Source organism: Ambystoma mexicanum, chromosome 2p (genome assembly GCF_040938575.1).
Source record: "Ambystoma mexicanum isolate Mex_15411 chromosome 2p, UKY_AmexF1_1, whole genome shotgun sequence".
NCBI lineage: Eukaryota > Metazoa > Chordata > Amphibia > Caudata > Ambystomatidae > Ambystoma > Ambystoma mexicanum.
Window position 1 is genome coordinate 1368902935 of NC_090923.1, and position 72089 is coordinate 1368975023.

At 46.5% G+C, this 72089-nt stretch overlaps 1 non-coding gene across 1 annotated transcript; it reads right to left on the minus strand.

Annotated features, from left to right (window-relative positions):
* Positions 1-36163: 36163 nt before the first annotated feature.
* LOC138568549 (U6 spliceosomal RNA) lies at positions 36164-36270 on the minus strand. The gene has a single exon (XR_011302882.1). It is a non-coding gene; the product is annotated as a U6 spliceosomal RNA (small nuclear RNA).
* Between the last annotated feature and the right edge of the window lie 35819 nt (positions 36271-72089).

The window sequence follows — 72089 nt, forward strand, 5'->3', positions numbered from 1 at the left end:
GCTGCAGTGGGCTGAGGGTTGGGCCCCTGGTCTCCAGGGCGTGTGCCCTCCTCGGCCCCCGCCGTCGGCCACTGCTCCTGCTGGTCCCATCGAACTGTCACTCCGACTGGCCGGGGATCTCCGGACGCGGCCGCAGACCTCAACGGCACTGAAGCTGCCCTGAGAGCACTCCATTGTGTGGTTGTGACCCCACTACCCATGGACCCTATGGACAAACTGGCAAAGTACAAGTTTGCCCCATCGCAAGACGACCCCCGGGGCCCGGACGAGCAAATGATGGCCTCCCAAGGATCTGAGGCTGCCGCAACTAAAGGGGACGTAGCTGATCTACTCAAGGAAATGAGAAGCATGAGGGCAGACATAGGGAGTCGGATTGACAAGATTACGCAAAGGATGGATAAAATGGATGACAGAGTGGAACAGCTCGAACACAATCAAACCTCCCTAAATACGCTGGAAACAAAGATGGACCTTCGTATTGCAGAATTAGAGCATAGGGAAGAGGAAATAAAGCTGAAGGTGGACGATCTTGAAAATAGAGAACGTCGTAACAACATACGTGTTCACGGCATTCCTGAAAAAGAAGGAGAGACTGATCTTGACCTGAAACAATCCATTCACAACATCCTGAAACTCCTCTTTAAGGATGACCTGGTAGACGAACCCAAAATCGACCGCATCCACAGAGCAGGAGGCAGGGCAGGAGGCCCGCGTTCGGTCCTAGTCAGATTTCATAACTACGCTGATAGGGCCCGCATCTTGGAAAAAGCTAGAAATGCCCCGCCACTTACCATCGGTGACGCGACTGTCTCTCTCTATCAGGACTTATCATCCCTCACGCTTGCCCTGAGGAGAAAATGTATCCCAATTACGAGGATGCTGAAAGACAAGGGAAGCAGATATCGATGGGGGTACCCGTTCTCTCTCACCTTCGAGTGGCAAGGCTCGACGATAAAGCTTGCTTCGGAGAAGGAAATTACAGACTGCACAGCTGACCTCCTGGGCGACCACGTAGGGGAGCCCTCCCAGGGAGATCCAAATATAAAGGAAGCTGAATGGCGCATCAAGGGTCCCCGTCGGAGGCGTATTCAGGGTTCCAGGAAGTTTCGGAGGATGAATGACTCGCGTGACATGGAGCACTAACTTGGACAGGGGTTGTGTGTGCTCAATTGCTGGAAAAAATGGCTTCTTCAGATGGGCGTTTTTCCCCGATCACTCCATTTGGGACCCCGCCCGGGGCCGCGCGAAATCAGGTCGAGGTGTCGACTGGGGTGATATTTGCTCATTGAGGATCATGGTTGCATACGTCTTCCTCAAGGCGTTCCTCGACTGCAATATGTCAACCTACCTATGTGCATTGAGCACTCGATTCTGTTTGCACGGTGAACTTGGTGGAGGATATGAGGTAATATCCATGCAGCATAGACATTCTGGGGGGAGTCGATAGTACCATTTCGAAGCTGCGGTTTACTCAGGTTTTTGTATGATTTGTTTGTTGGGGGCTCACTGTTATGTTTGCTTGTAGTGGGATGGGACCGCTTGTTCTTGCGGTCCCCACTGATGGTCCGAGTTCGACTGGGTGAGGTTAACCCAGGCAGATCGGGCGCCGATCATAAAGAAGATGGGAGGGGGCGAGGGGTGGGGCGGGTGGGCAACATTTCATCTAGCACAACTCAGACTTGAAGGGAGAAATAGCACAATACCCATGAATGTGAGGGCTCCACACACGGCGATGGCACTGACGCAGGCGCACTCGAGGTGCACATACACGTACATGACCTAAAATGACACACACACTCTCCACGGATACGATACGTATCTGCACGCTTAATGTTAAGGGGCTGAACTCCCCCACCAAGAGATCTATGGTGGCCAGGGAATTTAAGAGATCGAAGATCGACATTCTCTTTCTTCAGGAAACGAGATATCGGAAGGGTGAGGAGAGAATGATCCCATCACGGGAGGTTGGGCCCACCTTTTGGAGCTCGGGCACCTTGAAGAAAGCGGGAGTGGGAATCATAATCAGCAAAAGCCTGCGGAGCACAATTATGGAGACATGGACAGATCAGGAGGGGAGGGCTCTCATAGTCATTGCTAACATAAGGGGCACGATAGTCACCCTCGCTACGCTCTAGGCACCTAACCAGGGGCAAAACAGATTTCTGCATAGAATCAATGAAAAGGTCTTTGGAATGGCCAGAGGACACACGGTCCTCGGCGGGGATTTTAATATATGGATGGACAGATCCTTAGACAGACAATCTAAAGCAGACGCAGCAGACCCACCCGGTACCCCAAACGAGGCAAGCATCAAACTGTCCCTTGACCTCTTTGGCCTCACTGATTCCTGGCGTCACTTACACCCGTTGGAGAGAGGCTTCACCTTCCATTCCCTCCCCCATGACACGCTTACGCGCATTGATTACATTTTTCTCTCAGAGCATCTCTTGCGTATAATGCAGGCAGCTAGTATACAAACCTCCGCATGGACGGACCACGATATGGTGATGGTGGATATACCCTGGCACGATCTAACCCCACGAAACTCCAAATGGAGATGTAATGATTCTTTATGGGCCGATTTGGTCTTCAGAGAAAACCTTGAGACTGAAATCAAACAGTTTTTCCTTACCAATGATACCGGGGGAGGTGGGAAAGACACACGTTTGGGAGGCCGCCAAAGCGACGCTGAGGGGAATACTAATAAAAGAGGGAGCCGATAAAAAACGTGAACGTGCCCTGGTGGAGACAGATATAAGGGAAAGGCTTGGGAGGGCCCAGGATATGGCACAGTCATCCCCATCCGAGAGGTCTGCACATATTGCCGAAGTCTGCCGTCTCAGGGAAGAGTTGAGAATACTCATTGCCGGTAAGACGGACCAGACCCTGCAATATCTTAAGCAAAAGTACTATGAGAAGGGTGACAGGGCTGACGCTCTCTTGGCGGCTCGCCTCCGCGCGCAAAAAGCGGAGAGATGGGTTGAAACGATCGAGAGACTGGATGGCACTCTCACAGACACGGTAGTCACAGCCCCCGAGGACATACAAGAAGCATTTGCCTATTTTTACGAAGACCTATATACGTGTGACCCGCCCCCCCCCCCGTAGGAAGTATAGACGCATATCTGAAAGAATTACGGATCCCCACACTAACACCCACTGAAGCGGATTCCTTAGACATGCCTGTCCTTGAAGAAGAAGTCATAGAGGCCATCAAGAGGTTGAAAACAGGGAAAGCCCCAGGGGATGACGGATTCACACCTGGGTTCTATAAAACGTTCTCCCCCTTTATTGCTCCTTTTCTTACTTCACTGTTTAACCACATCTTTATCACAGGCCATGCACCTCCATCCTTTTCACAAGCCCTCCTCGCGGTCATTCCAAAAGAGGGCCGTGACCCCAGACACTGTAGCTCTTACCGCCCCATCTCCTTGCTTAATATCGATGCGAAGATTTACGCCAGGGTGATTGCAGCCCGGTTAGAGACATTCCTCCCCAGACTGATAAACTCCGACCAAGTTGGCTTCGTCCTTGGCAGACAGGGCGCGGATACAATGAGAAAAACGCTGCATTTAATCCATGAAGCGAAGGAGATGGAGGGAGACCCGTCCCTTCTGTCTCTGGATGCCGAGAAGGCCTTTGACCGGGTCTCCTGGGAATTCCTGGAGAGGGTACTGAGTTCATACGGGCTGGGACCACAGCTTTCCCGTGCCATTAAAGCACTCTATAGCTCCCCCGTGACGTCCGTGGCGGTGAACGGGGGATACTCTCGTTGGTTTCCCCTTGAGAGAGGCACAAGGCAAGGTTGCCCACTGTCAGCGATCCTATTTGTGATGTCTCTGGAACCACTGGCACAAAAGCTGAGAAATGACACCAGAGTTAAGGGTATCACAGTGGGCAACCGGGAATATAAATTGGGCCTATATGCTGATGATATTTTGCTACATGTGACCGACCCCTTAGACTCGATCCCGGCAGCATTTAGTATTATTGAGGAATATGGAGCGCTTGCGGGACTGAAAATCAATACAGGCAAGTCTGTCCTCCTTCCAATAGATAGCCGCAGAGACGCGGATGCCGAGCGCTTCGCCCCCCTGGGAGTTAAGGTCAGCCTCACTACGCTCCGGTACCTGGGCATTAACGTCACCCGTGACCTTGGATCCCTGTATGAGGCCAACTTCCCCCCAATGTCCCTTGCTCTCCAGAAAGATGTCCAAAGGTGGTCCAAACTTACCATTTCGTGGCTAGGGCGTCTAAATGCTGTAAAAATGGTCCTGCTCCCTAAACTATTGTATCTATTTCAAATGCTCCCTATTAAAATGCCCCCAGACTACTTTACAGACACAAGGAAACTGATATTAACCTTTCTATGGCAAGGCCAAAAGCCAAGAATCCCGAGATCCCTCCTTCAACTTAGAAAGGACAACGCTGGGGTGGGTCTCCCAGATATTGAGACATACTACAGAGCCACTCAACTTAGGGTCCTTGTCCCACATTTCAGGCAGCAGTCAGAACCCCAGTGGATAGCGCTTGATAACTATCACCTCCGTCCCTTTATCATGCGTGAATGGCTATGGGTGCCTGGACCACAACTACGTAACACTGTCAAATCCCACCCCATCATAGGCACGATATGGTCCATATGGAAACCAGGGAGGAAAATGGTGGGTGTCACTACATGGCCTGCCCCACTGGGGCATCTCTGGTCACCAGGGATCCGCGATGCTATTCCTGAGCCAGGGAGTTATGAAGCATGGTATCAGGCGGGGCTGGAAAGGGCAGGGCAACTGCGCCGCAATGACTCCTTTATTACCATTCAGGAGTTGCAGGAAGCCCTCGGCATAGGTAGCCTCTCGGTCTTCCTGTATCTTAGACTCAAGGGGGTAATGTCCAGACCCATATGGAAACAACAGTTACAAAGAGACCTCACACCGTTTGAAAAGAACCTTGATTTATGCACTAGCTCCAAAGGTTTGATCAGTGCTATGTACCTCGCACTCATTGAAATCGATAATATGCGGGATGGGACGGTAAAAAGAAGTAAAAATACCAGTCACAGGTGCACACCAAAGACTCATGAAATAGAAGTGATCGCATACATAATTCTCACATTATAAAACCTGTATGAAGAATAAAGTGCAGTGACAACTTAATGGTGAGTCAAGTCCTTCCTTGGTGTGAAAGGCTACAACATATTTGTGGACGAGGACTGGATCAGGGCACCAAGAAGAAGACCGTTCCCAGAAAGCATGATGCAAGGAATAATGCCACCTCCACCATTCCTACTGACACTAGGTAAGACAGTGATTAATTGGTCCCCAATGGGAACTGCTCTTTGCCACATAGGTAGATGCGCTGGGAGGAGCTGATTATGCCTCCAGGGAGGAAGAAAGGTACGTATTGAATGGGTGTGGAAAGACAAAGAATATTTGCAAAGTTAAATGCAGATCCTGCAGCAGCAAATGATGATGAAGATGTATACAGAGGAGCTATTAGGAGAATAGAGAACAAAACACTGGGGATACGGTTCTATACTAAGGCAATACATGCTAATCCAATTGATGATTACAGCACCAAACTATGAGAAATTGTGTTATTGAGCGACTTGGGGAACAATGGGTAGACTATGATATGTCATGTAACTGCACATGAACAGTAAAAAAGAAGAAAAACAAGATAAATACATATTAAAGAAGTAAATGAAATTGGATAATGCCATTCAAATAGCCAGCAAAACAAGAACATTTTCCCTACAGGTTAATTCACAACCCATATAGTCATTTACATACAATATAGGCAAACAATTTACCTGAACATTTTATGGGGTGCTGCTTGTCACCCTGAGAGCTTAATTAAATGAATTTTTATAACACATTCATTGAATAAATCAACAATCAAATGTATTAGAATCAACAAACGAATTTATTAGAATCACATTTGAAACTACAAGAAATAGCTAGAACAAAATGAAAAAACATATAACAGTCCAAAAGGACATCATAATTCAAATGCGCATTGTCGTTTGAAGCTGATTGATATAAGGATAGTGCAGCTATAGGCTATCCTTTACTGCTCTAAAATGCCAAACCTCTGATAGGATTAGACCCTGTAAGGAACTCATGATGGCAACAGTAAAGACTGACACAAGTGATTACAGTTCAAGGGTGTTTATTAAACTGTATAACGGGTGAGAAAAACACCTGATCTAAATCTAAGATCGGAGCAGGCTACGACCATCAGATAATAATAAAGCAGTTCTAGTGGCGTCTTGTCAAAATAAAAAGTGCCTATGCTAAAAATAAAACTACTGAAGCGGCTCAGCTGCGCGTAGTTAAAGAGTGGGTGGCAGACTACCCGCAGAATAAATGGGCAATGCAGGACATAGCGGTGGCCGGAGGCCCACTCTCGAACCTCTTGTGGTCACACAAGAGGTATAGACATGTGAACACGCGAATAAGTGAAATACTGGGCGCCCCCCTCAACGCATGGGACTTGGCAGTAAGGAGAGGAAGCCTGACAACGCACCCCTCACCGTTTACGCCCTTATTTCACAATCCCGACTTTCCATCGGGAATGGACCCGAAGGCCTTTTCATTATGGAAACAGGCAGGCTGCATTAGAATTGGAAACATGTTCAAAGGCAGGACAATCAGGTCGTTTGAAGAATGTGTACATGAACTGGGAGTAGCGAGGACTGAGAAATATCGATATGTTCAATTGAGTCACTGGCTCTCATCCCGGACCAATGTAGAAGCAGGAACGAGAGACCTTACGCAATTCGAGACCTTTCTGATAACGGAACCAGGTACACGCAGGCTGAATCAAATCTCTACGCACACCTGAACTCGCAAGGGGAACAAGTACGCTGGGTGTACATGAAGAGGTGGGAGGGAACGCTGGGGATGGAAATTTCGCACCCTCACTGAGAGGGAACCTGGCGAAACGTTGCCACCCTGACAAACTCCATCCACCTGCAGGAAATGTGGCAAAAGGTCCTGCTCCAGTGGCACATTACCCCAAAGAGGCTGAAGGACATGTATTCGAACATGGATGGATTATGCTGGCGTGGATGCCGTCAAGAAGGAGACTGGAAGCATATATGGAGCACCTGTCCGAGTATCATCCCCTTCTGGAACGAAGTCAAGGCGCAAGTGGGGAAAATGGTCCAGGGGGCAGAAGGGCGAGGGAAGTTATTAAAGTTGATCTTTGTTGTTATTAAAAAAATCAATAAACAGAATCTGCAAAAAATAAAAAAAGAAACTATTGCCATTCCTTACAACTAAGTTACAAAATAGTGTGGGATAATGTTCTCAAGAAAAGAAATACGTGTTGACCAAATGATAAGTCAGGATGGTATGGCTGGATCTCCCTTACCCACATTTTTAGCACAGGACAAGGCAAGACCTTTGAGCACAGCACACCCCTGGTCCTCGCCAACATGTGGTTACAGTTCCTTTCAACAATGCCAGGACCTTCCGGGGCCAAGTCTCTTTCCTGAAAAAGTCTCTTGCCTTAGACGGCCGGCTGTACCAAAACAATTATCAAACAAAAGTTCCTTGGGCAATCTTTTGATGTTGGGTGACTGACTTCGCCTCTTGGATCCCCCTTAGCCAGGGTCTGATAATTTTTGCAACGTTAGCCTCCCTCAATCTGGTTTACTGCAGCCTTTCACTCAAAACATATCACTTAACAGTCTTACTGTCCTTGTCACCACCTATCCATTGTGGACATTCCTCAGCCAGTTTCACACTTGCCGTCACAATGTTCTCTGGTATATCACTAGTTCCTCTCAATTCACATGCATCCCTCGGTCGGGTTCACATTTGCAAGCATTGTAGACATCCCTCAGCCGGGTTCACATTTGTTATCACAATGTCTCTTCACTAGTTACTGGGCCTCATTACGAGTCTGGAGGTAACTGAGCCAGAAAAACCGGCAGGTTACCGCCAGACTCGTATTACCATTCCGCCTCTGTGATTCCCGGAATTACTGGGGCATTACGACCCCGGTGACCCGGGAATTCCGGAGGCGGAATTGTGTAAATCCCAATTCCCATGGAGCCCCATAGGCCTCCTGGGGATGGGGACCATGGAAACACTGGTTCCGTCTATGAAAGAGCCAGTGTTTCAATTTCCGCCTGCAGGCGGGTGGTGTTAAACCCGCCAAGTCAGACCTGGCGGGAGTGACACCTCCCGCCTGCAGGACTCTGAATCAGCCGGTCCGGAAAGAGTGGTGGTGGCGGTTTTACCACCACCGTTCTTTCCAGACTGGCTGACTCATAATGAGGCCCACTATCTTTATATAAGCTTGGGTTTTAGCCCCAGTCAGGATTTCCTTAAAGCCCCCAGTCCGGCTTCACACAGTTCTACTATCTTACGGTTTTTGGGGTGTCCCTTGTTACCCTGATTTGTAGGCATCGGGTTTACTTTTGCCACTTTCACAGGTCAATCGGTATTCCCTGATGTGTCAAAGACTTTCGAGTTTACGAGGAGTTTTGATTGACCCTCGTAGGACCACTTTGATGCTTTACACTAGCCTCTCCTAATGCCTCTTGGTCTTCGTAGTTTCAACCAACAACTCAACTCCAAACAAGCTTCAGTCAGATTCCTTCGAAAGAGCGCCCCGCTACACCTGACCACTCTGCTTCTGAGCCTTTTGATAGGGTTCCTTTAAATTTCAGATATACAAGTTCTTTGTTCAACAGGGTTGCCGCCTGCAACCTTGGGCCCAGCACAGTTCGGTTTCGACTCACTGGCTGAGCTGAACAAGGACAGCTGCATGGTGGCAAGCATTTCTACCCACTTTGACTATGAGCACGGGAGGGTCCCGTGTGCCGCTGACACCTGTCACACCACACACCAGCTGGACTTCTCGGTCTTACGATTTCACTTTCTGAGGTTTTGCAGGTCTGAGCTGAAAAGGGCGCTGGTAATTTCCTCCTCGTCCCTCCAGATCTCTCTGCCTTCTTCCTCCATTTGAACTGCCAGTCCGGATTAGCTACCTCCTTGTGTGTTTGGCCTTTGCCGAAGTTTGCTTTCGTGCTCCACCTTTTATCCTTGTGGGGAAGGGAAAGGGCCATCAGGTGTGCATAATTATGGTTAATTGCCTGACTCTGTCTGACCCTTGCGTTGGGACATGTCAGGTTAACGGCCCTTGTGTTGGTCTGTTGTCTGTCTCGTGTAGGAAAGTGTTTGTGTTAGAAAAGGGGTGAGGGGGCAGAACCCCTGACTATCCTACAGGGTAGGATGGTGAAAAGGTGTTCTCGTGAAGGGGGTACCGCGTCTCGCCTGTCGGTGTTCCACTTCCACTCCCCGAGGAGCCCTCATCCAGGTGATCCTCCCGCACTGGTCCACCCCCAGGAACTTGACCTAATAGCGATGGCCGTGTCCTGGCCACCTGGATGACAGATCCCTGGGACTAGTAAGTGAGACACCTTCAGGTTTCTCACAGCTCCTGCTCTCATCCTATTCCAAGAGATTAAGAGGGAGGGGAAAGTATGGAGCTAATAGACAAATCCCAGGTCTGTACAACTCAAACCCTAAAGACCACCGTAGCTGTCAAATGTAATGTACGTATGAGGGGAAACGCCATCACTGTTGGGAACTGGAGAACAATGGATCATCGACACAAGAAAATGTTCCCTACAGGATAATTCACAAACCATATAGTCATTTACATACAATCTAGGCAAACACTTTACCTAAACATTTATTGGGGCTCGTCTTGTCACCTTGAGAGCTTAATTAAATTAATTTTTATAACACATTCATTGAATAAATAAACAATCAAATTTATTAGAATCAACAATCGAATTTATTAGAATCACAAATGAACTACGAGAAATAGCAAGAACTAAATGAAAAAACATAAAACAGTCCAAAAGAACATCATAATTCCAATGCACATTGTCGTTTGAAGCTTATTGGCATAAGCAGGGCTGTTGCTAGGTCTGGAATAGATCTGGGGATAAGCTAATGTCGGGACTGGCGCGACTCGGGGCTAGCTAGCATTTTGGTTGTAGCACCTGAGCTTCTATCCAGGGCTACAACCAAAAGACCCGGGGCTTTAGCCCCCTTATGCCCCCACTAGCAACTGCTCTGGGCATAAGGATAGTGCCACTATAGGTAATCCTTTACTGCTTCTAACCGTCCACCCCCTAATGGGGCTCGACCTGCTGCTCTCATCCTATTCTAAGAGATTAAGAGGGAGGGGAAAGTATGGAGCTAATTGACACATCCCAGGTCTATACAACTCAAACCCCTTCTTACTTTTTCCATCTCTACTCAAAACATGAACTATGGTACAATAACGCTACTTCAGATCTGTCGTCATTGGAATAATATCTGTCAGTGATTTATTGACCTCTCTGACGCAAGAAGGAATAATGAATCAACAGAAAGATCTGTGTTCAGCACTAGTCTAGGCCATGCACAAAGCTGTAGATATTCTGGCACCCATTAGATCTTTTCGTGGCCGATCCAAGTCCTCTGCCCACTGGTTCTCAGCTGCACTTAGGGTGCTAATATAAGATTGTCGCTGAGCGGAGCGTAAATGGCTCACTGATCTGGCTCTTCCTGCAAGAAAAGCATATACATATGCCCTCCTAAAATATCAGACAGTGATTAAGAAGGCCAAATCATGTTATTTTTCTGACTGAAGTTTGACAGCATCATGCTCTGCTAAAACACTTTATCAAGTTGCCAAAGAACTTTCGGCCCCTGCCCAGCCTCTAGCCAAGTCTTCACACACACAAGCTCACTGCAACCGGATTGCCTCCTTTTTAAAGGATAAAATCATCAATATCCAACAAATTATCATGCCTGACACATCTGATTCTGCTATCTCCCATATGCTATTGTCTGACTCTTCGGCAAACTGTCAAAGTGCTTTTCAATTTAACCAAATCACAGACACTGTGGTTTTAACTTCATTACTGAAACTTAGAAGATCTGCCTCCCCTATGGACCCGACCCCTCTTTGGGTCATTCAATCTAGCTTAAGCCAGGCTATCACTCTCTTTACAGCTACATTGTAACATTCCTTTTCTACAGGAATGATTCCTGCACAGCTAAAGCATGCAGTAATTTTCCCACTATTAAAAAAGTCACATCTCGACACTATGCTTGTCGAAAGCTATCGACCGATCTCTATGCTTCCAGTCCTTATGAAGTTGATGGAGGCTATTGTGACTCCTCAGTTTTCTAATTTTCTCGAGCCAGACAGGCTTCTTCACCCTTTCCAAGCAGGAGTTTGGCCTTGCAAGGGAACTAAGTTTGTTATGGTCGCACTGTTGGACGTTATTGCCATGCTTCAGGACCTAGGAGAGGTAGGTGCTTTGATTCTCCTTGACCTCTCTGCGGCTTTTGATACTGTTGACCACAAGATCCTGATGCAGAGCTTGGAGAAGTCTGGAATATCAGTTTTCCCCCTTCAGTGGTTTGCCTCTGTTCTAGCAGAATGCTTTCAGACAGTTTTCCTTCCTCCTTTTAACCCCCCCCACTACAGCTGACTGTGGAGTCCCTCAGGGGTCGGCACTGCCCGCCTTCTCTTTAACCTATACATGCAACCCCGGGCTGAGTTAGACACCAAACACAGGGTTAAATTCTACTCCTACGCTGATGATACACAGCTTCTTCTTCGTCTAAACTCGCCTGCTTCTGACCCTCCGTCTAAACTGAAGGATTGTCACTCCATGGTCAGTAGATGGTTGTCCAAGAACTGGCTCAGAGTTAGTGGAGACAAAACCGAGGTCCTTCTGGTTGGCTCTCGCCCCGTTGGGACACTGTGGACCACTGACTATTGGCTTTCTTCTCTAGGTCCCTGTTGTGAGCCAGTTTCCACAAAAAAGCCTAGGTATTAAACCTATGGCCAGTGGATCTAGAGAAGCCCAAATCTCCTCAGTTTGTCAATCTGGCTGTGTTAAATTAAATATTCAGAAAAACATCCTACCTTATCTTCCTCCCGCATCCTGGATTAAGGTGGTAACATCCTCTATTATGGGCTCTGTTGACTACAGCAACGGCATCTATCTTGGTCAACCACAGATGCTGCTGCAGCGCCTTCAAATCCTCCAGAATGCAGCCACCCGTCTGACTCTGGGAGCTCCTAGACTCTCCCACTCCCAAGACTTGTGTTTCACCAGCTTCACTGACTCCCAATTAGGAGTCAGGTTAAGTTCAAGACTCTTTGCCTGGTGCATTGTGCCATTCACCACTGCAGCGCTGAGTTTTTAAGGTCTAAACTGACTCTATAACCCTGCTAGATCCCTGCACTCTTCCTCCCAGCTCTTTCTTAGCATTCCTAGGTTCCGCCGGACTCGTGCCAGAGGAAGATCATTTTCTGTGCTAGCTCCCACACTTCGGAACTCCCTTTCGTCAAATCTTTGTAACTGAGTTACCACCAATTTTACCACTATGCCAAATTATGAGGTTGGGGTTTGCCTGAAAACCCTGGAGGTAAATCTTCCCACTCAATGCCAAAAAATCAGCAGAATTGGCGGAATTACTGCGGTGGTAATTCTGCTGCTGTAATTCCGCCAAAACATCCCCATTGGGTCCAATGAACACAAAGTAAAGGCGGAATTACACCGCCACCACCACATGTAATCAGGCGGAAATTCTGCCTGACCTAGGGGCGCTAGCGGTAATTCCTTAGGGCAATTTCTGGGCGGATTTACTGCTGAATTTCCGCCCAAATCGTAATGAGGATATATATTCTTACATCAATCAAAAACGGCACAATCTAATAAAAGGTGCATTAATGTTTCCGGCTCAGCAGTTACCTTCCAAAATCTACAACACCAGGCTTCTTTATCTAACTTTCCCCAAATACCCAGTATTTCATTGGTCGGCAATACATTCAGACGAAATCTAAGAAATATATTTCTGTATAATACACTTGGGAATTTTCCTGGATATTTTGGGAGGCAGTTAAACGTTTTGATCTCATCTTTAAAATTTGCAGCACCTTTATACTTTTTACATTGCAGCCGAGTCTCCATCCTGTCCATAATCCAGAGCTTGTTCTTAGCCTTAACCGGATTGCTAATCGACATTTCCAGGCTTAAGTCTGCTTTCCCTATAATTTCAAAGCAATCCTTTCCCCATGAAGACAAAGCACACTCCGAAAACGCTCACATAGTTTCTTTCAACCAAGAAAACAGAGAATTTGATTGAGCCAATGTACAATTTCTCAAAAGAACCAATGCTTTCCAGTTAATCATAGCTTGCTGAGAAAGCAATTCCAATTCAAAGTGCACCAAATTGGATTGGAGTGCCCTGTGGAAGATGGAGCACTCTTTTCCAAAAGATTACCTCATCTGCTTTCCAACTCCTGCCTGTACATCCCGTCAGTTTCCACTTGTTGAGATTTCAATGTGAGGGTCAGTTTTACTTTGGCAGGTGCATGCCCATGGGCTCCTCATTATAATGCGCATTGTTTGAGACCTTCGGTTCATTCCTGGAGTCGGCAGCGCACAAGCAAGAGCAGAGAGGTGGCCTAATTCATTATTTGGATGATTTCCTGTTTGTGGGTAAGAAGGGTTTCCAGGATTGTGCTGCTGCATTGACTTCTTTCCAGAGCTTGTTGGATCAACTTAAAGTTCCCCTGGCACCGCAGAAGATGCAAGGGCTGACGGGGGTGTTGACATTCCTGGGGATTGAGAATGACACTGTTGGGGGCAACTGCAGGTTGCCCCATGATAAGGTGGAAGGGCTGTTGGCTCAGCTTAATGACAACTTATCTAGAGATGGGACAACCCTGGAGAGGGTGCCGCAATTACTTGGGAAACCAAATTTTGCATCCAGGCTCATTCTCGCAGTCCGTGTTTTCGCAAGGATGTTGGCAGGGGCAACTCCAAAGCACCATCACCTCCTACTCCGTGCGGCCCTCAAGGAGGATTTGTGCATGAGATGTACCTTTATACAGGGTTTCAATGGCATCAAGTTATGGAGGGCTCCATGGGTTACAACTAATAGGTTGCAACTGTACTCCAATGCTTCAAGTAGGGAAGGGTTTGGGGTCATCCTTGGGGAGGAATGGTGTGCACAGAAGTGTCCTACGCTGTGGCGGAAGAAAGGTAGGACCAAGAACATCATGGCCTTAGAGCTCTTCCCGACTGTAATAGCTCTCTTGCTGTGGCCAGGGAAGCTATGCAACAAAAAGGTACATTTTTGGTCGGAGAACATGGCTTTTGTCCAGGTGATTAACTTGCAGTCAGCTTCTTATTCGGTGGTCCTGGGTTTGCTGAGGAAATTGGTTGAAGCATGCCTCTATCAAATAATTGAGTTTAGGGCTAGTCATGTTCAAGGGATTGCCAACACCAAAGCTCATGCTCTTTCTCGTTTTCAGTGGGACAGGCTCCGGAAAGCCCACACACAGGCAGGGGAGAGAAGGGAACCCTTCAGGACAGAGTGTTGGCAACTGGTGGCTTGGACCGGATGCTTTGGGACATCGGAGAGCTTTCGCTCACGCTAGGAGTAAGGTTAAGGTACCAGCGGAGCTACGGTGCATTCTTGAGGGTGACAGCAGAGAGAGTGTGTGCAAATGACTCATTAGAAAAGCAAATGCAGGATTCTGTAGCAGGGACGTGCAACTTGTGTTAAGCAAAATGTTGGGTGTCAAGTCACCTGCCAGCAGTAGCATTTTACAGCAAAATGTATGTACAATGGAATTGCCAGGTAGTGAGCGCTCTGGTAATGTATACGAAAAGACCAGAAAATTCCAACAAAGTAGTCTGCTGCACCCCGTACAAATGCAGGAAAATCCCAACCTGCAAAAAACGTAATTTCCATGACCCGCCGGTCTTGGAAAAGATGTCCAGTCCAGTGTTATGGCATTTAAACTGGAGACTTGTGTGAATGAATATTCTGATATTGTTCAAGTGTCGCTTTTCCAGGGGACTGGACATCTTTTTCAAGACCGGCGGGTCACGGTGTAATGGTTTACATCATTTCGAGAGAGATATTGCTATCCTCATATTTGGCCCTGCCTTGAAAAAGACCCAAGAGGGACGAAACACGTGTTGGCTACCAATAGGGCTGAACACATGACTTTCTTGTGTTGCATTAAATTATTAGCCCAACAAGGGAGTACATTTATTTCTCTGGAACTTTTGTACATTTTTGGTTCAGTTTGGTATCCATTGCGAGCATATTGATTTTCTGATTTCATTGATATTGATCTCTATGTCAGCGCACACCCTATACAAACCCCCTGCATTTTACAGCAAGTTGAGTGGAAATGAGGATCCCACACTGGGTTTTGTCATGTGTGCAGCTCTCATAGGCTGGGGAGACTGCAGGAGCCAAAGAAGTATGGTCGCCGACCCATAGATTTCGAGGCATTGACCACGCTTTTGGGGGTAATGCTTGAGATGTGCTGCGATGCTTTCAAGGTGGCGCTGTTCAAGCAGCTTTTGCTATTGCCTTTTTGGGGCATTATGGGTCAGCAAGCTAGCTGCACGTAATAAGGAGGGCATGACAGGGAGGGCACTATTGCCGGGGGATGTCTTGTTCACTACCCAGAGAATGATTTGTCCATGAGGGATCAGGATAAAAAAGGCAAATACATAGTATTGAACAGTTCCACTGATGTGAATAGTTGTCCCACCAAGCTGCCCTCACAATACCTGACTGCCAAGCCAGCCAAAGGGGCCTGTCTATTAGTGCCTGAGGATGGGTCCCCGCTGACGCTGTTTCAGTTTCGGAAAGTCTTAACTACTGTGTCTTTGCAGAGAGCGGGGTTTCAAGGGAATGCTTTGTCTTCTTCTTCCTTCAGGATTGGGGCAGCCACAACTGCCTTCCAGCAGGGGATGTCAGGGCCAGAGATACAAAAGTTGGATAGATGGGAATCAGACCGGTACAAACTGTATATTCGCCCATGGAATTTAAGAACAGGGGAACCCTGGCCTCAGAATTAGATGGGTAAGGATACTGCCAGGAGCCTGGCAGTGTCCCACAATGACACTGAAACTGTGAACAAGATGACCTGTGCAATATCGCAAGAGGTGTGGTAGAGTATAGGTGCAAGAGATGGCTTGCGTGATGTTTCTGCTGTTGCTTTTAATGTATTGTCCTGTTCAATATTGTATGTCTGTTAACGTCTCCCATTTACCCAGAAGGTGGAAAAGTTTAGTTAATCAGGCATTTACTTGTAGCAAGAGCAGAGAAAATAGCTTCTAAATGGCCTCGCAGAGCTGGCAATGCTGGGCTGAAAAATAAAGAGATGGTCTGGCTAGGGATGCCTGGAATGCAATGGGCTGCCTTGCTGCCTGCGGTACAGAGGAAGTTGGGGAGGGTTGTGGCTCCCATGGTCTTGGTGATCCACCTGGAGGCAACAACGTTCCCTCCATGGGAAGGGGGCAGTTACTACACCGGATGCGGGCAGGCATAAAGATTCTGGCACAAATTTTGGTGGACACAGAGATTTTATGGTCTGAGATAATTTCTAGGAGACAAGGGGCAGGGTCTAGTGCTGCAGTGGAAACATCTAGGAGGAGGATTAATAAGGCTAAGGAGAAATTCATGCAGGTCTAAGGTCTGGGAATTGTCCTGCATAAAATGGTTTGTGAAAAGGATCTAATTAACTTCTCACATGATGGGGTACACTTATCAGACCATGGTCATGATGTTTTTCTCCTGGATGTTTCTGCTACCCTCCGGAGAGCAGGAAGTGAATATGGGTTCAGGTGAGTATTTTAACGAGAAGTTTGGGGGTCACAGGAGAGCCACCCCTAGAGTGTGGCAGAGTTACTGGGCGATCCTAGCTGAGGAGGAATCACCCTTTGGATGCTTGCTGCAAGTTTTACCCACTAACTGTGGGGCCAGGGATGGTTCGACTGCTACTTACACGCTTACAGATAGTTGGACTTCTCAACAATTGCAGTGGCCACGGGTTTTCTGCTCCATACAGGGGTATGGGAGTTATAAACTGATCCCAGTAGAAAGTAAAAGTAAAGTAAAACCGGAAGTGATGGGATCACCCTGAAAGACATTAAACCAAAGTGAGGGTTCACCATTTTGTTTAAAACCCAGGAATGGCTTAGGACCAGGTCCACTAAATGTTAGGATTGCCCGTAAACTGAATCCAATAAAGTGATCTGTTTTCTTCCAAAATAATCGAATTGTCTGTGAGTAAATAATTTGAATATATTGCAAGAAATGTTCCAGGGTGGGGGTCCACAGTAGGGGCTAGTTACTCTATGTGATGTGATATATGCACATGAACAGTAAAAAGAAAAACAAGATGAATACATATTAGAGAAGCAACTGAAATTGGATAAAGCCATTTAAGTAGCCAGAGCTGCTGAAGAAACTACTCTGAGGTGAAACTGGTATTGGCGGGAAAGATGCTGGGCAACGAGGTGCGTGTACTTCAATACTGAAGGGGTTGATAGACTACTAGATCGATAAATGACACTACAGAAGAAAAAGACTCAATTGGATGCCACAGGTGTGGTAACACAAGGCACCTAGCAAATGAAAAGCAGTGTCTGGTGAGAGGTAAGAAATGTGCCAATTGAAAAAAGATAGGACACTTGGCTACAGCTTACAGATTGAGTAGAAATGGGACGACCACCGCCGTAAGAGATGAAAGGACAGAGGAAAAATTATCTGAAGAGGAACAACAGACCACTTTTATGGTAAATATGGGGAGGTGCAGAAGAGAAAACCCTCACTGTGTTATAAAAGTCGATGGTATTGAAGTGCAATTCAATACTGAAGGTGTCAAGAGATGACTAGATCGATAAATGACACCACAGAAGAGAAAAACCCAAATAACTGCCACAAGTGTGATAGCATAAGACACTTAGCAAATAAAAAGCAGTGTCCAGTGAGAGGTAAGGAATCTTCCCTTAACAGTGTCCAGCCAATCTCACTCGGGTCATCCTACTTACATGCCCTTTGCAAAATCTTCACCAGAATGGCATAATCTACAATCCATTGTCAGCAATACCCCACCAACCCCAAAAATTATCATAATTCAGCTTTTCTGTGTGGTGGGGGCATGGTCATTATTACATTTACCCTGGAGGGAGCTAAGGCCTGGTGACCGGGCGTTTAGATATGTCTGAAGCCCTTCACTTCAGGTAGACACAACTACATTTTAGATGGAGACACGTTTTGGCCTGACCATGCCAGGTTACTCAACAAATAAAAACATCTCTTTGTTTCTGCAGCTTGATCAGGGGAGCAAAGAAGTAGGTTGTAAATGTACTGAATGAGTGTTGAGTCTCTTGGAGAACAGAGAGATGCTGTATCCACATGCAATATTCTGGAACAGACGGTAGGGGAGTGTATGGATCCCTGGGGGAGCCTAGTCCAGATCATTTGGACATTTGGAATTTGCCCCCCACACCCTATTGGAAGGAGAAAGCAATAGTGAACTCAGAATCAGGTGCTAATGGCACACAGAAAAATGCCAGTGATGGTTGAGAGAATTGTGTGCGGGTTAGGCACCATGGCAGCCATAGAAACGAGCTGTGGTTAGATCTCTCTCTTCGGCTAGGGCTTTCGTCTGGAACAGCCTTCCTGCATCTCTGAAACTTGAGGAGAACCAACGCCGGTTCCGGAAGCACCACAAGACCTTCCTCTTTGCTTCTGCCTCCGTCCCCCTCTCCCCTGCTTTTCTGTTCTCTCTCGGCACTGTGCACCTGGCTCACCCTCTGTCTTCCGGGCCCAGGTACCTGCTCACCCTGCCACCCACCAGCACTGCCCCTGGGCCACCTCGTGCACTGGGGTCTGTATCTGTGCCCATACAGCTCCCCCTTTTTCTTCCTGCACTTATCAGACATAGCCTCTCTGCTGCCTTAACCTAGCGCTTGCCACTTGCTGGCTGCACTACCAGTGGTTGCCTTTAATATTTATTTATTATTTATCTGTTTCTCCTCTGCTCCGCACTTTCCACTCCCCCTTCAATGCATTTTCCCCCTTCCTCTCTCCCATGCACTTGCACATTCTCAATGTCACTGTGCCTAGTAAGATTGTTGTTTTTGTTCCCCCTTGTTCCCCTCCCTTGCCTTGTCGTGCTCTGAAACACTTGTGTATGAGCGCAATATAAATAAAATATCAATATCAATAGACCACAATTTCATTAATTGCCCTTAAATCCAGCACTAGTCTCCATTTTATTTCTAGCAATACCCCACCTTTTCGCACAGGAAAAATCAGCGTGTTACAGGGAGAAGTGGTATACACAATAATCCCTTGGGTCAGCAGATCATCAGTTATGGGCATGTATTGTCTGTGGTGGAAGGGGTACTGTTTGAATTTAGGGAATGTGAAATTTTCTTTCAAAGGTACGAGTGTTGGTTCACAGGAAGTGATGAGAGAGCGATTATTGGAGCCAGTTGCCCACAACTGTTTTGGAACATCCTGAAGCCACTCAGGCAACAGAGTTTTTGCGAAATTTCGAGTACTTTCTTGTGTGTTGCTAATGTATAGGCTTCTACTGCCATGGGAAGATCTATCACCAATGCGGGATCCTGAAGTAGGTGAATGAATAAGTCTTGCGCTCTACAATAAATGGTTGCGCCTATGGAGCTGAGGCAGTCCATACCCAGATGATCCCTTGGGGTGGTTGGATTGAGCATGAATGCCTGCGTCCTGGTAAGGGCCCCACAGTTAGCACAGTTGGGGTGGTTAGAGATAGACGTTTTTTGACACCTTCCACTCCATTGTCATTATTGCTTTACTGGAACATGAGGGACCAGACACGGATGCCCCTTGTCACCCCTAATTCTTGCCTTTTTGAAGTGCTGCTGGAAAGGATTAGGGACGTGCATATGCACCGGGGGATTCAATTGTACAATCACAAGCTAATAATCTCACTGTATGCTGATGATATGGTGTTGTTTATTAAAGATCCTGAGGTGAATCTGGACCCGGTGATGGAGGAAGTTCAGGGATTCGGGGTGGTGTCGGAGCTATAGGTGAATACATTCAATTCGGTGTTATTACCTCTGACGGAAGCAACGTCCCAATTCCATGATACATGGGGATTTCAGTGGCACACGATTTACACAAATTACCTAGGCATTTCTATTGCGAGGGACTCGCAGGTGGTGTACCATAACAATTATCTTAAGACCCTGCATAAAGCTAAGAAGGCCCTGAGCAGGTGGAAGAGGCCCCCACTGAACTTATACGGACGGATATCCATTGTTAAAATGACACTGCTCCTGTTACACATTGCGGTAGATGGCCTCTGTGGTCCCGTGCCCGCTTGTGCGGTATCGTGCAGAAGTGCAGTTCCAAGATGGATGCCTGTCGGATTTCTCCAGCCGACAGCTACGGTCTAGTCTCTTCACGTCCCTCCGAGAGACTACGGACCGCTCACGTGATACTATATCCAGACTCCAAGCCAAGGTTTCATCGCGTCGCTTCTGTTACAGACGCTCCGTGAGTTCGTTATTTGAATCCTGTATTTCGTGTCTGTTAGTCCTTGATTACTCTTTAAACTGTCCAAATCTTGTCTTTATCTATCTCTCAGAGATTATCTCCATTCAACCTTTCCAATCTCTGCTACCTTTGTCTCCAGTCCAACCCGGCGAACCCTGCTCAACTTAGCCGTCTATAACACCTCCTCCACGGCATTATCCTCTGCTTTGAACCCCATTTGGGGAAGCTTCTTATTCCCTGAGTCTTCTCTTCCAGCCCCGATTAGAATCACTTACCTGTCTGTTCTTGCAGACCTCCTGCCTCGCTTCCGTTGTTCTTCCGAAGTCCAGCTCCGAAGTTTCAGTCCCAATCCTTCCCTCCAAGGGTGAGAACTTTTCCCTTCCACCTTCTCTTTTGGCTGTCTTCCCTTTTTACCTTTCACTGATACTATCTATTCCTCTCGTTTACTCAGAAAGGATATCCTGTGCAACTTCCGTTTGAAACCACCTCTCAAGGATTCTCCTGCTACTACTACTTCCCGATCGACGAGCTTCCAGACTCAACCAGGGTTTTCTTCCCATTAGAGGGTTTCCCTGGCGATCCTATCCTCTCCCCCGGTTTTCACTTCTTTCCGGGTCGGAGGGGCCAGGATTGTTTCAGGGGAGCTTTCACTGCTGCATTTGACTCTTCCACATTGGATTTCCGTATTGTCAAGGTGAGCGGTTTTGTTGAGGTATATTACCGCTTTAAACTGTTTGCAGTAATTCATAACAGTAAGCGACGCCAATATTGACATTCGGAATCCTTATGGAGCAGCAAATGCAACAATTAATGGCAGCTATGCAAGCCATGTCCTTAGAGATGCAATCTTTAAAACAAGATAATGCTCAGCTGCGACAGCAAGTCACTAGGGCATTTTTAGACACTCCCCCTTCTTCCTTACATGCCCTAACGTACGACGGAGATCCATATAAGCTCAAAGAATTTCTAGATAGTTGTACGGTCCAATTTACTTTCAAATCTCGGTTTTTTCCTACAGACAAGGACAAAGTGGGGTTCGTGATTTCCCATCTTTCTGGCCCTGCATTGGCTTGGGCCATGCCTCTAGTCACTTCTAATAATGGGATCCTAGATTCTTACCCCGCCTTCTCCAATAGCCTTAAGTCTATGTTCGGCAGAAAGGAAATATCAGTTTCCACACAAGAAAGACTTCTTGATTTGAAACAGGAAAGTAAGGATTTGCTAGGATACATAACACAATTCAAACAATTATCTTCAGAAGTAGGGTGGCCAGATGAAGGGCTTCTTACCCTTTTTCGTAGAGGCTTAACGGAAGACCTTAAAGATGAGGTTTCTAAGGTACCTCGTCCAGCTAATTTGGCTGACATGATTACTTTAACTATGCAGATAGATTATCGAATGCAAGAACGGTCTCATGAAAGAAAGAAGATCAAAGGATCTCGACCTTCAATTGATCATTCCTATGTTGGGAATAGGACTCTACCCCATACTGAAGAGCCTATGCAGATAGGGACCGTTAGAGGACCGTTATCTGCAACCGAAAAGGAAAGAAGAAAGAATCTTGGACTATGCATGTACTGTGGGTCCTCTTCTCATGTACTGAAAGATTGTCATCTTGTTCCTCCTCGTCGCTTTACTACTCCGAAGTCGGGAAACTCCAGAGCTCTACCGAGAGGGGAAGAACGGTAGAGTTACGGAATTCTGTTTCCCCCTGTAAGTCGAGTCTGTCAGTAGACAATGCCTCAACCAATCAGACCATGGTAGTAGTTTCCTTGTCCATGATACTTTCAGAACACATTCTACCTGGTATTCCCGCCTTGATTGACTGCGGAGCGGCTGGGAATTTTTTGGACTATGAATGGGCTAAGAAACACGGGATTACACTCGTATCCAAGAACATGGTTACTCCTATTCAGGGTGTGGACGGTAGTCCCTTAAGTTCAGGACCTGTAAAAGAACAGACCGATCCTATCACTTGCATGGTCGCCGGCCATAAAGAAACTCTGGTTTTTGATCTGATCAGAACTGCCCATTTTCCTATCATTTTGGGCCTTCCCTGGTTAAGACTCCATAACCCATATATCAACTGGTCAGCAGGTACTCTGTTCTTGGGATCAGAATATTGTACTCACCATTGCCTTTCTCAGGAGTCAGCAGGCATATGTCTCCCCACTATTGAAGACCATCATCCTGCTGTTTCCTCTATTAACCACTTGGAAATGATCCCTAAATGTCATTGGGAATTCCGATCTATATTTGCAAATCCCGAATTTCCTACCTTACCGCCTCATAGAAGGGATGATTGTCATATAGATATACACCCCAAACAGCCCATTCCTTTCGGCCGTATGTATGTGCTTTCACAAAGGGAGAAGACTGTTTTGAAAGATTATCTTCAAACCAATTTACGCAATGGGCTAATAACCGAATCTGTGTCTCCAGCCGGAGCTTCTCTCTTCTTTATCCCTAAGAAAGACTCAGATGAACTTCGCCCTTGCATTGATTATCGAGGATTAAACAAGATAACCATTGCTGACAAGTATCCTATGCCTCTCATCACAGACATCCTTGAAGCGGTTCGAGGGGCTACTGTCTACACTAAGCTGGATCTCCGAGGTGCTTACCATCTCATACGAATAGCTGCAGGAGATGAATGGAAAACTTCCTTTCGCACCCCTTTCGGGCACTATGAGTACCACGTCATGCCATTTGGCCTGGTCAACGTACCGGCAATATTTCAGCGGTTCATGGACCACCTCTTTGCCGACATTCTGTTTCATTTCGTCATCATCTAATTAGATGATATCTTGGTTTATTCCAAGAACCCAGAGGAACATATCCGACATGTCAACACAGTGTTGGAACGTCTTCAAAACAATCATCTGTACTGTAAGTCCACCAAATGTGAGTTCCACCAGGAGCAGGTCAATTACCTCGGATTTGTGCTATCTTCTCAGGGCATCTCTATGGATCCAAAGAAGGTGTCAGCTGTGTTGGATTGGCCAATTCCCTCTAGCATAAAAGACATTCAACGATTTCTTGGCTTTGCCAACTTCTACCGGAAATTCATTCCGGGTTTTTCAGAAATCATTTTACCCATCACCAGGCTTCTTAAGAAAGGGGTCCTGTTCGTCTGGAACGATACGGCTCAGAACGCCTTCCAAACGCTAAAGGAGATATTCACTTCTGCCTCAGTTCTTATAAACCCTGATCAAACTAAACAATTCATTGTGGAGACAGACGCTTCGCAATTTGCTTTGGGTGCCGTACTATTACAATTATCAGAACAGGGAGAAGAAAGACCTGTGGCTTATCTGTCCAAAACTTTCAATGCGGCAGAACAAAATTATTCAGTACTTGAGAAAGAGCTTCTGGCTATCAAACAATCTTTCAAAGAATGGAGACACCTACTCCTGGGATCTACCCATCCTATCAAGGTTCGCACTGATCATCAGAATCTACGAGCCCTTCAGAATGCCTACACAACCAACAGCAGGCAGGCCCGCTGGGCTTATTTTTTTCTTCCCTTTCGAATTGAGTTCACCTTTTTGCCGGGAAAACATAATCAGAAGGCAGATGCTCTGTCTCGTAAGGACTCTCCTACATCGACATTCTGTTCCGAGAAGATGTTTCCCAACGCTCGTTTTATTGCTGTCTTGACTAACTTTCTCCAAGAAGTACGAACAGCCACTGATCAAAATAAATCGTTCTGTGAAGACATTGCATCCACCCACCATCTCTCTAAAGATAAGGAATATTTCTTTCACGGCACTCAGCTGTTGATTCCCATTCCCTCTTTACAACTCAAAGTGTTACAAATGTGTCATGACTCTAAGGCTGCAGGTCATAGAGGGTTTCTATCAACATTGGAACTCGTACAACAACACTTCTGGTGGCCAAATATGCGATCTGATGTCCAGGATTATGTTGCGGCTTGTAGTATCTGTGCGCATGCAAAGACTCCTCGTACTCCTCCTTTGGGGTTATTTACGAGGATGCCAATTCCAGATCGGCCTTGGCAAATCATCTCTACAGATTTTGTTTCTGATCCACCTCCTTCGGAGAACCAGACAGCCATTATGGTGACAATTGACTATTTCACCAAATTGGCACATTTTACCCCTTTAGAGAAGCTACCGGGGGCAACTTTGATGGCTAAAATCTTTTTATCTGAAATCTTCTCCCGTCATGCCCTCCCAGACACCATCATCTCAGACCGAGGTCCTCAGTATACTTCACTTTTCTGGCAAAAGACGTGTCACGTCTTAGGGATAAAACGAGCCCTCTCGTCAGGATATCATCCCCAGACCAATGGGCAAACGGAGCGTTTGAATCAAACACTTGAAGGATATCTATGTTGCTTCGTTTCAGCGGCCCAGGATGATTGGGCAGGTTTACTCCCTTTTGCTGAATTTGCCTACAATAATTCCCGTCACTCTGCCCTCCGGACCAGCCCCTTTCATTGTTCTTATGGCTTCCATCCCTCCTTTGTTCCTATGGTGTCGTCTCCTTCTTCCTGTTGCCCAGGAGTGGATGAATTTATTCCGGACATTCAGGATGGTCAGAGACTGGCTAAGCGATCTCTTGTGGAGGCTCAAGACCGTGCTAAGCGGAACGCCGATCTTCATCGCCGCATTGCCCCGAAACTTACCATCGGTGACTCGGTTTGGTTGGCTTCCCGTTTTCTTCCTCATCATCTTGTTCCGTCTTAACTATCGCCGAGATACTTTGGACCCTTTAAAGTGTTAGCCATGGTGGGCAAAGCTGCGGTCAAACTGGCTTTACCGGCCTGTTGGTCTCGGATACACCCTGTATTTCATCTGTCTCAAATTAAATTGGTGGTACCGGATCGTTTTCTTCGGACGGGAAGGGTTCCTCCTTCTCCTTTCCTTACCGATGAGGGTCCTGAATTTGAGGTGGCCGGTGTGTGTGACTCTCGCGTTCGGAGAGGTAGTTTGCAGTTTCTGATTGACTGGAAGGGTTATTCTCCTGCTGAAAGGACCTGGGAACCTGCCTCTGGGGTTCATGCTCCCCGATTGGTGCAGCGTTTTTTCCGGCTCCATCCAGGTAAACCCGGCGCGCCCCCCAGGAGGAGGGGGTATACTGTTACACATTGCGGTAGATGGACTCTGTGGTCCCGTGCCCGCTTGTGCGGTATCGTGCGGAAGTGCAGTTCCAAGATGGATGCCTGTCGGATTTCTCCAGCCGACAGCTACGGTCTAGTCTCTTCACGTCCCTCCGAGAGACTACGGACCGCTCACGTGATACTATATCCAGACTCCAAGCCAAGGTTTCATCGCGTCGCTTCTGTTACATACGCTCCGTGAGTTCGTTATTTGAATCCTGTATTTCGTGTCTATTTGTCCTTGATTACTCTTTAAACTGTCCAAATCTTGTCTTTATCTATCTCTCAGAGATTATCTCCATTCAACCTTTCCAATCTCTGCTACCTTCGTCTCCAGTCCAACCCGGCGAACCCTGCTCAACTTAGCCATCTATAACACCTCCTCCACGGCATTATCTTCTGCTTTGAACCCCATTTGGGTAAGCTTCTTATTCCCTGAGTCTTCTCTTCTAGCCCCGATTAGAATCACTTACCTGTCTGTTCTTGCAGACCTCCTGCCTCTCTTCCGTTGTTCTTCCGAAGTCCAGCTCCGAAGTTTCAGTCCCAATCCTTCCCTCCAAGGGTGAGAACTTTTCCCTTCCACCTTCTCTTTTGGCTGTCTTCCCTTTTTACCTTTCACTGATACTATCTATTCCTCTCGTTTACTCAGAAAGGATATCCTGTGCAACTTCCGTTTGAAACCACCTCTCAAGGATTCTCCTGCTACTACTACTTCCCGATCGACGAGCTTCCAGACTCAACCAGGGCTTTCTTCCCATTAGAGGGTTTCCCTGGCGATCCTATCCTCTCCCCCGGTTTTCACTTCTTTCCGGGTCGGAGGGGCCAGGATTGTTTCAGGGGAGCTTTCACTGCTGCATTTGACTCTTCCACATTGGATTTCCGTATTGTCAAGGTGAGCGGTTTTGTTGAGGTATATTACCGCTTTAAACTGTTTGCAGTAATTCATAACAGCTCCCGAGATTTCTTTATATTTTCTTGAGCGCCCCAGTAAGGGTCCCCAGGGAGTATTTTCGCAGTCTGAAAGCTGAGATAATGCGATTTATATGGGCAGATAAACCGGCCAGGGTTTCGTGGGATAAGTAAATGGCCCCGGTGTCAGAGGGAGGCTTGGCGCTGCTGGATTTTGAGACGTACTATGAGGTGGCGCAGGCTGGGGTTTTGGTTTACTGGCACAGATTACAGTATGATAGGAGTCATATAGAGGTGGAGAGGTGGAGAGGGCAGTAGCTGTGCCCAACCTGCTTCGGTCAGTCATCCTGTTGGCCCCGGGTCGTGTGGGACAGCCAAAGAATTTGGTGGAGGTAACGTGTAGGGCATGGATTAAACTAGAGCAAAAGTAGGGGGCTGGAGGGTGAGACCCAAAGTTACTTAATATATTTTTCAGTGCCGGACTGCCCCTGGGTAGGACAGAGACTGATATGCAGGGATATTTCTTCTCTGTGAAAGGGACAGTGAGCTAAAGACTTGGTTGAGACTCTCCCGGGTGCCATCCACCCAAGAACAGGTCAATGGGCTGTGTTCGTGCTGGTAGAGGGACTCCCAGAACCCCCTTTGTTTTGCAAATTAAGTATCTTTGGGTCTCACCCTAAGTTACCAGGGGAATCCAGACGTGGACCCCTTGCTCACTGTTCTCAGAGAAGCACAGTTCCACCTCACTGATGATGCCCAACAAGGCTGAAACACGTGTATGGGGTTGCTATTGGTACTCTTGTTCAGAGGAGAATTGCCTAGCATTTCGTTGCTGGACTGCCCCTGGGCAGGACAAAGACTGATATGCAGAGATATTTCTTCTCTGTGAAAGGGACAGTGAGCTAAAGACTTGGTTGAGACTCTCCCGGGTGCATCCACCCAAGAACAGGTCAATGGGCTGTGTTCCTGCTGGTAGAGAGACGGCCAGAACCCCCTTTTTTTTGCATATTATTCAGTTCGCTTTATCCCTTTTACAACAATGTTTCTTTGCATGTATTCATTCATCTGCTGTTTTTCTCATTAAGAGTGTTTGACATGCCTGCCAATAGGACCTGGTGTCTCCTCTTCCCTTCCGTGGACACACCGGTTTTTCTTGGTATATTACTGACCTGGCCCTGGCCTGGCTGGCCTCCTTTCTCACTTTCTCACTGACCGACCTTCTCAGTTCCAACTGGAGTCTTTCCTCTCTTTTATCTCTCTCTCTGCTTGTGGTGTTCCTCAGAGGCCTAACCTTTCTCCCTGGCTTTTCAACCACTACCTGACACCTATTTCCCACCGCATCGCTACTTTCTGTTCTAACTTTCAGTGTTATGTGGATGACGCCCAGCTGTCTTTCAGGCTCCCCTCAGCCACCTCTTCCCCTTCTCTCCTACAAGATTGTCTGGCCACAATTCATGAATCGTATGCCGCTAAGGATCTCTGCCTTAATGCCAGTAAGTCTGAGATCCTCCTCATCGGAACACCAGCTCCGTCCTTTCCTCTCTCTCTCTGGCCGCCCACTCTGGGCACTCTTACTGCTCCTACTTGTGAGGCTAAGAACCTTTATGTCATCTTCGACTCCACCCTCTTCTTCTCTCCTCATATCTCTCACATCTCTAAGAAGTCAAACTATCAGCTGCACCTCCTCTGAGGTACTCTTCCCTTCATCACTTTTCCCCAGAGGCCCACTGTCTCCAGAGCTCTGGTCCTCTCTAGGCTCCACTACTGCAACAGCCTCTTTCTAAATCTACCTGCCTCTACTCTCCAACCTTTACAACTTATTCAGAACAGGACTGCGTGATTTGTCCTTGGCAGCAAGCCCAGGGATCATATCTCTCCAGCTTGGAAATCTCTTCACTGGCTCCCTGTGGCGGCAAGGATCAAGTTCAAGACCCTTTGCATTGTCCACAAGGCTTTCTGGGGCCTGGGACCGCACTACCTCCAACTTTCTCTTCATAAACATCTCCCTTGTTGAGCTCTATGCTCATCCACTTCCAACTCTCTGAGGGTCAGATGCTTTTCCAAGAAGAGAGTTGGGGGAAAATCTCTCTCTGCAGCCGGTGCCTCCATCTGGAACAGCCTCCCTGCCTCTCTCAAACTTGAGCAGAACCACCTCCAGTTCCGGAAGCAACTCAAGACCTTCCTTTTCACTTCTGCTTTCTCTCTTCCTCTCCCCTGCTGATGTCCCGCCTGCTCCACGCACTGGTCACCTGGCTACCCTCTGAACTTTGGGCCAGGCTCCTGCATTGTCAGAATCCGTCAACCTCAGGGCTGTAGAGCTCGTAGAGTAGCGGATGGATTCTTCTAACCAATATACCCCTCTGAGTGGTGAAAACACCCTGAGGAGTCTATTAGTGGGAAAATGGAACACCTGAACGCAGACCATAGGCTGTAGAGGGAAGAAACAAGGCACTGTCAGTGTTTAAGCAAAGTATGGACCAATCCAATGTACAAAGCGACTTGAAACCAACCTTATTGGTGGCTAAAGATATCTGTATAACAGGAACTAAACCCTCGGTCTGGATAGGAATTGATTCTGTAATACAGGTAGGTATACTTAGGCTAAGGATCAGCAGTAAATAACAGCTAGCATAACATGATACATAGTGTCGCTTACCCGTTGCTTAGGTGTGCAGGAGATGGTGATCAAGGAAGTCCTCCAAATGTTCAGAAAGATTATAAAACAACACTGAGCCGACGGCACAAGGTTGCGTAAACCTAAGGTGGCAGCCAGTTTCCAGTCCCAGTTAAGGCCACCGGAACCAACGGCACGAGGATCCCTAAAAGATGAAGCAAACACACCGTAGGAAGTCTCTAGTCCTTCCGTATAGGCAGAGAAAATGAGATGCAGCAATCCAGGAGACAAAAACGGTGAGTTAACTGGAGGGCGGAGTATGTTGCAAAACGTGAAGCAGTCAATCCTTTATAGCAGAAAACAGTTCGGCAACTGTAAACGGTAGCAAACGTGAAGAGAAGCAATCCAAATGAGGTAAACCGGGTCTTGAGCGATACGAAAACTACTTCACAGATGAAATCTAGGAGCAAAAAGCAGTCGACTTTGTCAACGAGGGGTCAAGAATGAATGAAGGGCAGAGCGTAGCAAATCCGGGGACAAAGCGGTTTCAGTAACAGGGATATCCAAAGTTCCAAAGCAAGAATACACACCACCTTCATGTAATCAGAAGCGCCGAAGCAGGATTCAAATGCGGCTTAAATGTTCATTGTCACGTGACCTCACTCAGAAAGTGCTGTGGAATTGGAAGCGTACAGAGGACGCCAGCGTCTCCATGACAACCTCCAACGCTCCAATAGCCGCGATCTGCCCGCAACGAAAACCCGGGTCTGATCACTAGCAAACCGCGGCATGGAGTACAGAACAGTAGCACAGCGACCATTAATAGATCGTAGTTGGATATATCCTTTCTTTGCCAGGTAACTTGATTTATTTCCCTTGTGCAACAAAGCAGGATTCTTGACATGCATGCCCAGTTGCCCTCGCACTGCCTCTGGGCACCCCCAGCACTTATGGTCTGTATTTGCAACACTACAGTGCCTTATCTCTGCACTTATGAGCCACTTGCTGGCTGCAATTAATGAGTTGCCTGCACCCCCCCCGCCCCAGCACTTCTCCCCTTCCTTGGACTTGCACAATATGAATGACACAAGGCCTAGTAAGATTGTTGTTTTGTCCCCCCTCTGTTTCTCCCTCCTTGTCTTTTCGCATCTAGAAACACTTGTGTACAGTTATGCATGCCACATATCATATCTTGTGGTTAACTGGCAGAAATCGCTCGGCATCCTGCTCACCTCTTATGTTTCCCAGTCTCTCTGCTCTTCACGGCTCCTGCTGGTCTCTTCTGCATCTTCCCTAGCTCCGGTGAGGTGAAAGCGACCTCTGGACACCTGCAAACACCCAGAAGTCTTCTTTTGGCCTTTGGCATCCCCACAGGGTGTTCCTCTTCACAGTCCACTTCCCTTCTCTTCCTCCATAAGCCGGTTGGCTCCACGGAATGACTTCTAGTCCCTCAATCTCTTGGTAGCTCCTGAGAGATGCAGTCTTCTCCCGCCAGCAGCTCTGCTTGGTCGGCTGCTTCAGCTGTTTCAATGTCCCTGCTGTACGTAAGCGCCCATAACCACTAGAGCATGGATTGTGCTCTTGGGCTTGGGTGATCTGTTTTACTTCATCCCTCTTCCTCGTCTCAGTATTCTCGATTTTGTGACAAACATGTTGGGTAACTTGCATATGAAGTTTGGGGAAATAGTGTTAGTGGTTTTCAAAGGGAAGTTGGGTTTTCAACACTCTTCTTAGGTGGACGAATGGAGTTGTAGCAATACACCATTAAGGCATTATGTATGGGTGGCATATTCTCAGAAGGAAAAGGGGGATACTATGTCTCATCCGATGATGCCATGATACTTCCTGAAAGGTTGTCTCCCCCCATTTGATCCTCCCTCACATAGCCACCTCCAGGGTCAGGATCAGACACCATCGGATTCATTACATACTCTTCCCCAATGCGGCTGGTTCTCTCAGCACCTATTGGGAAACAGGAAAGGAAGTCTACGTTTCCCTGTTGTCTTCCTTTTCAGTGTTCTACCGGGAAACAATAGAGCTGCATAGCTAAGAACCAGCGCAAGACCTGTGCATTTGTATCCTTGTAGAGGCTCATCTATGTTAATTGTGAGAACCCAGATGGCGTCTTACCCAGTAGTCCCCGGGGATCTGTCATCTAGGTGGCCAGGACACGGCCATCCCTTTTTGATCCAGTTGCTGGGGGTGGACCAGTACGGGAGGATTACTTGGGTGAGCGGCCTTCGGGGAGTGGGAGTGGGAAACTAGATGGTGAGACACGGTATCTCCTTCGCTGTAACACCTTCCCCTCCATCCTACCAGGTAGGGTATGTGGGAACTCTACCGCCCGCCCCCCCTTTTCTACACAAACACATTCACACAGACAGCCCGCTCTGAGAGAAAACAGACTAACACCCAAGCAGTACACTTGACAGGTCCCAATACAATGGTGAGGCGAGGTCAGGTAATTACTGACCAACACTCACACCTGACTTACATTAAGCTTTCCAACACGGATAAAAGGCAGAGCACAAAATCACACTCTGAGCGAGGCAAAGCACACAAGGAAACAGCAGTTTCGAGATGGCAGCTGAATGAGGACCGAAAGACGGCGAACCACGAGGGGCTTGCAAGGAGGGAAATTGTCATGACCACTGTGAGGGGGCACAAATTGTGCCACAAGCAGGCTCCCACCTGAACCCTGAGGACCTTAAAACCCCTGTAAAAGGGCTCCTGGAGCCAGTCCTGGCGCCTTTGGCACCAGGCTTATATTTAGGAAGGAAGGGCTGTTCAAGCTAGGTCCCATTTATGTACATGGGCCTTTAAATCCAACATGGAAGCACCCACACAGTCTAGTCCTAAGAACCAAGCCATGCGGTCTAGTGTTTTGGGTGTGGCAGGCCTGGAACAACTTTCCCTGGTACTACTTTCCCTGGGCTATATAAACCACACCCTGACTGCAGAACACGCTTCGAGTTATTCTGCAACCGCAGCGTGACGCTCACCGTGTCCAGCTCCTGGTCTTCAGAATCTTCATGTAATCCTGCAAGAACAAGAACAAGATTATTGTGTCTTACCTGAGAAAACACCATCCAGCACTCAGCATCTCAACTGGTTTGCAATCTGTGGAAACCGAGAGAAGAAGAAACATCACTCACCTGTGAGTACTAGCTTAAGGACTTCCGGCGAACCGCTACCACAGCTGCTGTTCGAACATTGCGACCTGCAATAACGAGAAAGGGAAAAACAATATTAGAACGCGTGCTTCCAAAACATCAAATTCCAACAGTCTTACCTGAATTCCATCGCGCTACGCCACGCTTCCATCCGGAGCACCACAGCAACATCTGCAAAGGAAAAGAGACATGTTCAGGTTCGCTTTCAATATTAAACAACCGCACAGCACTGTACTTACCTTAACAGATTCCGGGGGCCTGTTTTTCATCGCACTCTCATCCACTCGCAGCACCACAACGGCCTGTGAGGAGAAGAAGAAGAAAACACAGGTTAGCTTTAAAAGACAATAAAGGCGGTGCGCTTCGCGCTTTATCCTACCTAGAAAACGTGCCTCTCCATCCGGCACGCCAGCATCAAGACCTTCGCACCTGAAAAGAAGAAGATAAAGACAATAACGAATTCCCACCATAAACAGAACAAAGACTTACAATTAACAAACCTACCTGCCTACCAGCAGATTCGGGGTCACAGCAGGCCTGGACCCAAGGAAGGCGTACTGCACCAGTGAAGCAACTCGGGCAGCTCACCAACAAACATCAAGCGCCCCTGCACAAGAAACGCAGGACGGATAGCTCACCCTACAAATAACCAAGATTCATTATTCAGCACTGGGCAACTATGCATCCATGGTTCCAGATCTCAGAGCCTTCCATACGTCCCCGGGGATATCAGGTGAGCGTAACAGAAATTCCCTTGAACTTTCTGGACAGAAACCGTTATGATCAACAGACCCTGAGATTGGACAGCTTAAGGCCCGTAGACAAGTTTGAAGAATCCTGCATTGTTTGTCGCAGGCATCCACGCTCCTCCTACATGTAATCGAGTCAGGGAGAAGCAGCAGCTGCTGTGGTACCATCCTTGGCTCTAAGAACAAAGTAACGACAGAGGAATCAACACAGCTTGTGATTTGGGGAGACCGATAAGAGACCGGTCTGTGTTGAAGCCAAGGTTGCAAGCAGCAACATAGTATACCGAGCGCTGGAACGAACATTGTTAAAACTCGTGTGAGGAAAGACACAAGTAAAGTTGAACTGCTGAGGAATGTTTGAACTTTGAATGAAAGAAATACAACGTCAATACAACGTCATTGACAGAGTTGTCCGGCACTGCATGTGTGCCCAATCGAAGGTCTCTGTAAGGTATCCAGCCAAAAGGTGACAGAATTGAAAGTAAAGAGAAAGATTTTGTGAATCAAAGTGGTCCTGCGGCGGGCCAAGCAAAATCTGATGCACAGTCGAAAGTCTTTGATATTTGATATAGAAAAGGAAAGATTGGAAAATTAGATAAAATGGTCCGAGCCTGATTGAGGGAGATCAAATAAGAACATTGTGTGAAAGTGGGTCTGAGCCCGGCGGAGGGGGACCTGGGGGGAACAGTAAATCACTCCAGAAGCTGTGCATGTGTAAATCCTCACAGAAGTGGGTCTGAGCCCGGCGGAGGGGGGCTCGGAGTGAACAGTAAATCACCAGAGAAATTGTGCATATGAAATCCTGAGAAGAAAGGAACTTTGATGTTTGTTTGTCGCATCAGGCCCTCTGAAATAAGAGACTTTAGGCCTCATTACAAGTATGCCAGTAAAAAATCCCAATTACCGACATGCCGGTCCCACTGTGTCTTTCAACTCTTGATGCCGGAAACACCAGATGTTTCTGTGTTGGCGTGCATGTGCATTCCTGCATGCTGGAATGGTTGGCACTGGCAAGCCGGTGATTCCAACACCCCCCCCCAAAAATGCCAACACCGGCGTCCTCAGTGCCGGTGACTCCGATTCCGGCATCATGGTCCCGGGGCCACCGGCACCAGTAACAACGGTGCCGCAATTACCGTGACCAGAAATACAGTGATTGCCGGAACAGGAAATCGACCGCCGGCCATTACTAAAACACAATCCATTGTAATCCTGAGAGCACACGCTAGATACCCAAATCCTGAGCACAGAATCTATCAAAACAACATGGCATCAGGAGTCTGTGCAACCCGGAGGCGCAAGGCACGCTTCAGCGAGGCAGAGCTCAACATGTTGGCGGATACCATTGTCCAACACGCAGATGAACTCTTCTCCAACGCAGACAGGCCCAGCTGTGTAAGAAGACCATCTGGGAGGAGGTTCCCCATAAAGTGATAGCAGGTGGCACAACCCCCTGCACTGTGCGTGACTGCCACAAGAGGGGAAATGACCTGCGCTTGCGGGTGCGCAAATTCCTGTCGGCCCAGGGCAGACAGGGGTTGGCCACAGGTGGCGGCAGCGGTTCCCGTATCCAGCTGCAGCATTGGGAGGAGTCGTGTCACAGTGTGCTACACCTCGAGGCTATAGATGGGGTCAGTGCTGCGGAGGGCAGAGCCATGATATCTGAGGAGGCTGGTGAGCACACATAACCCATGCAACATAAACCTCTCTGTGCACCCTGCACCCACTACAGCAGCAAAATACTTCAAGTGCGTAGTGCACAACACCAATACCGCCCCAACCAGCAACCTGGGTCCACACAATGACATACACCTTCACCCAAAACCACACTTATACCCCAAATACACATAGAACATAGCACAGGCACCCTGTATCACCAACAGAACATGCTCCTGCTGCAAGTCTCAGGAGGATAGCTCAACGGCAACGTGCTTGCCTTGGAAACAAGATGACACGGAGCAACATGGGTTCGATCCCCGGGTCCGCGCTTAGAAACCTCTGGGTAGTAAGCGTGTTATAAATAACCTATCATATCATATCATATCACTAAGACACAAATCCACCTGCCGCACCATAAATGGCGTGTGTCCGCCGTGCTAGCCATGGCACAAAGTCACGTCGGTGCCAAGCACCTTCAAAACCCACAAATAACCAGCATCACACACCAAAGAAACAAGTGACTCCCTCGTCCCAGCAGACCCATGAACACAAATTGGGATAGTTTGGGGGGATAGTTTAGCAAATTCACCCGTTACACATTTGTATATATTTTCATAGCATAAATTACAGTTGGTGTTGCAAACAAATCATGGCTGGACATTGATTTTTCAGTGTAAGTGAGTGATTTTCTTAATATGCAGTGGCCAGTGCCTAGTGCGCTAGCTGGCCTATGCTGCATGTATGACAGGTTATCAGAAGTAGTGGTGTATAAGTTCATCTTATGCGACATGTCCATCCACAGCGCTGTGCAATTGGCTGCTCCTCATCACTGTCCTCCTCTGCCTCTGGTGGGTGCATGTCCATGTCGGGGGCAGTGGGACGTTGCGCCTGATACACATGTTGTGCAACATGGCACAGGCAAGGACGATTTTTCCCACCTTTACAGGGCTGTACATTAGTGCTCCCCCCGATCTACTCAGGCAGCAGAACCTCGCCTTTAACATGCCAAATGTCTGTTCAATTGTGTACCTGGTAGGTACATGGGCACAGTTGTATACCTGCTCATGAAGGTTGTGTGGTTGCCTCACGGGGGTCATCAACCATGGCATCAGGGGATAACTGGCATCACCTGCACAGGAGCAACACAAAGTGTACAATGTCATACTTCTGCCCATATCATATTGGTACTGGTTGTATAGTGTTCACTTAAGAAAACAAAAATGCACATGCAAAATGCAGTTTAGCTAGCATATGTCCTATTTCGGATACCAGAAATGCACATTGTGAGAATGCGTGGTGGGTGTTCGGTGTGCAGTGGCTTTGACATGGCCCATTCACAGCCAACATGACCTCTGACCCTTTTAGTACAACTAACAGAAATGGAACTGGTGTGTGTGTCATAATTGTATTGCAATGCATTAATACCATTATGTCCATGACAGTCAATCATAGATATGTACAGAAAAACATTTCGAATTACAATCGGATACATATATGATTGTGCACTTCTTTTTTTTTTTTTTTTTCTTTCTTTTTTTTATATGGAATGCTTCACGAATTTGCATGTCATCCTTGCGCAGGGGCCATGCTAATCTTCTCTGTATCATTCCAATTTTAGTATATGTGCTGCCGAAGCGAGCACATGATTGTGCACTTCTAACAGACAGGGGACGTGGCTAATTACTGATCCTTGCTCTTATTCATGGTCTACCTTCCCCTTTACCCACCCTGTCTGGCCTCTTTGCGCTTTCAAGGGTGTGTTGCTAATTGTCTGAGCGCATAGTGGTATAACAATAAATGAATTGATGCATACACTGAGCACAGCCACTGCTGATCAGTGTTATACATGCACATAATCCAACAGTGCACACGCCCTTTTAGTTAGACTCAACAAGCGGTCAGGCAGGCTATGGTGTTTTCTGCCACCCCTCCCCAATTCAACAGTGCACAGGCCCTTGTAGTTAGACTCACCCAGCAGCCAGGTACACTATCCACTGTGACGTGCCATGTACTCAGGCAGCGTTGAGTTGCGCAGCACAATGGAGTCGTGGGTTGAACCAGGAAATCTGGCACAGCAATGGGTGATGAGGTGGTGGGCATCACACACCATCTGCACGTTTAGTGAGTGATATGGGGGGTGAAGGGGATGGATCATACCGAAACGGAAGTCATGAAGTAAATACTCCCATGGAACAATACACCCAGGGGAACACAAATTTAAACACTCCCCAGCAAATTCTCAAGTTCTGGTACATGCAGAAGAACTTCACAATACCCCAGTGGACAGCCTCAAGAAAAAGAACCCAAGTGTTGCAATATTAAACAATTGGAAGCAGGGCTTAGAGTACACTACAACAATGAAAAGATTTCAACGGAAAATAGAAAAACACTTTGGGAGAAAACGACATAAAAGTCACAGTGATGTCACTCATCCTCTGGGAAAACCCGAGGCAACCCCAAACTCCATCTTCTAGTACAGAAAGGTATATATCGCCAGCAACGTTGGGGAAAGAAACTTCCATCCCAAACGAGGGGGATAAGGTGGTATCACCAATGCTGCAAAACTCACAGTTCCCCGAAAAGTACGAAACAAACTTTAAACGAACAATGAGACTGAGTCCACCCTGAAGATGACAAAACAAAAACAGAACCTAATACAGAAACGTTGAAAGCTTTGAACTTTGTTTTCATCTCATTGGTCTCAGTCTTTGAGATGTTAAAAATGGAGGTGCAAGCACAAAATGGGACATTGTTAGAGATGGCCAAAGAAATAGCACTGTGTGACTCTTCTTTAGTAGGTCTGGTGACCGCAACTAACACAAACCTGACCCTCCCGCTCCAGGCCCTAAATCTGGAAATGGTAAAACAAGGACTTGATATATCCTCCATTCAGCAATCATTGAAGGAAAAGAAAGAGATTGGAAACCAAAATAACAAACTACTGCACAAGGTTTTATCAGTATTGAAAGGAAATTTGAACACAAACCAAGCAGAGAGAACTACAGAAAAAATCCAAGAATACTCATTAGTTGACACACCACTTTCAGACTCAGTCCTGGAAGAATTCCGAAGGCTCACCGATGTACTAGAAGAAGAAACCGAACCTGAAGAAAGTACTCAAAAACTTCAACCAGAAAAAGAAAAAGGGAATCAAATGGAGAAAACTCAAGACTGGCAAAAACCAGGCGACCAGACCTCAAGAGGCAGAAGGAAAATGAGGAAACGTCTCACAAGAAGAGAGAAGTCAAAATCAACATACCCCAAAGCAAAAAGAAATTAAAAAAAGGGCCGAAAGATAACAAAACTAGAAATGTAAAAGAAAAAACAAACCTCAAGATAAACCTAATAACCTCTGGCAATAGTGAGGAACAGGATAGCACAGTATGTAACATCAAAGATTCACAAAACCTCACAGAAAAAAGTAAGATTGCCAAAGGAAAGGAAAATCAGAAGCTAAATAAGAAAAATCCTGAAAAGATCAAAACAGGTAACAGCAATAAAACGGAAGGAATTGCTGTAATCATAAAAGCAAGTATCGGCTTGCAAACTGAGGAGGAGACAGAGCGAATCAATAGCCCAAAAATAAAAATGGCGAAGAATGCTCTGAAAGGACAACCAAATTCGGGGAAATCACAAACACGAAATGAATTAGATGGTGCACCTCAAAAGGATCCCATAATAAAAACACTAAAATGGGCCCCGATCTTTCTGAAAAGAGATCATCAACTGGAAAAGAAGAAAAATAATGTAAACAACATTGCTACAGCACAGTGTGATAATATGAAAATTGCTCCCATCTTTCTAATTAAGAAACAAACAGTCGTTGAGGATTCAAATACACTTCTCCCAAAGTCAACCTCCTCCACGACCACGATGGAAAAAAAAAACATTTAAAGCAAATGAAGGCAAAGCTCAAAATGGCGAAGGGAAATCAGTAAAGCTAAGCAGTTTTGGATCTCGAGATGACGCCCTTTCAGCAACACAGATCTCACCCAAAGTTTGCGATCACCCGAATCAAAGCACATCGAAAAATAATACTACTCAAAGAGTCTGGTTGAGACTGCGCTCAAACCTAGGGTATCACAAATCTTTGAGTCGTGGAGTAATATTGGGCATAATGAAAAAAGCAAAAAATCTTCAATCCTTCGTATGTGCAGACATAGAGAGTGTTAAATTCCCAATGTCTAATGACCCATTCATGGTAGAACTGACTCTAACTTCTGCAAACGCAAAAAATGCTATGCTACAAGAATCTAAAGAGCTGGAATCCTATGGCCTGGAGGTCTCATGTAATGACACAGAAAGTAGTATTACAGTTAATCATCAGAACATTTTATCACCAAAAAACAAGGGAAAGGTAACCGCAAATGAATTGTACCTGATGAAAAGGGGAAGCTTAGAGAAGGATCTAAACACAAAATAAACCACCCTCATGCTTCTCCCAGAAATACTGATGCAATTACTGCAGAAGCTGGGATTGGGAACTCAACAACTTTAGAAGAAATGATCTAAATGTTTTTAGCTGGAACACGAGGGGCTGCAGCGTTATTAGAGCAAAAGAAACACGGGCACATTTATTCAATCAGGGAGATGTGGTCCTATTACAAGAAACTTGGCTGGTAAACCCTTTAAACATCGAAGGATATACAGTTTTTTGTTTACCAGCTTCACAAATGTCATTAAGTCGTCCCTCAGGAGGTTTGCTTCTAGCACTCTAGAATCAAACTTTCAAAAATGCAGTAGAAATATGGAAAAACCCTTCAGGTATTCATGCATGTAGAGCAGAAACAAATCTACAAGAAAAACCCACAACCTGGGTCTTTGTAAACATATACTGGAATCCTGCAAACTCTAAACTAGAAGACCTGGCCTTATTACTTGAAGCAGTGAAAGTAAATTCGGCCTCCAGTAATAATATTGTGGCAGGAGACCTTAACTCGAACTGTTTACATCCACAGAAAGGAGAGGCATGTCATGTGAATAATAGGAAAGTAAGCAGGGGAAGAATGTGGCAGGACTTTATGGAACAATGGGACCTTCATATGGTCAATAGCATAGTCAAGAGGGAGAACAAAGACCATATACAACATGGCGTAGAGGGAAATCATCCTCTGCTCTAGACTTCATCTTTGTCTCAAAAGACCTGGTCGCTTTACCTTCCGTACTCACTCTAAAACAGGAAGGAGGTAGTGATCACAGCAGACTCGAACTCTCATTCGAAAATATCTTAGTAACAAAAACGGAAAGAGAAACTCAGATCCTAGAGGGAAAAAAAGGGAAAATCAGAGTTGTGAAATATAAAGATGGGGGGGTTAAATTAAACAGAAGACTTAATGAGACCCCTAAACATATTTGGAAAGTGCAATGCGACCCACACAGGTTCACCACATTTTTCTGGGCAACCCTAGCGCCCGGAGATTTAGCAGGAAAAGTCAAACAAAAACACCTCCATGCCTTTGATGAACCAACGCAAAGGAGAAAGAAAGAGCATAGGAAAAGCCTGGCGAGACATCAAGAAAGCAGGATATCTGGTTGCAAAAATGAAAACTGAAATACAAAGAGAAAAAATTAACTATAAATCATGGTCAATCTTACAGAAGGAAATCCGGATGCAAATAGATGGTGAACATATACTTAACACACTAAGAGAAAACAACAGTAAGAACTTCTGGGAAACAATGAACCAATTTGAGGGGGAAGTAGGAAATTCTCTGCGTAATCTAGTGTCTGAAGATGGTTGGGTCAAGTATTTGACAGAGATTTATAAGAGTGATAGTAACTGTCATTTTAGGATTAAACCAGATACTCCTTGGCAACTCAAGTTTAAGGAGGAGCACATTTATGAAGTCATAGTCAACTCCTCTACATCTAAAGCCTCGGGACTGAATGGCATGACCTAGCAGACACTGAAAAGTGAACCGGTAGGAAATTCTCAAAAAGCAGATATTTCCAACATCCTGGAAAACGGCTCTTATCATACCCTTCTTCAAAAATGGGGTTCGCCGATCAGCAGCGAACTATAGACCAATAGCGCTGCTGGACATTGAAAGCAAAATATTTATGAAGTTACTATTAAACCACATCTCGAAATGGGTAGAAGATTCTAACATCTTATCACGCTTTCAAACAGGATTCCGGAAAGGCCACTCAACATCTATAAATGGTCTGATCCTAAATATATTGAATGAACAAAATAAAGGGAAAAAATGCAACCCCTGTATGGAGCCTGGATAGACCTTTCAAAGGCGTTTGATCAAGTAGAACGAGCTCTTCTCTGGGAGAAACTCCGCAAGTGGGGAATGCAAGAAACACTATTATCCATCTTAGTGGAACTGCACAGGGAAACAAATCTGAGAGTTCGGCTTGATGTAATGGACCATCTTTCTAAGTTAATTGAGGTAAACAGGGGGGTCAGACAAGGGTGCTTGGGAGCGCCTCTTTTCTTTAACCTGTTCTTAGCAGATATGGGACCTTTCTTAGAAACGTCTGCAATGGCAAGCACAACCATAAATGGGAGAAAAATCTGTTGGCTGGCCTATGCAGACGACATAGTACTTCCTGATACAACACCAATTGGTCTTCAACATTTACTCGAAAAATTGAATGAGTATGTCGGGCTAAATAAGCTAACAGTCAACTCTGCTAAGTCAAACATCCTGATCTTTAAACATCCCCTGTCAAAAACAAAGTACAAAAACTGGAAGCTGGGAGGAAAAAGCATAAGAATTGTAGAAACCATAAAATACCTGGGATATAACATCCATGCCCATCCAGCACTATATAATGTAGAATCCGAGGTAATGACCAAAATAACACAAGCTACATCACAAATGATTAAATTGAATTACACATTTTGTAAATTCTCTATCCTTCCGCTGGTGAAGTTCTACCTAGCAAAAGTGGTCCCAGTGCTACTCTATGGCCTGGAAGCTAAACCAGAACTTTGGTCTGCAAATTGGGAAAGCTTTGAGGGCCAACTATGGAAAAGAGCCTTGGGCCTTCCAAACTGTGCTTCCTTAAAAAGCTTAAGATTTGAGCTAGGTCTCAAGTCGTTGAAATGCATGGCAGAATGGAAACTCATTTCCCTGTATAGAGAAATAATTACGAGTAAAGACTCTACGCTTTATGGAGATCTAAGATATCAAAGCTTGCAAAATAAATCATCTCTTCTGACCTCATTAGGGGAAAAGGCAATGAAAGCACTGATGAGAATAGATCTGGATGAAGAGACTCTGGTCCCTAAACCCTCTCAAAGTAAAAATAAAATTAGAACTTCGGGATTGGATCGAAACAATAGAGAAAGTAAGAGCAGACCCAATCCAAAGTGCTTTCTTGAAGGCAGAAAAGGAACTCGGGTGTCCCTGTCGCTACCTACTGAAATTCCCCAACAGGAACTTGCGTTCAAACTTCCTCCGAATGAGACTAAACCTCGTCCACTGTGGGCCGGTCTTGGAAAAATGCAACCAAGGGGACACAGCAAAAAAACTGTGCTCAATTTGCATAAACCCTGCCAAACAAACATTAAGGCACCTACTAATGCACTGTGAAGGTTCATGGACATATCGTTTAAGATTCTTCAGAAATGTTGTGTGCAGAGAGGAAGATATAATTTCAGACTTCCTGTGGGACAGAATCATATCAGGTACCAATGCTGCATTGTCGTTTGCAGCAATTCAGGTGCTAATCAAATGCGAAATAATCATTTAACGTACAAAGGTTAAGATTAAATGCATCTAAACAGCGTGCACATAGGAAACAGAAAACTTGGCAGGGTTGATAAAAAAAATAGGAAAAAAAAATGTTGTAGCTCTCTTCTACTTGTTTTATGCTTCTTCATAAACTGTGATGTATGTTTTATTTTGTTTCTATTTTGTAAAGGCTTGTCAAGCCAAAATAAATAAAAAAAATAAAAGAAACATCTGTCCCTTACACTTAAAACTAAACTAGAGATAAAGTAGACCTTCTTTCAAGCTGGTGATATAAGTTGACTTCTAGTTGTTGGCTTCTTCTTAGGGGAATGACTCCCTTCCCCAGGTCCAAATTGTCCTCCAACAGAAAAGACAACGTTCTGACACTTCTCTCTGTCAGGCACAATACTTTGTATCATAAAGTCTTTTCAGCTTTGGTTACCAGGAGAGTGGCTCCCTTCTTATCTGGAGTTCAACACAACCAGGGGGGAACACTCCTTTCCCCAGGCCCTTTCTACCAAGAGAATGACTCACTTCTCCTGGTATCTGGCTTTCACGGTTCAACACAATCAGTGATGGTCAGTCCTCTTTTTATTTCTTGAGGAGATGTTCCCTCGCCTCACTCGTAGCTGAGCACATCATTATATGTGCTGGCTCACTCGCCCGTGCAGGTTAGAGAGGTGAGGTCGTCCTTCTGGGCCACCATTATAAAGCACCTCTTGCTGTTATTAGATTCGTACTTTGACTGCTGTCACCATTTAATATTGTTTTTAAGCTCATTGTGTTGATGTTTTTAAGATCCACTACTGCATTTTATTAACTGATGCTGCACTAATTTTGCCTTCTGATACTTTCTTTCCCTGCAGGACACCAAGCTGACAGTCAGTCCTCTTTTTATTTCTCGAGGAGGCGTTCCCTCCCCTCACTCGTAGTTGAGCACAGCATTATATGTGCCGGCTCACTCGCCCGTGCAACGGACAGCCAGGATGACAGGTTATTATTCTCCAGAGAAGCACTACTGTCCCTCACCCCCCCGAATACTGTATTACCCACAGGCTGAAGGAGTACGACCAAACCTGCCATGTCACTGTGTGTTCAACAGTAGTCTTTGCAGGCACAGCTGCCCTCTAATCTAGTGTTGATGTTGCTCAACACTAGATCTTTACCAGCACATGTGGCTGATATTTACCACCTTTTCTCAGACCGCTTTCCTGCTCTGCTCTTCATTACCAAGAGTTGGCTCCAGGAGGGCTCAGCGCTGGCTCTGGTGCAGGCAATTCCTGAAGATTTCAGAATTATTAACTTAGACCGCCCCTCCCCCCGAGTAGGTGGTGGGGTTGCAGTAATATTTAAATCTGTTTTTATGGTTACACAACTTAGCTGTTCCCACTCCTTGGCAATAGAGGCTCTGTTGTTGAGGTGCGTTATGTCCCCTGTTCTTACCTGTGATTTTTTGTTGATCTACCGCCCCCCAGGTTCCCATGCTGGTTTTATGGAACCTTTTGTTGATTTAGTGGCTGATCTCCATTTGAAATACATGCATCTTGTGGTGCTGGGTGATCTTAATTTAAATTCCAATGCTCCTAGGGTCCCTGCGCTTTATTTTTTGCCAGTTTGATGGACCTTGATCTCCAACAACTGGTACTTGTCCCTACTCATTGCATTGGTAATACCTTGGATTTGGTGTTGGCTAATGAAGCTTTTCTATCTGTTCATTCGGTTGCGACTGTTCTGTAGTCCGACCACTATCTAGTGACTTGTATATTTAAAACTGGTGAGGCACCTGTAAGTATCCCCCTGCCGCGAGTATGGTTAAACGGCTGACGTTCGGCCGACCTATTGGGCTTGGTCAGATTAGTTAAAGCTAAGTGCTGAGCGGCTCCTGATATTTCTCTTTCTACGTTGTCTGGTCTGCTTCTTGAAGCAGCCAATGTAATTGCTCCTCGGCAGCTTATTCAACCCTGTCGGCTTCCCTCAGAACCATGGTTCTCTGAACACCTTAAAGCAGCCTGTCTTAAACTCAGTCAGTCGGAGCGCAAATGGCCTATTGCATACGATTGCAACCTTAGAGTATAAAGCATGCTCAGTAGCATATTTCTTAGCTATTACAGCAGCTATGAAATCTTATTTAGCACAGAAAATTGAGGCTGCCTCATGTCAGCCGAAAGCTCTTTTTGCAGCGGTCAAATCATTCTCGGTCAGACAAATGTACCCCTATGGTAACTCCCTCTCAGGACCGTTGTGATTCCATGTCCCAGTTTTTTGTGTCTAAAATTGAGGCCATCCGCACCAATATTCTTGCGTCTGCCTCAGCACTTGCTCCTGAGAAGCAACAGATAGGCCCGAGTGACCTAGCTAAAGTGAAAAAATGGTCATGCTTTCCGCTCTTTACTGAGGAGATGGTATTAAATGCCATACAACGCATCAAGTCAGGCTCTCCTCTTGATGTGGTGCCATTGGTAATTATGAAAGAGATCTCCTGGGTTCTTTTAACGGAATTCACGTCGGCCATAAATATCTCATGTCAGCCGGGGGTTATTTCGTTGGAATTGAAGATCGCCCCAGTCATTCCCCTTCTGAAAAAACCCTCATTGGACCCACTTCTCCTTTCCAATTTCCATCCTGTTTCTTTACTTCCTTTTTCTATGAAGCTTTTGGAATCTTTGGTTTCTCCTCTCCTGTCCCATATTTTGGAATCTTCTAAACTTCTTGACCCTGCTCAATCGGGTTTCAGGCCTGGTCGGGGCACCGACAGTGTTCTTGTAATGGTCTTGAATGTCATGGCCAGACTGGTTGATGCAGGTGGGGTAGGCGCTCTGATCCTTTTAGATTTGTCAGCGGTGTTTGACACTGTTGACCACCCCACCACCTTGCTTACTTGCCTCAATCAGCTTGGCATCTCGGGTCAGGTGTTAGCCTAGTTTTCATCGTTCTTGGCTGATTGTACACAGGTGCTTTCTCTTGCTTCCTTTCTTTCGGGCTCCTGCCGCCTTACCTGTGGTGTTCCGCAGGGCTCCGCCTTGTCACCCATTCTCTTCAACATTTACATCTGCCTTTGATCTGTCTCATCCGCTCCCTCTGCATCAGCTGCTACTCCTATCCCGACGACACCCAGATCCTGATACGGTTAGATCTTGATCGGACTGAGGTTTCGTCGTGTCTTCATTAGTGCCTTATGGCTGTGGGTGAGTGGATGAGTCGTAACTGGTTGAGGCTGAATGGGGACAAGACGGAGGTGATGGTGGTAGGACCCCACTCCCTGATCCTACACTTTGTGTGTCCTCTTTTTGGCTTTCATCCCTTGGTGCTCTTCCTGTTCCTGTGACCAAGGTGAAGAATCTGGGAGTCAGTCTTTCAGCCTCTTTTTCTATGAATGACTCAAGTATCTGCAGTTTGTAAAGCTGGTAATTTTCACCTTAAAATACTAAAAAGGTGCTTCCTATTTTACCAGTTACTCTTTGCTCCCCGGTGGTTACTGCCTTGGTGCTAAGTAGACTAGATTATTGTAATTCCTTATATCTTGCACAGCCTAAGGGTATGATCCAACAGCTTCAGTGCCTTCAAAACTTGCCCGCCTGGGCGGCAACAGGGTCTCCTTATGGGGCCCATATCTCTCTGGTGCTGCGTGCCCTTCATTAGCTTCCGGTCATGGAGCGGATCAAGTTTAAAGCACTTTGTATTGTTCATCGGGCGCTGCATGGACAGGGGGCAGAATACCTCCAGTCCAAGTTTACCCAGTCCCTCCCGACCCACCCTTTGCGCTCGGCATCGGCCCGTTTGCTACTGGTGCCTACCTTCTGACGTTTACGCAATGGGGGACAGGCTTTCTCAGTTGTAGCCGCGCAAATTTGGAATGACTTACCATTGACAGTAAAAAATCTATCCAATCACTTGGCTTTCAGGAAAGCGCTAAAACATTTCTGTTCTAGTCTTTCATTGCTTATGGATGATACCCAGATTCTGGTACCTGCCCTGAAAAGAAACAATCTCTGAGCCCTACAAGAATCACGGTGGAGGCCTGTTTTTTTATACAAGATATCAACCAATTCCTGGTATAAGGAAGGCATGGTATCAAACAGTAAGACAGACACAAGTGATCACAGTTCAAAGGTGTTTATTGAACTTCGATTGGGTTTGAAAAACGCCTATATAATCCTAAATCTAAAGATGGGAGCGAGCTACAACCATCAAATAATAAAAACGCAGTCCTATTTGTGTCTTCTCAAAATAAAAGGGTCTACACTAATAAACCTTTTGCCAATCCTTACTTCGAAATATAAATAGTGTGGGAAACAACGTTATGCACAAGAAAAGTGCTCAAGAAATTATATGTCAGGATACTCAAGCCGGTGGGTTCCCTTCCACACATTTTCAGCACGGGACAAGGCGACAGACTCGAGTTTAGCACAGTCGCAGGCTTCTCTAGCATGAGGATGCAGTTCAAATCTTAATATCAGGACCTTCTGTGCCAAAGTCTCTTTGCCATTCAAAGTCTCTTACTTCAGAGGGCCTGATATGACAAGCAAACATTCAAAAAAGTTCCTTTCTCGTCAGGATTCTCATGTACAACTTCTTGGGTGATGTTCGATTCACCCTGGGTCCCTCTCCGCCTGGCTCAGACCCACTTTAACATAAAACCTTCAATTGGTCTCCCTCTGCCTGGCACGGACCAAATTCACTTACTTTTCCAAACTTTCACTATTTCCTCAAAACCAAAGATTTTCTACTGTGCACAGGATTTTTCCTGACCCGTTACAGGACCACTTCGATTCACTTTATTCGTTCAGTTTCAGTTGGTCACCCTCCTCCGGGACTCGGACCAAATGTATCCACTGTTATTAATTCTCAGCTGAATACCTTACAGAGACCTTTGACTGAGCACCCACACGGTGCTGGACCACTCTGTCAAAGGTATTGTAACTTGCTTAAAAGTTCCCTCACTCATTAGCAGTTCAACTTCACCCACGCCGCTTATCATACGCGTTTTAACAATGTTAATTCCAGCACTCGCTGTCACAAGTCTCTCCCCTTCTCAACTGTTTTTGTTGTTTGCTTGAGACCTTCTTTGGTGACTTCTTTCACACGGTCCGAGATTTGTATAGACCCGTGCGCCGGTCTTCGGAATTCCAGCGTGAGGTTGACAATCAAACTCCAGAATACGTTCAGATGTCCAGGACGGAGACCATGAAGGAGCAATGTCCGAGCTCGGAGACATGGAACGCGTGACCCGAGCGTGGGCGAAAATCCAGGAAGTTCGAAGGTAAGTTTTGAGGAAAGGACGGAAGGAAGGGGGATTCAAGGAACTGGGAAACAGTATGCAGATGAAAGCCCCGAGCAAACTCCGGCAACACACATCCAACTACAGCAAGCAGTAGCGTTGAGACGCGCAGAGCCACAGGGGCGTGTCTGTTTAGTAGAACGCAGAGCGTGGAGCGGAAGGACTGGCAAACAGCGTTCCGTGTCCGGCGGCCATGTTGGAAGGATTACTGCATTCAATCCCCTGTGTGTCAGGGACCACGAAGTCCAAAAAGGACGTAGGCGACGGTTCATGACAGTATGCCTCCTCAGAAGCCCAGGTCCTCCGGGTTTGCCTGGATGGATAAGATGGTATCTTCGAATCAGCCTGGGGGTATTCATGTTTGACACGGGTTCCCAAGAGCACTCACTGGGAGGATAACCTTTCCACTCGACCATATATTGTAATTGACCACGTCGGTACCTAGAGTCACAGATTCTGGAGACCTCATATTCGAGTTGGTCATTGACAATCACTGGGGTAGATCTTGGAGCAGTTCAAGAGGGCTGAACATATGGTTTTAACAGAGAGGTGTGGAAGACTGGATGGATCCTTTTCCATGGTTCTAGTAGTCGGAGTCGAAAGGCCATTGGGTTGACAATTTCTTTTATAGAAAAGGGCCCGTAATACCTGGGAGCCAATTTATTTGGTCGTAGGCGACGGGGAAGGAGTTTCGAGGATAACCAGACTTTATCGCCTACTGAATAGGAAGGCCCAGGTCTTCTTTTGGAGTCTGCATAATGTTTAACATCTCTTCGGGCCTTTTCAAGGTGTTCCTTTGCTTCTTTGTGCACATTAATTAGTGTTTCAATCCAGGAATCAACCGCAGGTACTGGGGTAGGGTGTGGAAGAATGGACGGTAGAACTGAAGGATGAAATCCTTGACTGCAGAAGAAAGGACTGGTTTTGATAGCTGAATGATCCGAATTGTTGTATGCGAATTCGGCCACAGGTATTAAGAGTGACCAATCATCCTGGACCTTGGTGGCAAAGCAACGAAGATACTGTTCCAGGGTTTGGTTTACTCATTCAGTGGCTCCATTGGTCTGTGGGTGATAACCCGAAGACAAGGCACGTTGGATTCCCAGTATACGACATAACTGTTTCCAGAACTGGGATATGTGCTTGGGTCCCCAGTCAGAAATGATCTTGGATGGTAGCCCATGAAGCCGGAATATGTGTTCCAGGAAAATTCCAGCAAGTTCAGATGAGGATGGCAGTTTGTATAAAGGTGTAAAATGAGCCATATTAGTTAACAAATCAATGGTAACCATTATAGTGGTGTAGCCCCTGGAAGAGGGTAGTTCCACGATAAAATTAGTGGCAATGATTTCCCAGGGTCTTGTTGGTATTGTTGGTTGGAGCAGGAGACTTGCTGTTTTTTTGTTATCATGTTTGTTTTGATTGCAGACTGCACATGTTTGGATATGGATCTTGATATCATCCTTCATCTTTGGCCACCAAAACTGTCTTTGTATTAGATGGAGAGTGTCGGTGATGCCACGATGTCCTGAATGAAAAGTATCGTGGCATAGGCTTGTGATCTTTTGTCTCAGTCCAGGAGTGGGAATGACCAAGCGATTGACCTTAAACAGGTATCCCTCCTTTGTTTTGAGATTCCACTGATTGTTTCTCTTAAACTCCTTCCAAGGTTCAGAGGACTGGGTTTGAATTCGAATATCCTCCAGAAGGGTAATTGCTTGGGCAACAAATATTGTGTGGAGAAACATTTTAGGAAAGGTCTGATCTTCAAGGGGTTCATAATCAGGACGTCTGGATAAGACATCAGCTATCATGTTATGTGTTCCAGGAACATGATGGATTTGAAATTGGTATTGGGCAAAAAAAGAAGGCCCAACGGGCCTGGCGACTCTTTCTACATTCTAGGGATTGCAGGACTTGAAGATTCCGATGGTCTGTGCGGACTTGTACCGGGTGTTTGGCTCCCAAAAGAAGATGATGCCAATCAGTGAAGGCTTGACGGATGGCTAGCAATTCCTTTTCCAGGACGGAATAATGAGTTTCACTGGGGGTCAAGGTGCGAGAAAGATAGGCGATAGGGTGTTCTAACTTGTCGGCAAGTTCCTGTTTCAGGACTGCCCCAATGACGTAATTGGAGGCATCAGTTTCAACAAGGAAAGGTCGATCAATGTCAGGTTGAGCTAGGATGGGAGCTTGTGTGAACTCTGACTTCAACCACTGGAACGCCGAATCTTGGGCAGAAGTCCACCGAAATGGGGTATCTTTCTTTAACAATGTAACAATGGGATGCACAATCTCAGAAAATGCTGGTATAAATTTCCGGTAGAAGTTAGCAAGCCCTAGGAAAGATGGGATTTGTGTTACAGTGGTTGGAACAGTCCAGGATAGAATGGAATCAACCTTTGAGGGGTCCATTCCAATTCCTTTTGGGCTAAGAATGAATCCGAGATAGTGAACAGTTGATACATGGAAGAGAAACTTCTCGGGTTTAGCCAGGAGCTTGTGTTCACATAGACATTGTAAGACTGTCTTTATGTGCTCTTCATGTTTCAGGTGGTCCTTGGAGTATATCAGTTTGTCGTCCAGATATACAATAACGAAGAGGAACAGCATATCAGAAAACACCCGATCCATAAAACGTTGGAAGATTGCTGGGGCATTAGCAAGTCCAAAGGGCATAACCAAGTACTCAAAGTGGCCAAAGTATGTTCTAAAGGCTGGCTTCCATTCGTCACCTTCCTTTATGCGAATAAGATGGTAGGCACCCCTGAGATCTAATTTTGTGAAGACGACTGCACCCCTGACTGCTTCCAGGATGTCCGAGATGAGAGGCAATGGATAACGATTCTTGAGAGTACACTGGTTAAGGCCACGGTAACCTAGGCATGGTCTAAGCTCCTTGGAATCCTTCTTGGGGACGAAAAATAGAGAAGCACCCGCCGGGGACTTGGATGGTCGTATAGTTCCATTTTCCAAGTTGGTATCCAAGTATTCCCGGAGGGCCTTTTTTTCGGGTTCTGGCAAGATTAACATTCTCCCGAAAGGGATTACTGCTGAAGGCTCAGTATCAATGGCCTGTGTGGTGGAAGAGCTTGAACAATGGGTGTCGAGAATACATCTGTGTAAGCCTGATAGGCCCTGGGAATCCGGATGATGTTAGAAACAGTGACTGGAATTTGCAGAGTTTCTTGAGAGGCTTCAGAGGACCTTTGTAAGGTGTCTTGTGATAAGCAGTGGGACATATAATGTTCAGAACCAAGAAACAAGGAGCCTGCTGCCCAATTGATGTAGGGGTTATGCTTCTGTAACCAGGGCATGACTAGAACCATTGGATAGTGGGCCGACCTTATGATGTCAAATTTGATCCTCTCTTGATGGTGGTTTATGGAAAGTATGGTCTCTTTAGTTTGAAGGGTTATGGGTCCCGAAGACAGGGGTCTCCCATCGATAGCTTCTACAGGTTGCATTGTCTCTCGAGTTTCATGTGGAATGTTGTGAGAAGTGACCCAATCATGATCTATGAATATGCCCATGGCTCCGCAATCCACTAATGCTAGGATGGGGTAAGATTCTTTCTTGGAAGGCGATATGAATGCCTGCAGAATCACAAGATTATTTTGTCCGGGAGAGTTCAAGGAAGGAATTGATATGGAGCAGACATCTCTCTCCCGAAACTGTGCCCCATCTAGGATCGGGAGCTGGCGTTTCCCGAAGGCCATGGAGGAGCAATAGGGCACTCTCTCACGAGATGTTTATCTGAGGCGCAATACATGCATAGACCAGTGTGAATTCGGCGCATTCTTTCTTGTGGGGTAATGGGTCCACGGAAGGCCCCCAGTTGCATGGATTCTGGATCCGAGGTAGGAGAAGCTGTGGGCTTTTGTCTGATTGAGTGGTCTGTGGCAGCCTTCTGGAAGGTTGATTTGGATTTCTTTTCCTCTGTCATTTGTTTCCTGGATTCTAAAGTCGATTTGAAGGAAAGGTCCATAAGAGCCTGGAAGGAGTTTGGGGCGAGCTACCCTGGCTAACTTGTCCTTTATTTCTTCATTCAGGCCTCTTCGGAAGAGGGTGAAGCTGGCTTCTTGAGACCAATCAGCTTCCTTCACAAGTTGTTTAAAGCGGGTCACATAGGTAAGCATATCCTTGGATCCTTGTTGAAATTCAAGTAAGCGTTCTTGAGCGCTGTAAACCTGCTCTGGGCGATCAAACATGGCTTTTAGGGCTTCCACGAACCCATCGTAATTATCCAGGAGGGCGTCACCCGAATTGACTAGAGGCGTTGTCCAGGTCAAGGCGTTACCACTGAGGTGTGAGATCATGAACCCCACCTTTGCTCGAGGAGTGGCAAAGTAGTAGGGCTTGAAGGTGAAGTGTACCAAACATGAATCAAGGAAGCCACGGAGGGTCTTTGATGAACCATCAAATTTGTCCACTACTCCTCCCAATAACACACTTTCCTTAGTTGCAGAGTCATGTGACAAAACTAGCTGCTTTAATGCAGCATTCTCAGCCTTAAGGTTCTGAACTTCTGTGGTTAGTTCCTGCATGCCTTGAATGATGTCTTGAACCGCGGCTTCCATCTCTGTGTCTGCACCGTTTTTTCGGCGTCTCAATCTGTCACAAGTCTCTCCCCTTCTCACCTGTTTTTGTTGTTTGCTTGAGACCTTCTTTGGTGACTTCTTTCGCACGGTCCGGGATTTGTATAGACCCGTGCACCGGTCTTCAGATTCCAGCGTGAGGATGACAATCCAACTCCAGGATACGTTCAGATGTCCAGGACGGAGACCAGGAAGGAGCAATGTCCGAGCTCGGAGACACGGAACGCCGTGACCCGAGCGCGGGCGAAAATCCAGGAAGTTCGAAGGTTACTTTTGAGGAAAGGAGGGAAGGAAGGGGGATTCAAGGAACCGGGAAACAGGATGCAGATGAACGCCCCGAGCGAACTCCGGCAACACACGTCCAACTATAGCAAGCGGTAGCGTTGAGACACGCAGAGCCATTGGGGGGTGTCTGTTTAGTAGAACGCAGAGCGTGGAGCGCAGGGACTGGCAAACAGCGGTCCATGTCTGGCGGCCATGTTGGAAGGATTACTGCATTCAATCCCCTATGTGTCAGGGACCACGAAGTCCAGAAAGGACGTAGGCAACGGTTCATGACACTCGCCATATAAAGTTGCTGCTTGCAACCTTGGCTTCAACACAGGCCGGTCTTGTATCGGTCTCCCCAGCTCACCGGCTATGTTGGCTTCACTGATGCTGCTTTGTTCTTGGAGCCAAAGACGGTACCACAGGGGCTCGCAATTCTCCCAGCCTTGTATACTGATGCGGGAAGGCCGGTCTTGTATCGGTCTCCCCAGCTCACCGGCTGTGTTAACTTCACTGATGCTGCTTTGTTCTTGGAGCCAAGGACAGTACCACAGCAGCTCGCAATTCTCCCCGCCTTGTATATGATGCGGGAAGGCCCCGGGTATCGCTGACAAACAATGCGGGATTCTTTAGCCTGATTTCCTGGTCTTATGCTTTCTATTCTCGAGGTCTCTGAAAAGTAATGATTCCTTGTCGAAAAGGACAAGGGAATTTCCCTCCTTGCGATCCCCTCTGGTTTTGCTGTCTTTCCCTTGTGCTCAGCTGCCGTATCAAAATTGCTATTTCCTTGTGTGCTTTGCCTCGCTCAGAGTGTGCTCGCGTGCTCCGCCTTTTATCCGTGTGGGGAAGTGTAATGGAAGTCAGGTGTGAGTGATTGCAGATAATTGCCTGACCTCGCCTGACCATAGTATTAGGACATGTCAGGTACACAGCTCGGGTGTTAGTCTGTTTTCCCTTATAGCGGGCTGTCCGTGAGAAAATATTTGTATTGTAAAAGGGGTGAGGGATGTAGAGTTCCTAAATATCCTACCAGGTAGGATGGGGTAAAGGTGTTACAGGGAAGGGGATACTGCGTCTCACCATCCTGTGTCCCACTCCCACTACAAACTACTTAGCCAGTGGGGGTAAAATCATGGGCAGCAAGGCATGGGAGCACCCTTATGTGGGAAGCAGTATATGCAACAGATTGGCAGCTTGTTCTCCTGTGCAGCGGGAACAGAATGGTCATGAGAATAAAGACAATGAGGCCATAGAAAAAACTGAAGGCCTGTCCTATGGTCACCCCAGCAACTTGGGAGGTTGTAATCGTGGGGCAGGAGGGACTGTGGGCGTAAGGGTCCCGATGCCATCCCAGCCCATTCAATTTCTGGGGATTTGAGCACTAACAAGATCATCAAATTAGCCTTGAGACCTCGGCTACCTTTCAAGCCAACAAGTGTAACAAGAGGGTAGACGGTGGCAATGGAGGAGTCGCAACTATCTTGGTCCCTGAGGCACTGATGTCTAACAAGTGGAATCTAACCAGCTCTGCCACCATCGCCAGTGATATCCCTCCAACCAGTCTTGCTACGGACATAAGCAACCCAGTGCCCATGCCTGCTCCAGAGTTGGTGCTTATGGATCAGAACTGCACCATTAGCCTACCTTTGAATCTGTCTACAATATTGATTTCCCGGTTGCAACTAGGCCCCATAATTCTGTGTTATCTGGGAGAACAATCCACGGGGAATTTCAGTAGGACAGGGGCATATGAAATGCAAATGTCTGGTGGACGATGGCCATTGGTGGAACACTGGGATAACTGCAAATGTGACCCCACATGATGGGATGATTACTGACTATAATTTGTTTTGTTATGTTTTTTTGTTTATTCTAGTATGCACTTTCATGGCCTCACAGCCGAATACAGTTATTGATGATGATTAGAGGTTATTTTGATCAGCTACCTGTTATTTCGGCTCCTTTTGATATCACCTGTGACAACTGGGCCTCAGGTAAGCCTATTGTAATCCCTTGTTCTGTGGGGGAGGGTAGTGATTGTTGGGTGGTCTGCAGTTCTCAATTAATCGTGCATGTCCTGTTCTTTCCTCAGGCCAGGACTAGCTTGTTTGTGGGTTCCTGCATGCTAGCCCGCCTTTTCACTTAATACCTTAGCTAGGGTGTCTTTCTATCCACTCTACTGTGGTATTTAGAGGAAAGTCTGTCTTTGTGGAATTTGGAGGAGGAGAAGCTAACAATATCCATATGGATATAGTCTATCCACCGGTATTGAATATTGGTGCCCTGGATATGCACATAATACAGATTTCCTGGATGGAAAAGTGAGACCATTTCATGGATTCCCTGACAGAATTACTACTCCATTCTGGCACTCCGATCCAGGATGAGGTCAAGCCTGCAAAAAAACATTGGGCCGCATCACACCCTGACACAGCCCTGTCCCTGCTCTATTCCTCTATTTCTGCTACTCTTGATGCTCTTGCCCCTGTCATGAGGATCCACTTGAAGTCCAAAGCCAAGTGCAGTTCTTGGTATGACTCTGACCAGGGGAGCCGACTTACGAAATTCCCAGGGGGTGCCCAAATATAGGAAGTGACATCACCAGCGGTTATATGACCGCATTTGCACGTTGTCGCCAACTTGTTGCGAGGGGGGAGAGGGGAAGCGCTGAACAGGGGAAACATTGGCTAGCATGTACTGCATATACTAAAGTCAAGTAAGAAGGAGGTTTAAACCATCCAGTTGCATTCGGTAGGCCAACACTGCCCCTACTCCACCCCTCTATAATCATCCAGGTTGTATTAGCCCTCAAAAGGAAGAGAAACACAAGTATGATTGGAGAACGAAATGCCATCCCATCCTGTGAGTGTGTCAAACCTCAGAGCAAAGACTATGCGTGTGCCTCCTACCTTGGAGCACAATCTCACTAATTTGGTGCAAATCTCGCAAGTGGGTGCATGGGAATCCCATGTGTGTGTGTGGGCTGCAGACCCCGGATCACATGCTCACTACATGCTCACTACTTCAATGTGAAACTCTGGCCAAGGCTCTTTGGGCAAGCATTCAGGATGGGTCTCACACCTTTAAACAGTGTGATATACTGAGTGGGCACCTCACTCCTTGGAGCATAGTGTACCCGTTGCTGGTAATCTCACAACTGAATGTACAGTTTCACTCTTGGTCATCTCGGTGACCCCATGTATATTAATGGAGACAGTCTCCCATCTGGGAAGACAATTATATTTCTGTTAAAACACTCTGAATTCTCACTCCAGTTTTCTTGATCTATAGATCCATACCATATTAATTCATTGTGTGTGCAGGGTTGATAACTTGTGTCTGTGAAAGATCATTCTTTTTAAGGAGAGATAAAGGGGTAACAACCCCCTGTACGTGGGATCAGGCTCATTTTGCCCCAGGACCCCTCACTCCAGAATGAGTGAGCAGGTGTTAAGACCCTGCTGATTCTGCTATCCTACAAGCTCGAGCCTTCTATCCCTTGCCCCATCATGGCTTCCAACATTCTGAGCGGCAGCTTATGTACAGCAGGCAGCTCAGGACATGCCTGTTGCCAATTGAATGTAGCCAGATCTACTATTTAGACACTGGGAGAGTGCCATGAACCCACATTGGTGGTGAAGAAGCACTCAACATACAGAACACAATGGTATAGTGTTGCAGTCTTGCTGAGAAATGACAATTTGGTCTGTTTAAATGTATAGCAGAGTAGCTGAGAAGAACATGCACTGTGCCATTAAAAACAAAGCAGCTGTGGTGGGTGGAAGTGCTGCTTCAGTGGCATCAAGAGTATGCAATTCCCTGCGCGGTAGTGCTGGTCATTTCCTATTGAAGTATAGCAGCCCTATTGAGTGAGAAGTGCCATTAAAAGTGAAGCTGTCCTGTAGGCTGGATCAGTGCTGCCCCATAAAAGGTGTAGAAGCCTCTGTGAGAAGTGGCAGCACTGCCCCAACGGTGAGAAGTGTGGTATTTTCACATTAACTATGCTTAAGCACATTGGGTTATTGAATAGTGCTGCTACATTCTGAGTAATTCCATCCCTTTAAATATATTAGCTCTTGTACAACCACGACAGTGTTGAGTTATTCTGATGATGATGAAGTTGATTTCAGACTTGCTCAATAGTTCTGGTTCTCTATCATTAAAAGTACTTCAGATCTTCAGAGTCTCGGGAGGATAGCTCAGGGGCAACGTGCTCGCCTTGGCAGCAAGACAACATGGAGAAACACAGGTTCGATCCCAAGGTCCGCGCAACACAGGTTCGATCCCTCGGTCTGTGCTTAGAAACCTCTGGGTATTACGTGCATAATAAATAACCAATTCAAATTTAAATAAATAAAACTGCAGAGAAGTGCTGGGGCGTTGTCAATAAGAGTGTAGCAGCTCAACGGAGAAGTGCTAATGTTGTCCCATCAAAAGTATTGCAGCCCCACTAAGATGAACTAGCATTACCTCAACAAAAGCATAGTATTACAATTATAGAAGCCCTGTTGCCAAGAGGGGTGCACAGATGTACAAACACATCCAACCCAAAACGATTTTTAGAAATTGAGGGACAGACATGCTTTGCATTTGTGCCTCCATTTCTAAAAATCGTTTTGGGTTGGGTGTACCTCTACATCTGTGCACCCCTCTTGTCCAGAGAGGTGCGCAGATGTACAAATACACCCAACCCAAAGGGATTTTTAGAAATTGAGGGACAGACTTGCTTTGCATCTGTTCCTCCATTTCTAAAAATCGTGTACAAATACACCCAACCCAAAAAGATTTTTAGAATTGAGGGACAGACTTGCTTTATTTTTAGAAATTGAGGGACAGACTTGCTTTGCATCTGTGCCTCCATTTCTAAAAATTGTTTTGGGTTGGGTGTTTCTCTACATCTGTGCACCCCTCTTGCGAAGAGTGGTGCACAGATGTACAAATACACCCAACCCAAAAAGATTTTTAGAAATTGTGGGACAGACTTGCTTTGCATCTGTGCCTCAGTTTCTAAAAATCGTTTTGGGTTGGGTGTATTTGTACATCTGTGCACCCCTCTTGGTAAGAGGGGTGCACAGATGTAGAGGTACACCCAACCCAAAACGATTTTTAGAAATTGAAGGACAGGTTTGCTTTGCATCTGTGCCTCCATTTCTAAAAATCGTTTTGGGTTGGATGTACCTCTACATCCGTGCACCAGGGTGCACAGATGTAGAAGTATACCCATCCCAAAATGATTTTTAGAAATTGAGGGACAGATGCAAAACAAGAGCCTCTTGCTTTGCATCGGTCCCTCAATTTTTAAACATCATTTTTTACCCGGCTTTTACGTGGGCCACCAGAGAGAGACACGGTAGGGATGGAACAAAAGACCATCCATACTGCGTCTCTTCTCTGCGGCCCAGGGGGGGGGGGGGAGCACAGCCCCGACTTCATTGTGCCGGGGGGTGCCCGGGCCCCGGAGCCCCCGCTTACTTGGCACCCCTGACTCTGACCTAGCTGCACTTAAACGTAAGTGTAGGGCGGCTGAGAGGAAATGGAGGGCTTCTTGTTCATCCACTGACAAACTGGCCTGCTGCCTGCTCCAAAGGCAATACCGACTCTCCGTCCGTACCAAGAAGAGAGTCCACATTCAAGCCTGTGTCTCTGCGGCATCTAATAACTCGGCCGAACTCTTTAAAATCTGCAATGAGCTGGCCAACCCTGCTGCAGTCACCACCCCACCTCTCACCTCCCAGGCTCTTTGCAATGGCCTTGCCTCTCACTTTATCTCTAAAACCCAGGACATCTTGTCCACCCTCTCCTCCGCCCCCTCTCCTCTCCCTCCCTCCTTCTTTGCCTGCATACCCTCCTTCACCTACCCTCACCCTTTTTCTCATCCTTTCCTCTTTTCTCACCTGAGGAGGTCGCTTGACAAGTCCGAACTATGAAAGCCTCATCAAAATAGGTTCATCCCTGTTCCTCTAAAACCATTAAGGACCACATTGATACCCTTGCTCCGGGCCTTGACGGTTTCTGCAAACTCTCCTTTGCCTCTGGTTCTTTCCCCTCCCCTCTGAAGCACTCCCTTGTGCATCCTCTCCTTAAGAAACCCACAGCTGATCCTTCTTGTCTGGCTAACTATCGCCCAATTTCCATTACTCCCTTTTTGGGTAAACTCCTTGAAAAGCTGGCCATCTCTCAGCTTAATCTCCATTCCGATTCTGTCGGTTGTCTCCATAAGCACCAATCTGACTTCAGAGCTGCCAGAAGCACGGAAACTGCCCTCCTAAACATTTGTGAAGATCTGCTCTCCAACCTTGACTCTAACACTCCTTCTGTCCTCATCCTACTTGATCTCTCCTCTGCTTTCGACACGGTCAACCATACCTCCCTGCTCAACCGTCTCCATGACAACCTGGGTATCACCGATCAGGCTCTGGCCTGACTGACCTCTTTCCTCTCTGATCGACCCTCCCAGGTACAACTTGGGTCCTTCCTATCTTCTATCTCCCTTTCTACCTGTGGTGTTCCACAGGGGTCTAACCTCTCGCCCTGGCTTTTCAACCAATGCCTAGCAACTCTTGCCTACTTCATTTCCATTTTCTGCTCAAATTTCCAGTGCTATGTTGATAACATCCAACTCATTTTTAGGCTTCCCTCAGCCACCTCCTTCCCTCATCTCTGAATGCCTAATTGCCATTCAAAATTGGTGTGCCGCCAACAATCTTTGTCTAAATGCCAACATGACTGAGATCCTCCTCATAGGTACACCTTCACCCTCCTTTGCCCTCACTCTCTGGCCGACCTCCCTTGGCCCTCCTCCTACCCCTACTTGCGAGGCCAAAAACCTTGGGGTCATCTTTGACTCCACACTTTCCTTCTCCGCACACATCTCTGACATCTCTAAAAAGTCAAACTTCTTACTGTACCTACTTAGAGGTACTCTGCCTTTCCTCTCCTTCCCTCAGAAGCTTACTATCTCCCAAGCTCTGGTTCTCTCTAGGTTGGACTACTGTAACAGCCTCTTTCTAAATCTACGTGCCTCCACTCTCCGCCCTTTACAACTAATCCAGAACAGGACTGCAAGTCTTGTCCTTGGCCTCAACCCCTGGGATCGTATCTCTCCAGCTCTGAAATCCCTCCATTGGCTCCCAGTGGATGCAAGGATTAAATGTAAAACCCTCTGCATTGTCCACAAGGCTTTCTGGGGCCTGGGTCCAAAATACCTTCAACTATCCCCCCATATATACCTCCCCTCTCGAGCCCTTCGCTCCTCTACTTCTAACTCCCTCAGGGTCAGTTGTTTTTCTTTGAAACGAGCTGGGGGTAGATCTCTGTCTTCGGCTGGGGCCTCCCTTTGGAACAGCCTCCCTGCCACCTTGAAACTTGAGGAGAACCATCTCCGGTTCTGGAAGCACATCAAGACCTTCCTCTTTGCTTCTGCCTTTGTTCCTCTTCTCCCCTGCTGATCTGTTTCCTTGCCAGCACCGTGCACCTGGCCACCCTCTGTCCTTCGGGCCCAGGTACCTGCTCACCCTGCCACCCTCCTGCACTGACTCTGGGCCTCCCCTTGCACTAGGGTCTGTATCTGTACCCATACAGTCCACCACTCACTTCTCTTCTGCACTTATCAGATACACCGTATCTGCTTAACCCAGCAATCGCCACTTGCTGGCTGAACTACCACCTATATTTATTTGTTTATTTATTCTACTTATTTATTTATTCCGTTCTCTCCTCCGTTCCGCACATTCCACCTCTCCCCCCTTCCGCGCACTTTCCCCCTTTTTCCCTTTCCCATGCACTGCACGTTCTTAATGTCACTGGGCCTAGTAAGACCATTGTTTTTGTTCACCCTTGTTCCCCTCCCTTTGCCTGGTGACACATTGAAACACTTGCGTATGAGCGCAATATAAACAAAATATCATATCATTGCAAGTTAGACGCAGGAAAACAAAAAGCAGGAAAATTGAGTAACAGAATTACCACTTCTTCAACCACCACTTTACCACACTGCGAATTCCGACATTGGAGGTAAAGTGTAGGAATTACCCCCAGTATGTAGCAGAAGGCAAGTCCTACACTTCACCTCTAATAATCCTTGGATTTACTGCATTGGTGCTCATGTTAAAGCTGATGACATCTCCATGGAGACCTATTGACCCCAAAAATGCGGATGAGCACCTCCTTACCACCACTCCTCTTCTTCAGTTTCTTTTTCGATTCCTCCATTAACATGTAAAAGAGGTGAAGGATCTGAACTTGGCTCAGAAAGATCTGTCAAGGATGTCCTCAGCTTTGCACTTTATGGCAAATCAGCAAAGATTGAACGCACAACAGAGCCTTTAGCAACCTCTCGACCCTAAATGTGTTATCCCGCAACACGTGAGGAAATATAAATCTGTTTTCCAAAGCAGAATTAGCATTAAAGTTTCGATCCTATAAAGTGATGATGCTTCAATAAACATGTCTAATGAGTTGTCCTTCCGGAGGCCTGATAACCGCAGTTTAGTCAGAAAAGCACCTACAAGTGGTAAGTGTTTGGGGTTCTATTTTTGGAGCTTTGGGGGTTGAAGCTAGCTTGCAGGTAAAAGTCTTTGAGAGATCTGTTTTGCTATTAGTTATTTGCATGAAGGCCTATACCCTTTGGAGGCTCTCTCCAGTTACATAACCTCCTGGGTGCATAATCACGCAGAAGGCTCAATACTGGTTGCTGGCGATTTCAATGCCCAACCTATTTCATTATCTGTTGAGGACGGATTTCAGTTTTCCATCTCCACATGAGTGCCATCTATTAAAGGCAGTGAGTGGAGGGAAATGGTTTTCGTTCCTGTCCTCAGTGGGTCTGAAAATGTTGAACAGCGCTATTCCTGACGATCCCCTCCACAAACCACCTGGCATCGTGGCCATAGTAATTATGTTTTGGATTATCTGTTTACAGATGTATTTTTGTATGAATTATGTGTTAATCTTAACATTGAAACAACATCTTTGAGTGATCACAACATTCTGAGTGCTGAATTCTTAAGTAATGACGGTAAACTGGATAGGTTTCGCTCCTGTGAGCTTCGGGGTCAATTCTGGCAGAATAAGACTGATGTGGAGGGAGGGACTTATCAGCCATTTTAATTTGGGCTTGGCTGGGTTGATGAATAGGTGCACCTATGAATGGAAACTTGTGTTCTTCAATCTAAGTAACTTTGAGGGCACTATAGCAGAATTAACAACGGTCTTTGCCGGTGTCACAAACCAAAGCAACATTGGGCCCATTAAGGGGAAGGTTCATCTGCATGCCTTTGATCTGGCAGTGGCATCTGCTAAGAGGGACATGCGTTCGAGAATTAGAGAAAATGTAGAGGTTGGGACTCGGTTCATCTGTAGGGGCTCGCATGACCACACAAATCAAGAAGGGGCATAGAAATTGTGCGAAGCAACATTTCTCTGTTTTATTGCAATACGTTGCAGAAATTATGCTCTCCATTCTTAAAAATAAGAAGTTAGCACATTTTGGGAGGTGGTGAATGCTTTAGAGCCCGGCCACTCTACCTGTCAGGCGAATTGTGTTGCTGAGGCAGCGTGGGTCTCCCACTTCCAGTCACTCTACTCAGTGACCTTGGGGAGGTGGCCCCTGTTCCTGGTCGAGTCGTGGGTAATAACACAGAGTGGAAATTGGCGCTGTCAGTTGAAAATATTGAACATGTGATATTACGTAGTAGTATTTCTCGGGCCCCTGTGCCAAAAAACCTATCCAATAAATTGTTTAAAGGCAATCCGGCTAAGTGGGCCGCCATATTAAGTATACTCTTTGAAGAAATTGCGGCGCTGGAGCAATTTCCGGACAGTTGGCCCACTTCTTATGTATTTCCATATACAAGAGGGACGCAAAGACTGATCCAAAGAACTACCGTCCAATTTCCATCATGGATGCTGACAGCAACGTCTTTGCATCTCTCCTGTTGTTCCACCTGGAAGAATGGGCTTCTAGTTCTCATCAGTGTTTGTGGCCTCTATCGTTTACAGCCTTCAATAAGGTTAATCGATCTCTTCTGTGGTCTAAACTGGATAAGTGAGACCTTCTTGGCGGGCTCCTTAAACTTATAATAAGCCTGCACAACAATTCTGTTATTCAGGTTCACTTGAATCGAGAAGGTTTGCTCTCCCGCAGAATTGAAACAAAATCAGGGTTGCAGCAGGGATGCATATTGGTGCCCTGCATCTTCAACTTGTATGTCTCCGATGTGGGTAAATATGTGAGTTCCGTTTCTTTTGTTCCACCTAAAATTCCCAACATCAGTTTTATTTGGTTAGCATAGGCTGGTGATTTTTTACTTTTTGATTGTACCACTGTGGGTTCTGTTAGCATTCCAGTGATTCGCTAATGCAAGTTTCTTGAAAATAAATCCTGAGAAGACTAAGGTGCTTCAAATCTTATAAAAACGTACAAGGGTTTCTTTTAAATGGTTTTTAAATAATGAACCATTAGGATAAGTTGATGGTTTAACTTATTTCGATTATCACTTATTTAGTCATCCAAAGGAAATGAAGATAATGGGCATTTTGTCTCTCAAAGCAAACACATTGGCTAATCAAATGATTAGAGTCAACAAAAGGTTTTGTAGATTCTCACTGTTGACCCTGCTGCGACATTACGAAGGTAAAGCAGTCCCAAGCATGTTATACGCGGTGGAACTACTTAGATCATGGCCAGTAGATGACCTTTTGAAACCCCTGGCACTATTAGTGCCGGATCACAGGTTTGGCGGAAGTCCCCATTCCCCATTGGGCCCATTTGGGAATTTCCCATTCCCCATTGGGCCCAATGGGGAATGTTCGGCACTATTACCGCCAGTGCTATTACTGCCAGCGGTAATAGCACTGAAAATCGGTAAAATCGCAGTGGATTTGCCCCCACCTCAGAGCTGGGGGTAAATCCGCCAAGCCCGTGATTTGCGGCGGTATAGCGTTAACGCCGCATTTAAGGGTTACCGCCAAACTCGTGATGAGGCAGTAAGTATTTTAGACATTTATTTGAGGGGGATAATGCCATTGATTGTGAACTATTCTGGGAATCCCGAATGAATGGTCGTTTTGTTCCATTACGTTTGGCTGCTTTAGTTTTTCTTTTTTAAGGCTGAAACTTACCAATATGATGAAAATTAATGTTTGAATTTTAACAAAAATCTTTCAGTTCTATTTACTGTAGTTAATTGTGCCTGTATATTTTAGCGATCTGTGATGTTTTCGATATATTTTATACAAATCTTTATAAAAAATGTTTTGTTTTCTTATTGTAAAGGTTGCTCTAACCATATACAATAAAATAAATGAACATGAGTATTCATACAAAAACAAACAGGATATAAAAAAAGAATCATTAAACTGAGAACTCAGTGCATCAATCTCAAATATACTATAAATATTGCAATATCATACATGTTGATACCACCACATGTTGATACCACCACGTGTAGCCCTGCAGTAAAACAAGGAGACTGAGTGATATATCAGTAAACAAGTTTGACAGTAATTTCAACTGAATTAAACCATACTCGTTATGAGGCCTGTGGTTTCTGCAGGCTTTCCCAAACTCTGAATTCTATGTTTCCATCAGAATGAAGGTAATAGTCCAATGCCTACAAACTCATGTGCCTCATCTAGATCTCGTGGAAAGCATTTAATAATGATGCTTTGAAGTTTCCACTACGCTAGGCGGTGTCACCAAAGGTTTTGTACTCAAGAGTAAACTCAAGCATGGAGTTCACTGCAGTAAAAACCTATAGTAGTATTCTTAGTGCTTGCTCAATTGTTGCACCTTGGACAGGTGCTGCAACCAATCAGGTTGCTCCAAATCTGGGCAGAATCTAACAATCGAATCATGGGCTTGTAGCAGGCTGTGCACTACTCTCATTACCCTTCTTTCTGACTTAGCAGCCCACCCAAAGCTCTCCTTCTGTCATCTAGGCTCAACTTACTTTTGCCTCGCTGGCACTCCATTTTACCGACCATGATGTGCAGAGCCAGCCACAGAGCCCCACTTTCATTTTCCATGCCAGCCTTCTTTGATTCGTTTTTTTCCCTCTCAATCAACAGGTTGTGTGCTTGCGTAACTTGTTATTTAGTTATTAGAGATAAAAAGATTGCTATTAGCACTCCACCAGGGCTGCTAATAGCAATAATCACCCATGCCCTGTAAGGTTATAGGTGGTAACATGCCTCATTAACACAGGCCCGAGCCATTAACAGCAGGTAATGCCCACGGAATGGGGGATTCTTCCTTAATTGATAGAGTTCGACCCCATGCTCCTTTTCCCACTACCCCGAAATTGTTAAGTGATTGCTCCTCCAGCTTGAATTTCTTTTAACTCGCAACCTTGGAACACTATAACGAGGGCCATTTTGGGTCTTAAAAGAGGAACATCTACAACCTTTCATCTTAATATAAGTTTGGTACCATCTTCAGGCAGGACATAGACATTTACAACCTTCATGCTTCAAAACTGAGACTTTTCTGCCTAAAGGCGAACCTTTCTGTGTGCCATCTTACCTCTTAGCATGACCACCCCGTCCCTGTCTATACATACTGTGACAAAACCAGCCTTCTGGCCTTGTCAAGAGGGGCTGAGAACCCCTATCAGGCAATGTCAAGGGATAATCCCAGGAGTTCCCCAGAAACTTTTCCCAGAGAATCAACCACATTAGAAGATGCCTCTTTTCCCCCATCCCTTCCCTGTGCCAGCATCCTAATGTGCCGGCCCTTTTCTCCAGCCTTAGCGTCTGGTATATATACTGTGATGAATACAATGGAGTCATCACAGATTCCCCAGTGGGAACCTCCTCCCATGTGGCCAGGGGATGGAAGCCGCAACCTGACTCTGGGTGTGGTTATGTGAGGGAGGATCACATGGGAGGAGACAACTACCGGGGAGATGTTATGACTTCATTGGATGAGTCACAGTGTACCTCCCTTTCCCATGAGAAAGGCCCCTGACACCCAGGACCGTAATGGTTTATTGTCGGCTAGGAGTCCCCATCTGTAGAGAAAGTCAAGAAACCTTTTCTCCACATCATTCTAGTCAAAACCCCACTTTTCACACAAACACCCACAACCCACATAACACCTTTTGTTTTTGATGTGCCTTTATGTGAAGTTCATGAGAAAAACCATCCAAGAGTTAAAAGATTCAATATGGACTTCAACTCCCATAACCACTCAGATACTGACACAAGGAGGAGGACAAAGGAGTTTGTGGAAAGTGACAGGACCTCGAAATACAACACCCAGGCTAGTTGTTTTTCCAAACCTTTATTGAGCGGGACATTTAAAGATGGCATGCGCACTGTGGAGAAGGGAAGTGCAGGGACGAGCGGTGCAGGAGGAGATGTTGCCATCCAAGCCGGGGCTCCTGAATGCAAAGCACACCGACAGAGCCGTCAAAGCAGAGAATGCCATTGGGACAGAAAGAAGAACGCTGTGTGTGAGCCAGAAGGGCCGTGGAGACTCCGGGAGCAGAGCAGTAGCTCCTGGAAGTTTGGTTGCTCGACGAGGCAGCAGACTTCACCCCCTTGCCAAGAGGAAAGCTGGTGTGTGACCGCAGAGTCCGCTGGGTGCCAGGGGAGCTTCCACACACTCCAACCTGGAAGGCAGAAGAAGAAGTCATAATGTAGAGGCACGAGCAACGCCAGATTCCCTGGAAAAGACCAGTCAGTCTGCCCAAAGCTGCTTGGGGCCCCGGGGCATTCAGACTAGCGCACCAACAAGTGATTGAATAGTACAAGATTGCTAATGTAGAACATATACAAAGAAAAAGTTTGTTTGAATGCAGTCAAGGCAAAGTACAAATTCAACACCCAATAAGAATAATGTTTGATGCAGAAAATACACAAAGGCAAAGATTGTTTGAATGCAGTCAAGGCAAAGTACAAAGGCAAAGTTTGTTCGAATGTAGTCAAGGCAATGTAGAATGGCAAGATTCAATAAGAAGAATGTTTGAATGAGGACAAGGCAAAGTATAAAAGCAAACCCCAATCAAGTATAGTTGCATGAGATGCCATTGTGAGGGAAAGGTTTCAGCAAGTACGTTTGAGCAAATATTAAAACAAAAAGATATACCAAGCAGCACATGGTATATGCTATTGTGGTATACTTAAGAACTGTGAAAAACATAAGAAGTCCTGGCAGGCGAGTATACCAGGCAGTTGAAATTGTACAAAGATTCCTGGCAGGAAAGTACACCAGGGGATCTGAAAACCTTGAAGAGAAGACCTGGCAGGCGAGTACACCAGGCAGCTGGAAATTGGATAAAGATTCCTGGCCGAGGAGCCTACAAGGTAATCTGCTCAGTTACAAGAACTTTTACAAAATTACTTTTAGGGAACTTTTTACTTGAACAGAACTTTTTGCTTGAATAACAACTTTGTGAGTCCAGTGAAGACACAAAATAACTGTTAGCTAAAGATACATGTTGCCATCCTGTGTAAGAATCCAGGGAAAGGGAACCACCCTCTGGATCCAAGGGTCTTTACCTTGCAGAACATTTTCATTGGAATCATTTTTATACTTTTGGTTTTGAAATGTTTTCCAAACATCAAGTTAAAGACATTTGCTTGCACTTTTTGTTGTTTGTTTATAGTGTGAGGGTCAGGATAGTTTGGTTTGGACATAAGGACGGCTTTTCAGTTACTGACATCCTGACACAGACAGATCTTTAGTTTTAGTTTCTAGGTAGGGAAGTTCCTCTTTAGAATAGGGCTAGAGAGGCTTTTTCCCAACCCATTTTTATTTAATAAAAATGTCTTTAACCAAGAATACAACTACCTTGGGTCTATCTCTCATTTCTGACCCCTCACAATACTCACCAGTGTTTTTCACCAGGGTGGCAGATAAGAACAACAGAAAAAGCCTAATACGAAGATCTACACTGGCACCCCACACGTCAGCTAGAGAGGAGGGAATGATGGAAGCCATTGACAGCTGCCACACACCTTCCAGGGATACAGTAGACCTGCGGAAACCATGCACAGTTCTAGCACCGGGAACGAGTATGGCACACCCAGCAACAAGAGGAAGAGAGCCGCTGCAGTCCAGCATGGTCCCAGCAAGTACGCCCATCTGGCGGGGACGACAACATGCACTGAAGGGCTTGCCTGCATAATTCCATTCACACCAATGAACACAAAAAGTGGGAAAACCCCTCACTTACCGGAACGCCAACTGGGAACACCGACTGGGCCATTGGAGTTGTAACATGGCAGTGCTACCTGCAGTGAGACCACCCAGAGAAAGTGGGTGGGGCTTAGCTCCCTTTTGAAGACTTCCCCAAGCACATACACATCGCAGGAGGGGAGGACAAAACGGAAGTGGCTAGAGGAAGCTGTCCAGTTAGAACAGCGGGAGCGAGATTTAAGCAAGTAACAGGAAACCGAAAGTGTGAGCTATTCGGGTGAGACAGCAGTGGCAGTGGACCAAGAGACCAGCAGATGGGATAAGAGGCTTGTGGAGGAGAATTGTGGAATAGGTGTGGTATTGGTATAGGTTTTGTTCGTGGTTCTGCAGCGTGAGTGTGTATGTTTGGAGGACGAGTGACTGTGAAATGGCTGTGTACAAGCTGAAAGGATGGTGCCTGTATAGATGGTGCGAGGAGGGAGCTATTGGTCGGAGGAGAGTAGTGGTGGGAGCAGAAAAGTGGTGGTGGGAAGAGGAGAGTGGTGGTTGCAAGAGGAGCATAGTAGTGGGAAGAGGAGAGTAGTACTGATAGGAGGGTTGGAACAATGTAGAGAAGGGGAGTAGTGGTGTGGAGAAGGTGACTGGGAGGAGAGACAACACCAAAGGGTGGAGGCGAGAGCTAGGAGAAGTGAACCATCCGATAGATACAGAAGAATGGTGGGTGAAGTAAAAAGGAGGGTGAAACAGTGAGAATATGATCCCAAGTTGAACTGTGTAAGTGCAAGGTACTATCCTAATCTCCCTTAAAGACACTAACAACTGGTTAGAGTAGGGACAATCAGTAAATCCCTGAGGGAGATTAGAGAGGCATCGTCCTAGAGAGCCAACCGTAGTTTAAGGCAACTACTAGACAGTAGGGGTTACTGTGCAGTATAGGCTAACCTGGCCCAGGGATGCCTTGTTTCGGGAGGGGCGAGCGCCAAAGGAGACGAGAGAGAAAGGGACAGCGTTAGAGGCAACACATATCTTAAAAAAACCCATGAACCATCCTTGAGACTCAGGGTGATTTGTCTACCATCTGCGGCAGTACACACCCAGCATCCAGCTGCTGCAGACGGGACTGAGACTCTAGGAAGCATACAGATTTTCAAGGAGCTGTCATACCCCGTGTAGAGTTTTTTTTCCTCCAAATCTGAGAACATAGCTGATGACTCACTGATGGAGGCTGCAAATAGCTTCCTTCCACATCATGCAGCCCACACAGGAAGGTGCCATGCCATTGCATAGTTATCCATAGTCAATGGAATGCAAACCCCACCCCTGCCCCCTTTGTCTGAAAATATCTGTATATATTCATGTATTGTTTTGCACCCAAAAACTTGGCGGGAGTTTATTATGATATATGGCTGAACTATAATGAAAATGATATCCTAAATGTATGGCAAACGGCATGCGATGACAACGAAAATGCAAGTAAACAGATGGTCAATGTTTACGAGGACAAGACTCAGTTCTGCTTTGTTAAAACCAAATAGTTTTTGGTAAACATAATGTTGTGTCCTATTTCCATGGACATTTGTTTTGTTTCACCGTTATTGTTGAGTCCTTCCTCTTTGTTCACGCCGGAGTTGCGGCGTGGCCAAGGAAGGAGGAAGAGGCGGGGCTACCGCCTCCGACGCCAGTTCTGGCGCCGATAATAAATTGAAGTGCCGCGCATTACCCCGGCTCCCGCGTCTCATTGAATGTTTGATTTATTCCCTGATTTCAAGTTACCCTGGATTCCGAACGAGGTTGGAATCCAACATTGGCGACGAGGACGACTGACTCACGCCCACCAGCAGGCTGCTCCAGCGTCGCGTGTGGGGCGCGAAGCAACGCCACTGCCTCCGGCGTTGCTACTCATCGTTGGCCCGCCCACGCCCACCCGCAGAGTGTTCCAGCATCGCGTGTGGGCCGAGGAGCAGCGTCGCTGCCGCCGGCTCTACAGTCATCCGCTGGCAGGTACAGTGCCACGTGTGGGCCATACCATAAAGCTGCTGCCCAGGCACGGCAGCCTTCTCATACTGCCTGATTCTGCAGTGGTGGTGGAAGGAAGCTCCCACCAGCTCACATTCACACCAGGAAGGGAACTCTGCAGCCCAGCAACCAAGGGCCTCCTGCTGCTCATGTCGCTCCCATGCTGCCCAAGTCACCGCTAGCCCCTCCGTTCAGCGGGCGAGGCCGTGCTGGTGTAGGAAGTGGCGAAGGACCCTCAGCACACGCCACCCCAGGGAGCAGTGTGCCACAACAATGCAGCCCAGTCATATCCACCAACATGTCGACTGACAATATTGACAGTGGCTTACAGAGCCCCCAAGCTAGCTCCACTCAGAGAACAGCCAACAATGGAGAGGACACTTCCTCTGAATCTCTACAACTACAAGCAGTCCCTCACTTTGACATGACGGACACCAACAGCCTGGCACCCAGATGGGCTCGCTGGCTAAAGGAACTCCACATCTACATCGACGCCTCGGGCGTGCGAGAAGAACGCCGTTTGCGAGGCATCCTGCTTCATTCGTTGGGCCCTGTGGTGAGAGACATCGTGTTCGAAATGCCCGAGGACAACACCAACTCTTTTCAAGGCATAATTGACTCATTAAATGCATATTTCGCACCCTTACGGAACGTCGACTACGAGAGACACGTGTTCCACACAACGACGCAAGACAAAGATGAAAGCATGGACAATTTTATCATGAGGCTAAGGAAAAGAGCCAAGTACTGCGACTTTGACAAATACTCCACCGAAGAGGCCCTAAAATCTCAAGCCATCGCAGGGTGCGGCTCCCCTGACTTTCGCAGAAAATTGCTACAAAAGAGCAGGACACTAGAAGAGATCCTTCAAATTGCAAGAGCCGATGCTGCACTAACTCTACAAACGGAATCTCTAGGCAACATTTCCATCACGCAAAATGCAAAATCAGCCTCTCTCTGCCCCATCCGCACGCCTGCCAGCCCGACGGAACAAAAGAAATGCTATCGATGTGGTTTCCGTTTTCCCCATGTAGGTCCATGCCCGGCGATTGGACATCAGTGCGACAAATGCGGGGGGGACAACCATTTCCAGTCCGTCTGCAAGAACATCAAATCCCTCCACAACTCGGGAAGCAACAGAGAAGGCGGACGTTTTAGGCGGAAAAGCCCGCGCAGAAACTCACATCGAGGCTCCACGCATGGAAGGAGACGCTCTCACAGCTCAACTAAAGAACAAGCGCCCTCATCGAGAAGGCGAGAAGAGAGGAGAGAGAGAGAAACATCCAACCACCGAGAGAGCAGACGCCACTCTCCACACCGCAGACCAAGACATAGGATCAGATACGTGGATGATTCGCCTCAGGACAGACAGATAATTAGGTCATCCTCATCCAGTGGAGAAAGAAAACGAGCCTACGTACATGCCATTGGAAATGCCACAGCGACTGAATACAGTCCGACCTTACTACTCCAATTGAATGGCCAAGATCTAGAATTTCTGATAGACACGGGCGCCACCGTGAATGTCATCAATGACATAATATACAAATCATTGGAAATCAAGAAAGACCTAAAGAAAGCCGACACGCTAATATACCCCTACGAATCCAACAGACCGCTAGACTGTATCGGGATGTTCAACGCACGCTGCAAGTACAAGGAGCAGAGCCAGAAAGTAAAGATATACGTAATCAAAGGCGAAGTTCCAGGAGGAAGCATCCTAAGTTTCCGCACAGCGATACAAATGGGCCTCATCAGCATCATGTATCAGATCATGTCTGCATACACCTCCGGCGCCAAAGACATGATACAAAAGATATTCCCGTCACTCTTTAAAGGACTAGGGTGCCTAAAGGACAAGCAAATCAAGCTGCACATTAATCAGCAAGTAAAACCCATCGCTCAACACTATCGGGGCATTCCCCTCAATATACAACGGCAAGTTGAAGATGAGATCCACTCGCTACTCCAACAAGGCATAATCGAACCAGCTTCAGGCCCAACTCCATGGGTTTCACCAATAGTACCGGTACCCAAGAAAGATGGCACCTCCAAAATACGCATCTGTGTAGACATGCGTGCTCCAAATGTAGCCATTGAAAGAGAACGGCATCTGGCTCCACGTATGACTGACATGATACACCTCCTACATGGGGCCACCGTCTTTTCGAAGCTTGACCTGAACAAGGGTTACCACCAACTCGAACTTCACCCGTCTTCTCGATACATAACCACCTTCTCAACCCATCTAGGACTCTTCAGGTACAAGAGACTAAGTTTTGGTGTGTCATCTGCAGCCGAGATCTTTCAGAACGAGATACATCAAATAATTAAACACATCCCGCACTGTCTGAATTACAGCGATGACATTCTTATCTTCGGCACCTCCCAAGAAAGCCACAATGACACGCTACGAAGGGTCTGCATGGCTCTAGAAAACGCCAATCTCACGCTCAACCCGGAAAAATGTGA